Raw genomic sequence first — 72,089 nt, forward strand, 5'->3', positions numbered from 1 at the left:
TCGCGTAAAAAAAAAAACTTCCGAGTTCGGCAGCCGTTAGTGGGTTTGTTCGTCGCCATGCCTTAGAGGCGTAAGACTATAACAAACTTTCGCGAGCAACCAGCCCCGGCTGTTCGCGCGATACCTAAACGTAAATTAATTCTACCCTTCTTAGTGTACAAAAAATAAAGTGGTCTCGAGCTGCACAACCAAGCGCGCCAGAGCTAAGCGATAAAAAATTTAACTCGCTGAAATGAAGCGATAGTGCAAATACAAAAAATAAAATCGACTTTTTTTTCCACGTGCAAGTCAGCCTCAGGAAGGCTGAACTTTTCCAGCGCAGCGATGCTAAAAATAGCATCGCACGATTCCCCCCCCCCCACCCCCCCGTCGCGGCGAGAATAAATATCATATAAAAATAAAAGAAATTCGATTATTGGCTGCCCATAGCCGCTGTACCCACCCCCTCATCAGACGCGTCAGCACTCATCACCGATGGAAGGACGTTAATTTATTTGAATTGGTAACTTACGAGGATGTGTGCCTGACGCTTTTTGGCATCATTAACCATCTACGCCAACGCGGTTTCTGCGGCTCGCGGGCGGTGCAAAGCCAGGGTTTAGAGATCACGCATCCGCGCAAAGACATCACGAATGACGTCTTTGGACGCTACATATACGTTACTCTGTGGCTTTGGGAAGGGATTCAAAAACCTTGACCGACGTTCACAAGAGGCTACTCCTCGCCTCTCCACTCTGCCAGCGGCTGCAAGCAGACCGCGTTAAATGTCTCGCTTTTATTTTAAGGTTTAGAAGCGCAGCTTAATAAGAACAGGGAGGTGGTGGGTGGGGGGGTGATATATATTCTTTCTTTTTATTTCTCGCACTCCGTTTCTCTCTCTCTCTCCCTCTCTCTCTCTATCCCTGCCTCTCCCACTCTCGGGTCGAGCGAATACGCCAAATAGCGCAGATAGCCAGGCGTGGCGATCAGCACCCGTGCAGTGTGGACAGCTCCTGGCTGGTGAAGAGCCGAGAAAAGGGAGCGACTGAGAAATCCGTTCCTCTCTTTTACCGGCAAGCCCAAAAGACAAAACCGCGAACCAGCAAAGCACGTAAGTCGATTTCATTTTTAGAGCCGTTGTGTGTGTTTTTTTAAGCAACACGCATTAAACTGAGCCGCTTATGTACCGAAACGCTGCCTCGATTACGGTCCGCGTTTCTCTCTTTGTAGAAATCATTTGCTCGGTCTGTTTGCGAGATCAATGCACGCAGCTGGAAGGATTGTTTTTTTTTGCAGGGCTTGTGTTAACTGGAAGATAAAGTGACGGATCTTTTACAGCTGCTGTTATTGCTTGTATAAACTGCTTATCCCTCTGAACGTTGTTTAATGTGTTTATAATTTCACTACCCTAATATTACGATTAACTTAATGGGTACGTAGTTTTTTTTTATAAACACAGATACACATTTAGAATTAAACGTTATTATTGACAAGTAGACGATCCGTTGAAATCAGGAGTTACGGTGTTTGTTTATCGGGAGATCTGGGTTGAAATGGATGATTCAATAGACAACAGCAACACGCCACATTCCAACGCGGGGAGTCCAAACATCGCGGAGAGAGCAGCAACACGCAGCAGCACTGTTCAGTATGTTTTATTAAATGCGACTGAAAGGTGTTTTTTTAGGGGGCTAAGCGCCTTATTTTGTATCACGAGACGCGGCGAGTCAAGCGGATTAAGTTCACGGCGAAGGAGCGCGCGGGGAGTTAATCTCTTGCGTACAAAAGTCTCGAGAGAATTTGCAGAGTTAACGGCGGCTCACGCTTAGTGGCGCGGCGTCTCAACGCAGCCTCGGACGCGTGCCATGGATAAAAAAAAAATCGAAAAAGTCCCCTCCGCGCCCGGCGCCAAATTCAAAACACGGCGCTCGGATGGGTAATCCTCGAGTCGCAAACGCCTCCTCCTCCTTCTACTACGACGGCCGGCTGCCGCCTGCCCCAGCCGACAGACAGGCTAGAGGTGGAGGAGGAGCGAGACGCAACGAGTTGAACATTAAAGATCAGCCACAGTAGCGGGTGCGACTATGGCCACGCAACCAAAACTGTTGACCGCGTAGCAACAAGCGCGTAGTCTGCGCAACTTCAATGGAGGAGGAGGAGGAATATGAACACGACACGAACGCGCTTTCTTTCTCTCCTGAAGACCTCGCGCCGTGGCCAGCAGACCTTGACATCGGCATTTAGCTCATGAAACATCTTGCCGTTGTGCGCTCGGATAGAACAGTGCAACATGTCTGCCCCCCCCCCCTTCCCTTGTCTCCCTCCTCGTGTGACTGCCGCAGCGCGGAATGATGACTTGCAAACTGCCTTACCAAGCCGTCATGCTGCTGTCCATCGCCACTCTGCGCTATCACGGTGCCTGCTGCCTGGCGGCTGTTCCTCCATACCCAACGGCGCGGTAAGCACGCGACTTTCACTCGGCTGAAAGACAAAGATCCCCCGCGTAGCCTTGACAGACTGTTGGGGCAAGTGCTGTTAGCGAGAGCCCCCTATGAAGGCCGGCACGGCACACGCGGGGATGGGTGGCCAACACCACGCCCGACCGCCTTTGTCTCCGCAGTGGCGATGTTTATACACCACACCAAGTACTCATTTGAGGCTGAGTCGACCTAGGGGAGGCCCAGGACCAATTAAATTAATCGTCACGTTGGTCGTGAGAGGGAATCGGACTTGGTTCACCGGGTTTGTAGCACAGTGCGCTAACCATTACATCACAGCTCCCCACTCATGTGGTTATCACACACGCACACAAACACACACGTATACACACGCAGACATACACAGACACGTATAGGTGCACAGCAAATACACACGTATAAATACAGATATACATACGTGTGTACACAAATATACAAGCTGTACACAGGCACGGGTACATAGACACACAGGTACAGAGGCTAACATACACGCAAAGGTAAAGCGACATAAGGGTTGAGTCGACCTAGGGGAAGCTCAGGACCGGTTCAGATAATTGCCACTGATGTTGGCCGTGAGCAGGAATCTAACTCAATTCACCCGAATCGTAGCGCAGTGCGCTAACCACGAGCGCTCCCCAGACACAGAAATACGTACAAAGACACACACACACACACAGGTTCAGAGGCAAACACACACAGACAGGCACACACATCGGTACACATATATAAATATGTACATAGTTACAGAGAGACACACGCATACGTACATAGACAACACACAGAGGTACACGGATACGTACACATTGACACACATACACACACACAGGTCTACCGACGTACAAGTAGCGGTGCATAGACACACACGCAGACACGTGGACGTCAGGGTAGACAACGCACAGATGTCGCCTTCTTTTCACCGTCGAGACCGCTGGGGCTGACGCAGCAAGCGAGCAGCAAGCGGTGTGCACAGCACCACGCCCGACCGTCTTTGTGTCTCTCCCGGTGCCATTTGTTGACACATCGCACACAGACAGTCGATCTAAGTAAGGGAAGTCCAGCAGGACAGCGTTCAGGGCACGTGGTTGCCAAAGGAATTACCCTCGGCCAGGGATTCGAACTTAGCTCGCCGCGGATTTGGCGTCGCATTTGGGTTGGCGCTATGCCGTTGTATCGCCTCTGTGGCACGGCGCAAAAAAAACACGGCACGGCCAGTAATGGCCATAGGGCGTGTTGCTTAACACTGATGTCCGACTATCAGTAGCAGCAGCAGCATTCCGCATACGCATATGTCCTGGGGGAATTAAATTCAATTAAAGAGCAACAGATTCGCTCAACAACGAAAAAAGCACGTAGCTCTCACGGCCTTTCCGTGCAACCCAACGTGCATCGGTGGTGGTGGTGGGGGGTTGAACGCATTCCCTTCCACTCCGCCTCGAATACAACTTTGCACGGGGCTCTGAATATTTCATCGCTTTTGCCTTTCTGGGGCCGTAATTGCATCTCTCGCCGCCGCAGCTGCGATCCCCTGTAGGGCTGATGGGAGGGTGGGAGGGTGGTGGATGGACCTAATCTCATTGGGAACAATATTCGCGGATCATTTTACACAGAGAAACGCTGTGGGTTGGTGGGTGGGTGGATAGGTGGGTTGTGGAGGGGTGGGTGGGTGAGTGGTTGGTTGGTTTTCTCTCGCGTCTATTAGCGCGCTACTGGCGGGGAACGATCATTCTCGTTAAATTGACCAAATACATCGGCCCAGCAATTCAGGCGCTATCGATTATGCATGCGAGCACGCAAACACGTTCCTGGGACGCTCGTTAATTTTGATGGCTCCGCTTTCCGCTCTCTCTCTCTCTCTTCTGTCTCTCCCTCTCTCTCGGACTTCTCGGCCACACGGACTTTCGATTGCTCGTCAGCTCGTAACCGGCTACGAGAGGATGGAACTTGCAACAGCAACAAAAATGCACGCCCGACAATAAGGGCGTCCTCATTATTTCTGTTTGTTTTGCTCGCTCGCAAAGGTCCGCCCTCGCAACACTGCCTTGTTTTATGTGAGCGTTGTAAAATTGTATTATTAGTCACCGATGTACGGAATATTGGTCGTATTATACAGCGGCGCGTGTGTGTTTATATTCGTGTGCGTGTGTTTTTTATGTGCGTGTGTGTTTATATGCGTGTGTGTTTGTATGTATGCGTGTACGCGCATGTATGTGCGTATGTATGTATGTGTGCGAGCGGTAGCGTGTTGGGGTTAGCTCACGGCCAACACCACTGGCAATTACCTAAAATTTGTCCTGGACCTCCCCTAGGTCGACTCAGCCTCAATTGGGTACCCAGTGCGGTGTGTAGACATCGCCGCTGGAGAGACAAAGGCGGTCGGGCGTAGTGCTGGGTATCCACCCCCTCGTGTGCCTTACCGGCCTTAAACGGCGCTCGCTAACAGCACTTGCCCCAACAGTCTGTTGAAAGGCTATACGGGGGATCTTTGTCTAATTGCACTTTGGGGCATTGGACCACCATCATTAGACGAATAGGGCCACTCGCCAACACTTGTATCTCGATGATTGACGGTGATTACAATTGCGGTAAATTGAAGATGATAATGATGACGATGGAGTGATGATAACGGTTGACAAAATTACGATGAAATGTGACGACGATGTTGCTGCAGATGCTGATGATGGTGCTCTTACTGTTGCAAACGCTGGCGATGGTAATCTAATTGATGCCCACGCTGGTGACGAAGATTGCGATGATGATGACTCTGACCGAGCAAGCATTACGCAAACACGACATATACCATCATCACCACCGCTACCTCCATCCATCATCAATAACCGAAATCACCACCGCCATCACCACCCCCATCACCACCACCAAAATCATCCCCCATCACCATCATGTTTCCCAGCAGCCTGGGCAACGACTTGGACTACGAGCCGCAGTTGGGTTCGTTCGTCGGGGAGGACGCCCCGCCCGACGGAGTCGACCCGCCCGAGAGCCCCGTTCAAGACGATCACGCCCTCTACGACCTCCTCTACAACGCCATGAAGAGGTAACGGACACACCGACACCGCCATCAAAAATCGACGTTTCGGGCAATGGCCTTTCTTCGGAGCACATTGAACAGGTTGTTGGATCGATGGGGGGGGGGGGAAGAGGGAATGGACACACTCGGAGCCCCCCAGACAGTCACGGCTCATTCACAGCTCATCCCGTACAGCTCCATCACCCACTGCGTTACAATCGATCCAATTGGACGGCTTAATGATGATCGGCTGCTGCTGCTGCAGTTTGTTTGTAACCGACGTTAATTGGTAAGCACGTGTCCGATCGAGTCGTGGCGTATCTTTGAAATGTCTGCCGCATTTCGCGACGAAGACCCTTCACCTCGGTGCAGTATCGGGTGTTTGTACATCAATGTCGTATTGATAGCTAACGAAATAAAACGTGTAACTTGTGACTTAGAATCCAAAGATACAAATCTAAGTAGTTGGTCCGCAGATAAAACTAAATTTGTGGCAGCAGCTCTACGGTTGCGTTTTGCCCAGGAACGTTTTGAGATTGAACTGCAACCAAACCTCGCATCCTCTCCTGCTCAACCTCTCCACCACGTGCCAATAACTTGCTAATAAAACTCGAGAGTGCTCGTAAGTATGTGCGCGTGACCTTTGATAATTCGGCAGCGATACAGTATTGCATACCTGCGCGTATGAATGCTCTGGGTTTTTTTTTGTGTATATGCAAATAGGCGAGGGGCGCTTGGGACTCAAGGTCCATCTCAATATATTTCGAGGAAGAGAGATCCGGCGAGAACCGTTGTGAAGGCATCCTTCAAATACTGGCTAAGCCCTCTTGGGAGCTCCCTCGTGGCTATACAGAGCGATAGGCGCAGTCCCGTGGAAGCACCGAACGCGTAGCATCGCCCCCTCATTTATAAGGCAATAAAATTCGAGAAAACGGCTTTTGCGTGTGTGAGATTTTGATCATCCATAGTCATAGACAGTCATCTTGACGTTCACGGGGACTGTTTGACCATACTTCACCACGCCGGTCAGTGCGGGTTGGTAGTAAAGAGGGCTGTGGTGGGTGAGTGGGGGGGGCAGGCGATTCAGAAATCACTCGCAGTGCTGAGGCAATGCGCTAGCCACTAGCGCCACCGCTCTGCAATACAAAAAAATCCAAAGTCCCGGTGGAATGGCCTAGCGTTAAACGCGTTCGCCGCCGCTTCGTGAAGATAATCGCGATTCCGATCTCACGGCCGCCCCGAGTAACAACTGCGGGAGGAGCATCCCTAAAAATACGCGCCGTCTGCTTCAGCAGTGGTCCTTAGAGACACACACGTATACTACCACGATTTTATTATTATTTTATCAGGTGAGGCCAACTGAGCTAGATTGGCTCTTTATTTCAGCATTCACCCTGGACATCGCAACATGATGGCCCAACAAAGTCGCGTATTGTCGAAATGGGACCTTTTTATTTTTATTTTGCCAGTGTCAAAGTATGAACCAATAAGAAACAAGTCTGACACTCGTGAGACAAAGCCAGGCCAATCTGTTTCCCAGACATTGACATATATTATCAGGGCATGTTTGTTTGCATGTTCACCACAAGGACTGTGTGTGGTTAGTGTAGACTTGATTCATTGCAAAATGTTTCTATTTGGTGTTTGAACATCGTAACACACCCGCTGTTTCATTTATAGAAATGGGCAAAAAAACACAACCCTATTCTTATGTTTTCATCTGGCGGGGATTTACAGCGGCAGGCAAATAACTCGAAACGCGGCAGTCTCATGCCCCCCCCCTGTTCTGGCGAAAAAAACCCACTTGGCAGGAAGCCTCCTCCTGAAAGGGAAAAGAAGACGAAGCCGCGTGCCACTCGGTGAGACTGTTGGTGGGTTGAAGCCAGCGGACTTCAAATAAATACTAGCAGAGTGGTGATTCACCCAAACCGCCGTCTTTGCGCGTGCAATGATGCTGGCAACAGGGTTAGGGGACAGGGATGAGGTGATCGCTGTGCCACACACAAAAAAAACAATTGTTCCCGGTTAATAAATATTATTTTCCAATTGCTTATTTCTTAAAAGTACAGAAAAGGCTATCATTCCCCAGAAACTTTGCTTTTGTGACCAGGACATTGATATTTTGAAATGTACATATATTCAATGAGAAAACGTGGTGTGCATTTGTGTCATTCCTTCACGTTAAGTCCTGGGCACAAAAGCAAAGTTTGTGGGGAATAATATAAATTTTCTGTATTTTCTAATTGCTCACGAGGCATGAGCAATTAGAAATTAACACTTACTACCCAGGAACAAAAATCGTGTTACATAGTGTAATAACACTGGTCAAGAAAAAAAAATCATTTTTTTCTGGCCTGGACTTTTGCAGCTGTTTTAGACTAATTTCAGAGTGCTGATTCCAAATCTGATCTCAGATTTGCTCTATCGCATCATTTTGATGCTATCGACATACCCCATTGTCATTTATTTTACCTGAAATTAACTCTGTCACTTATTATTGCAAGTTGTTGCGAGTCAGTGACTGCTTTAGTGTTAAAATATGGTGCTGTATTTTTAGGATAGTGTGTTTATAATATCATTTTATGTAGATATCCACATTTATTTAATATTTTTCTCCTGCAGTTTTGATTGAAAATGCAATATTTGATGTGATAGACAAAAACTGATGCCAGATTTGGAATCAGCACCAAAAATTTACATTAAAACCGTTAGAATACCTTATGCCAGAAACACTGTGTTGACCAGTGTAATCTACAAAACGTTACGCGCGCGTGCAGTCGCGCAGTTCGCGATGCATTTTTCCGCGAAGGAATTTGCCAACGCCGTCTCTGAGCGAGCGAGCAATAGCGCACACGCGGCTCTCTGCCACCGTGTCGGAGTGGAGCGGTGGCGCATCGGTTAGCGCCGCAGCTGGCGCCGAGTTCCATTCCCCCTTTTTTTCCCTGTGCCCCTGCCGGCTCGCTCAGGCTGCTGCGGCGGCGTGGTGAAGTATGGTCAAACAGCCCCGACACAGCGTGGGGACGGGGGCCTTCATTCGAGCAGTGGATGGTCAAAGAGCTTTCGTAAATAACAATAGGAATCGTGATGATACGCTGTGTTATGGCTTTCTGACAGTACATTTATTGCATTGGCGAGACTCGCTGTGTCATCGCCTAAGGGCGTTTATGTCATATCGGTACCGACTCATTGCACGTATCATGTTACATTACGTATCCTGTGCTATGCGTGCGTAAGTGGATGGTATCTCATTAATGTTATCCGATATCTCTCTCTCTCTCGTTTGACGCCTTGCTGCTGTTCACATATACAAAGATAAAGATCCCCTGGCGTATAGCCTCGCAGACTGCCGGGGCAAGGGCTGTTAGCGAGCACCTATTAAGGGTCGGAAGGCACAGCACTCAATGGGTCCGTTTGGCCACCTGCACGCCGGGCCGCCTTTGTCTTCCCAGCGCTCATGTTTATATATCATACTCATTCCAGGCTTAGTCGACCGTGAGAGGTGTTTGGACCGTTTTCAGACACTACTCGCCACTGATGTTAGCCGTGGCCCGGAATTCAACTCAGCTCTCTGTTTGCGCTACTGCTCTCAATGATATGAACACAAAGACAAAGATCCCGCGTACCGTATAGCCTTAACAGACTCTAGGGGCAAGTGCTATTGGCGAGCACCTATGAAGGCGGGCACGGCACACGAGAGCATGGGTGGCCAGGACCACGCCCGGCCGCCTTTGTATCCCCAGTGGCGACGTTCACACATCGCACCAGGCTCAGTACTCATCTGAGGCTGAGTCGACCTAGGGGCAATCGAACCCGGGACGCCAGGTTCGTAGCGCAGCGCGCTAACCGCTTCACTACCGCCCTCCACACACACAAACTCGTATGCAATGTTACAGAACACAAATGACCTTACCAGTGAATGTTACTCTTGTTTATACACAGTATATATCCCCACCTCCCCACCCTCTCTTCCCCCCGACAGAACGGAGAGACACGCGGATTCCATCTACACCCATTTCTACAGCAAGTACTACGGCAGAAAGGCGGCCAAGAACATATTGAGGAAATTAATTGCTGGAAAACGGTAAGAGGAAGAGGCCTCTTCTTGGTTCTTTCGGTAAAGTCACGTAGTAGGGAAGTAATAAAATAATAAAAATAAAACATAATAAAATAATTCTCACGACGTTTCGGCCACAACGCAAGCAGCCGTCCTCAGGTGAAGAACATGTCTGTCGATAAGACAGAGTCTAAATGACACGTCTTAGGCTATGGAGTGTCTATTTAAGCTGTGAGGGAGGAGGAAGAGAGCCTTGACAAAATAATTTGCATTTGAAAAGGAATTTAGGAAGAGGCCTGTCTACGCACGGGAGGGCACCAATGAGTGTGTGTGTCGGGGGGCATGGGGGTGCAGCAGACGTCGTTACGCTATACGGGCTTTCAGGTCCGTGCCGTCCCCTTGGGTACGGCGAATCGGAGCAATCGCCCCGGGCCCTGCACTTTGGGGGGCGGGGGGTGCCTCGCTTTGACGTCACGGCGTCTGATGTAATCATTTCGGTTTAGTTTGAAAGCGTCGCGGTGACCACACGGCGTGGTTTGCCCCGGGCCCCGGAACCCCCCCCCCCCCACCCACTATGCTCTCCACTATTGAAAGCCATAGCTTTTGGTACGGCATCATATCTCACCTCAACAATATCCTCATTACATCCCTGCACTTCACGCGTGCCTCCAAGCATCTCTCATCGATATTTATATATTTTTTCAAACGAACACAATTTGTTATATACAGCACTGTGTATACATTGGGTAGTGCTGTATGTGTGTTCCGTGTTAAATTCCATTGGCACAGATTTAGTCGGAGATATACATCGGAATAAATGCATGAATGGGAACTTACCGCGTTCGTTTAAGGTAATAACCCTCAGATATTAAATGGAGATCTCCCCATACTATGCCGGTCACGTGAGTAGTTTGGCCATACTTCACCACGCAGGTCAATGTGGGAACATGAGGGGGGTTTGCCTCGGATTTGTTCAGATACCACTCGCTGTGACTGGCAAAATTGAACTCAGCTCACCAGGTTCATCGCCACAGTGCCTTAATTAATAACTGTAACACGGCAAGCATCCACCGCTACGGGATACATAAAATGAATTCGGCTGACGTTTCGGGGCACTACTCTTCTTCAATTCATGTGTTGGTAAATAAAGCATAAAATACACGTCCACACAGGGAAACGATCAAAAGAGACTGATGGTTTGGGCAAAGCCTCAAGAAGGTGTTAGGAAAATCGCCGCTGCCCTATAGCATCATCCGCCCGGTGCTGGTAGTATATCTGTTTAAATGACGGCGGGAAATTACAAACGCAGTTGATGCCTCTTCTCTTCATCATCCCAACGAGGTTCGCTGTACTGCGGAGTCGCTGAATCAATAGCAAACAAACAAAACAAAAACCCACATCGCAAAAGCTGAAGCCCTCTGCTGAAGCATAACGCACAGACTCCCGTAAGAGGGGATCACAGGGTGCGACACGGCCACACATAACTGCCTCGGTGCGTACATTGGAAAGGGTAATTTGTGTTGTTGTTGCTGTAGATGTTCGGGTACGGACGTGTAGAAAAACTAAAATAGATCCCTTAATTCTAGACTGAACCCCCACCACCATCAACCTACCACCATCAACACCACGCGGAAATTGACAATCAGGCGCTACAAGCGTCTAAAAGTACTGGAGGAGCTGGTTGACCGATCGCTAAATGAACCTCAGGTTCCGTTACGTTTGTAAAGTCAGTCCCGCTCTCGTCATCGGACACGGTAATAGTGGACAAGCTGAGCACTGCCCCTCCTCTCACCCCCCCCCCCCCCACCTCAACTCCGATTGCAGAGCGCTGAGGACCAGCCCAGTGCGTTCTTATCGAGACCTTCAGCAAAGTCGACGAAGAGATTTGGCGGGATGGGGCAAAATGTGGGAAATTAGTGTGTTTTTCTGCAGGCGTTTGCATGGCGGTTTAAAAAAAAAGTCCGTGATATGTGAACTTTCTCTTATTTAGATTTTAAATATAACGTGATGAGCGATGAAAATTGTCCCAATGGGAATAGTTCAACATTGTGGTCGATAAGATTGTGATAAGGACTGGGTTAATGTGTTTGAAGGTCGGTCATCATCTGAAAAGAGTCGTGTTTTGATGCAATGTTGGCAACAGCTTCCTTAATCTAATATCAAAAAAGCATTTTCTTTTTGGGACAAACATTACATAAGAGAGGCATTTTGCCAAGATGACAACCGCTGCTCATAATATATGTATTATCGTCAATTGTTAATGGGAACAAATTGACCAAGATGTTACCCGATCATCGCTTTTGCATTTAGAGTGCCCCATCCAATTTTTAGTGACGTACCCACAATGCAACCCGCATTTCTCTTCCCTAGAACGTCACGAGGACAGAAACGACAGCGCATGTCCGGAGACACCTACCCTGATCGTGTCGGCCACTTGTGAGCAGCTCCTATTATAATTATTATGAGGTCTACGGGCAGTGAGACAGGGGTGCACGTCTCTAACTGGTTGGACATCAGGGCGAGGATAGCCGTGACGCAGAGAGGCAAAGGAAGACAATCAATGACTTACGAACGGTATACTTGCTGATGCTGCGTTGGCAAATCTCAACCCATTCGTCAATGACACCGTAACCTTAAAAAGTAAAGTAGACCATTGGCGATGGTCTGGGCCAATGGCCCTTCTGCATAGCGCATAGGGAGGTGAGAGAGACGGAGAGGGTTGGAGTTGGAGGAATGTGCACTGCACTATGGGGCCTGACGATAATTACATTTTTAAGAAAGTTTTTGCGGATAAACACTTTTAAAAATCGTCGTACGGAAATTTGCCGAACAGGTAGCCACAGAGTAGCAAACAAAAGCCCCTTCAATAGCTAAAACAAAGCGTGACTAAATGAACTAATTTGCGTGAACAATCTGACACGCATCACCTCGCAAATATCCTCTATATTTTTTATAAATCTCTCACAGCCCGAGCGACAGCCCGAACAGATTCCTCTGATCCTGCCCATCGCCACGCGCACTGCTGCGCGCGCGCGTGTTCGTGCGTGCGTGCGAAAGCTCTCTCGTGTGGCAAAAGACAGAGACCTCCGCTTGTCTCGCCCTCGCCTGTCAGCGCCACTCAATTCATATCCAGAAGCCGCATCCATCCCGGCCAAAGCGGGGCAATTCAACTTCGCCTGGGAACGCGTTGGCCGTTCGCTCCGTTTCATGGGGTTATCTGTCGCGAGCAAACAAAAGCCGTTATCGGTTCCCGTGAGCGCGAATTCGTCCATGGCGGTGAAAAGCAACCCTCGCCGCACGCCACCACAAACCCCCAACTCCCCCTAAAGCGGCACAGGGGTGGGACGTGCCAAGACGATGACAGTTGGGCACAGTCCATCCATCCATCACAGTCTTTGTTCAGGGAAAGTGAGGGCTCGATGAAAAGCACTTTTATTCTATTCAAAAGAGACCTGGGTGACAAAGCGATCGATTGCAAAGCAACGGTGCACGGCGTGGCGCAACGTAGGGCAGCTTACATAAATAAACAACAAAAACCGCCATTCGCCACTAAGTGGCGGCGACATCACCACGGCGCTTGTGCCAGGCTAAGTGCACTTTAAAGCTACGTGAAACGTCGAACGCCCGATGGAAGGAGGTCACGAGGCAGATCTACAGGACCGACGAATAAAGACATATATAGGTTATGAATAAAACAATCGACAAATTACTTTATTAAGGCAGATCCATACCTTGTATGAGCATCTGTAATAATATGACAGATGCATGGCAGAATAGACGAGAGACATGGGCGCCCTAAAAACGATTAACCAATCGAGCCATGATGTATATTAACGATTTACTGTTTTATTTATTTTACCGTTTAAGGCCCACTGAGCTTTGTAGCTCTTTTTCAGAAGCGTCCTGTCCATCACAAATGAGAGCTCAACGAAGTGGCTCATCACGTCGGACATTTATAGCAGCCAAATACTTTAACAACACGTGATGTTGATTCTAAATGTGGAGGGAAAAACCGGAGGAATCGGATAAAACTCCACACGACCACGGGGAGATCAGGAAAACTCCACAAATACAGCCAGCGTAAGGGTCGGGATCAAACTCACGACCTCCTGTATACCAGGCGAGGTAGTTAACATTTCGCCACCAAACGGACTCCTCGTTCACCCCAGATGTCTAGATTTGAAGCTTTCGTGACTGCAAGGATTCATATTCTTAGGTTTTTTCGGTAAAGTCACAGTAGGTAAAAAAATTAAAATCCACCTGAAGAGGGAAGCTTGTGTTGCCTCCGAAACGTCGTAATTTGTATTTTATTTTTTTACCGTTATTAATTTTAATAAAAAATATTTGACCTACTTGACTTTACTGAAAAAACCTAAGAATATCACCCCAGATTTGTCTTCGTTAACCATCGTCATCTTGAGCGGTTGAACTGGGCAGGTGCCGATGTGAGTGCCAGGGGGTTGCGGCGTTGACACGAACGCTGGGGTCACCCCGATGCTGCTCTAACGAGGCGGTTCACGCGATGCCTCCCATTGAGAATCGGCGAGCCGCAGAGGTGGCCCCGTCTTGCCTCGGGGGGGGGGGGGGGGAGGTCAGAGCAAACCGAGCCACAGGCTACAGAGAGGCTCATTTCGAAACCGGGTCTCAGCCAGGCGCCCGCGCAATAGAGGCCAGACGTTATGTCGGGCACTTTTGCCGCTGAAATAAATCGAATCTAAAATCGAATCTGTCAAAGAGCCGCCCTCAAGTGGAGCGAGTTGATGGTCTCGGCCGGGTCACTCCCAGCCACACGAAAACCAAAAAATTTTGGCCCGTGATTTATTTTATTTTATTTCTAACTACGTGACTTTACCTAAATAACCAAAGAGTATGGATTCCTGCAGTCACGAAAGTTTCAAATCAAGACCGTATTTATGTATTATTATTTTTTTCACTTGATGACAACCGGGAATCTTTACATCTTGGCTGGGGGACATTTCTCGACGGCAGGGCCCTTTCAGAAAATCCTGCCCGCTGGTGCGTGGATAGCAAATATATCGGGAGCGGCGGCTTTGATCTTTCCTTCCGCAGGACGCTTCTCTTACACGAGGGGTGACGCACCGCCCAGCGGCAGTTCGCCACGCAGCGCCTAATGACACAACACAATGAGGCCCTTCAACAAAAAAAAACATTTTTTTCTGGCCTGGACTTTTGCAGCTGTTTTAGACTAATTTCAGGGTGCTGATTCAAAATCTGATCTCAGATTTGCCCTATCACATTTCATTTTAATGCTATCGGCATACCCCATTTTCATTGATTTTACCCGAAATTAACTCTGTCACATATGATTGCAAGTCGTTGCGAGTCAGTGACTGCTTTAGTGTTAAATATGGTGCTGTATTTTTAGGATAGTGTGTTTATAATATAATGTTATGTAGATATCCACATTTATTTAATATTTTTCTTCTGCAGTTTTTATTGAAAATGCAATATTTGATATCTCAAAAGCCTGATGTGATAGACAAAAACTGATGCCAGATTTGGAATCAGCATCCCAAAATTACCTTACAATCGTTGGAATATTTCGATTTAAAGCTTTCGTGACTGCAGGGATTCATCTTCTTGGTTCTTTCGGTAAAGTTACGTGACTTTACCGAAAGAACCAAGAAGATGAACCGTTGAATTACCTTATGCCAGAAAAAGTGTGTTGACCACTGTTATCAGATGTTGAGGGCAGAGGTCACCGCAGGCTGGTGCGGCTGATGCCACCACTGCTCCCTTCCTCTCTCGCGCTGCCAGATCCTGCAGTTGATCTAAATCGTATCGAGGCGTGTAGTTGTTTTGCTAGCTGCTGTTGTTGTTAAATATGCATACGTAAATAAGACCGAGGATGAAAGCTATTCATAATCAACGTTTTTGGGTTTAGATCGCGTTATTTATAAATGTGTCGTAACCCTTCACCACCCGACACGTTGACAAAAGACACCATTCTGGCGAATTGCCCGATGATGCTGGATGCAATTACCAGCGAAACGTCGTACTCAAATTGTAAATGTTGTGGTTTCACGCTTCAACACACCGGTGGGTTAAAGCAGTGAACTATTTGTCTTTTGTCAACGTGACACTTTTTTACTGATTAGCCGTGTCGGGTGGTGGAGGGTTACGACACATTTATAAATAACGCGATCTAAACCCAAAAACGTTGATTATGAATAACATTGGTCGCGAAAGCCTGCTACGTGTTAAACTGATGAAAGCTACGCGAGAGCGAGAGTCTAACCGGCGTTGTGCTCTCCCCCTTACGTCCACCCCCACCCCCCCACCCGCCTCTTTGTTGCAGCTCGGTGCAAGACGGTGACGATGGCAGCATCGCCGAACCTTCCAAGCGCCACTCGGACGGACTATTCACCGACCTGTACAGCCGGTACCGTAAACAAATGGCCGTTAAGAAGTACCTGTCCACCGTGCTAGGCAAGAGAAAGTACCCCAAGTATAGGCAGAGGGTCAGGCCAAAGTCCAGCCGAATGCGGTGGTATTTCTTCTAGGATTGAAAGGAAAAAAAGAAAGACACCCAGACACCGGTCACCTTACTCGTAGTCAAGTGGACATCACCGTCCCCCACCTCACCCAGCCCACACCTCCGCCACCACCTCCCCCCCCCCCCTCGTGGAAGGAATTTTGCGCGGCTTTTGACATTTTTTTTCAGTTTCGTATTTTAAAAGTTATTTATTAATTACGTTACCGATATGTAGACGTATTTATTTGCGTTCGTAGCTGACACACACACGCACGCACATCCATACATTGTTTTGGGAGTTTTTTTGTTCCTTTGGCTTATTTCGCTCACATCTGCCTGCACTATATTTTTGTACATACATGTATGTAATGATGATAAAAAAAGAGAAAAAAATACTTTAAAAAGAAAAAAATGCACAGGTGGCTACGAAAAAAAGAACAACACCTAACAAAAAAAATAAAAACCAAAAAATGGCAACCGTTTAAAAGAAACTGATCCCCGTTGTCCGTGAAACACTGTAAAATGGACCAAAACCTGCTTTATTAATTGTAAGGCTAAGAACGATACAAACCCACACGAAACCACCTCTCCCGAGCGATTTGTCGTCGTGTGTACGGATTGTTACTTTGTGTCACTCCTATAATTAAAAAACAGCAGCAGCAGCAGCAGCAGCTACACTCTAACTTGATTTGTCGCCCGCTGGGTGTCCGTACACTCTAGAACACAGCCGTCTTGACCGTCGCGAGATGCAATTCTCTCCTTCACCTAATCCTGGCGGGGGGGGGGGGTCGTTACGATGGGCAGAGCGCGCGATAGACACGGCAACCCAACAACGAACGCGACAATCTCACACCAGCGTCAACAAACTTTAAAATTGGACGTGGGGGAAAAAAAAAACACAGCGATTTTGGTAATACTTCAGTTTATGCCGCCAAGATTCAATAATACTACTTAGCTGCAAGTCACGTCTTGTTTGCGTGTAGATTAAAGTTAGAAGGTAGTAGTTAGACTAACATCAGCTTAGATTAGTTAATATGCGAGTTACACGTTTAGTCCTAGTTGTAGCGCGTGTGTGTGTGTAGCCCCAATTTTGTCCGCATAAATGTGAGCATTACCAAAAAAAGGTGGGCGAGCGATCCCTGCAGGCAAGCGAGGTTGTTGTTGTTGTTTCTATCCGTACCCAGTGATTTCCGCGGTGTGCATTTCACGACGTGCCGTCGCTCGCTTGCAGGCTTTTCGGCGCGCCGCGCGCGTGCACGTGCGTGTGTGTGTGTGACAGCAGTGACGTTATTCCCCGCGTAAAGCATTGTGTGCAACTCTGACATTCGGAGAGGCTCTCACAGCGGAGGCGTCGCGGTGACCTTAGCCGCCACCACTGCGCTCAAATCGCTGGCACCCGCATTCGCTCGGGGACGAGGCCGGGATTTCAGCACGTGTTCCTAGATTGGCTGCATCAACCCACCGCTCGGTTTCCAGCGACAGCCACCTGTTACGGCCACACGTACCGTCCGCGCTCAACGCACCCATTGCCCGCGCGCGAGGCTGATTTTTGTTGTTGTTCGCGCAGAGTGAACAGGCGCGCTGCACGGCAACCGCTGCGAGCTGTTAGCCCAGGCAAGTGCGGGCCAGACGGACCCTCGACGAGGAATCAGGCAAAGGCCCGTGAAATCACTCGAGGGTCATCTTGCCAACGTCTCGTGCCAGCGGGCCGCGGCCACGGCGCCATAGAATGAGAGCCAAATTTTCTCCTCTCTCTCTCTCTCTGCAGCTGCATGCCAATAGAACATTTGGATGAACGAGCGGTGGCGGATTGTAAAAAACGTAAAAAAAAGACGTAAACTCAAGACACTTGGTAATGAATGAATGAATGAATGCATGAATACATTACGCGGACGAATAAATAAAGGGACTTGCTGCCGGGTCAGCGTGAATCCAAGCACAGTGTCGTTGTGATTCGCGACAGCTCCCGCGGAGGCTTTGAGCGAGAAGCGCGTGTATCCTCGCTGGCCTCCATGCTGACCGGGCTTAAGCCCATGGACAGAGCGCTGCGCGGACACTTAGTTTCTGCCCTGGCCCCGCCGGTAAGTGTCCTGACCAGACACACCTCGCCTGAGCCCCCGCCAGATTTAATTTGCACTGCCCTAGGGCTTCCCTTCCACGCACAGAGTGACAAACAAAAAGAGAAAAAAACGCCTTTCAGCTGCCCATCAGCGTCAGCTTGCTAGCACGGCCGAGGGCTCGTCCAATTGGGGGGGGTGGGGTGGGAGGGGGGGAACAGACCAAAAAACAAAAATCGATCTTCGGTTTTCGACGAGTCGGTCCGTAGCGTAGCCGCGGCGGGGGGGAGGGGGTCGTGGTGGGGCCACGCGTGTCCGACCACACGCGTGTCCATCCACACGCATGTCCAACCACACGCGTGGCCTACCGCCAGGCGCCCGTCACGCGTGTGGTTAGACCGGAGCCAAAGTGTGCAACCCCCCCACCCCCCAAAATTTGTGGCACGCGTTGTGTCGCCGTCGCACTTCTAGCGGTGGTACAAATTTGCGAGCCCGTTCCTGACCGAAACTAAAATTTGTCTTAACGCGCGGCCTTCCGCGGGCAGGCTTAGTGACGCGCTGGGGTTTTGTCGCTACACATCCGGGCCGTTGTTTCGAAGGCGTAAACAAAAACAACTAAAATTTACGATGGGGGGGAGTGGCAGGGATTGCAATCGATAATTGTATAAGTCACACATAAGCCCTGTTTTGTATTTGTGATGGTAACAGCGAATGTTTGGCTGAACTGTCCTATTTACAACACACGTTTAAACCTGAACATGCCTGTGCAGTGACTACATTGCCGTTTAAAAAAAAAAAAACCTGATGGTGTTTCATTGTGTGTGCGTAGTTTGACGTGCTATATATGCATCGGTTGGATCAGTCATCGTCTATACGCGTTGGCAGTCAATTAAGAAACGAGAGAGAAACAAAAGCGAATAAAATCTGAATTGTGATGCGCAACTTTGTTTATCGCGTTTAACATTCAAGCGCTGTTTTTACGGATGATATAGCGACGCCACTTGAGCTGCTGACAAGTTCGAGTTTGCGTTACGATAAACTGTTACGAGCCTAAACGCTAATGCCGTGGAGACAATTACATATTGACCAGCGCCGCAGCCGCGAATATTTACGAGTTACGATCGGCACGCAAGCCTCGCGAAGGAAGCCTCTCACGCAACGAACATGAATCCGATAACCATCACGGCGCTCGCATGCAGACACGACTGCAAGCGGAAGCGTCTCGGGGCAATTCTCCCGGACCAAATCTTGAATCACTTGAAAAGTGTTTTGTTGTTGTTGTCATTGCTGCCCATGATCCTATTTACAAAGGAAGCTCCCCGCTCCATATTCCGTTGTCGTGATGCTTACTGGGCATGCTCCTGCCGTGCATTGGTTATTCGTGATTGTTGGCCGCGCGGCAGGAGGCGCTTGGACGACGGCAACTTAAGATGCAGTGGCCAGGTCGTCCCCGCTCGCGATCCCACAATCTCGAGCCCACCTCGCGGACAATTCTCTCGCCCTCAATTTTGGGGAGGGTTGCTCTCGAGAGGCAATTTATTAGATGGCATCGAATCTTAGTGGGTATGGGGGTGGAGGGTGGAATAGAAAAAAAAAAGTAAACTTCCGAGTCAATTCAGGCATGCTTACGTCAGCTTTCGTGTGTCTGAAGGCTCTACAGATGTAGAATGAAGACAGCTGTGGCGGCAGTGGCAACGAAACCGGTGTCTTGACAGCCTGACAGACACACACACACACACACGCGCGCACACGCGCGCACGGACACACGGACACACAGGCTATACCCACATGCCTGACCTTAAACATTCCATATATGCTGGTTTACAAGGTTTACAGTAGTCGTAACTGCCTGCTTGTGTTACTGATGTGCACTGTTTACGTAATGGACCTTTTGTTTTGCGTTCACACAAGTGGTGTTTTTTGGACTTGTTTATTGCTAAGGTTTAAAGCAAAATGATAAAGTGAAAACAAAAACATACGTACGTCTATATATAAAAAAAGTTGCACGATTTAGACATTGTCCAGGTTTGTACTGGATCTCCTATGCTTCGATAGTGTGCTTATAGCCAATACTGCGGAATGCACAGTCCATTCCCTCTTAGACACCACAAGTTTACACGGAAACTTCAGATGCACCAGCCGTCAGAATATACAGATCAACTTTATTGCAAAATGTATAGTTTGCGGTCATTAATAAACGTTATCATTTTTAACATGCACTCTGTGTTTCCTGTCGACATTCTGAAACTTCTTCAAAGCGTGGACTTGGGGGCCGAGTTTTTTGTGCGGGGGAGGGGGGGCGGGGGGGGGTCCCTCTTCTCAGGATGCGTCACCGCTCGGCACAACGCATTTGAAAGGGGGCACCCCCCCCCCACCGCCCAGTGGCAGCTGACCTCACCTGCGGCCCAGGTGCTGGGGTCTGCCCTGTGTGTTCAAGTTCAAGTTCATTTATTTATATAGTCCTGTGAGCCATTTGGCTCTTGAATCGGGTGCAACCGCAACAAACAAAAAACTAAAACATGAACAAAAACATCTTAAAGTGACTATGTGACTGAGTGCAAATAGAAAATCCAAGAAAAGACAGCAAAATATTGCAGAAAAAACACCGTACACCAACGCTGTGTGCAAAAATCCCAGTGGGATGCAAGTCAAACAACCAACAACAACCACAAGACAACTTGGACTAAGGCCATCAGTTTAACTCTGTACTACAACAAACAAACATGGCTAAACAAATACACTTTTCGAAATCACCAAAATAAAGCCATGAAAGCAATGAAACAGTGATCATAGGAACTGTGACGGAATTTTCACAATAAATGGCATAAACAACATGTACTACCAAAACCCTGCATGAGTAATCTGTGTGGACCCAGATCGAGTAATTCACGGCCTAGTCTAGGCGCACAATCGCCCGCTCTCTTTTTACTGTGAAAGACACCAACAACCGGGAAGCAGATGACTCGTATTTCGATGTAAAGCTTTCGTAACTTGCAGGGATTAATATTCTTGGTTCTTTCGGTAAAGTCACGTAGAAGGGAAATAAATAAATAAATAAAACCGTATATTATAAAATTATCACGACGTTGCGGCCACAACGCAAGCAGCCGTCCTCAGGTGAAGAAACAGAGCTGTCGAAAAGACAGCGTCTTAATTCACACTGCAGTGTTCATTATTTTATTATTCTATTATTTCCCTTCTACGTGACTTTACCGAAATAACCAAGAATATGACTCATAATTATTTGCGGTTATTACACTCTCAGCAACGACCATTGTTTTTTGGCGAGGGACAAGAAATTAAGTGGGGGTGGTTGGGGGGGTGGGGATGGTGTTGGTGCCCTGGTCAAATTTCCGTCCCCCTCTCTCTTTGTATCCGGGCAACTTGGCTCCCGGGAGCTATGGGTCCCGGTCCAGTTGCTCCGCTCGCACGCTCGATAGGCAGAGGTCGCAAACGGGTTTTGATTCCTTACCCGTACCCGTACCCGGCCGCACCAGGGTCGCAAACGGGTACGGGTATCGGGTACCTGATTGCGACCTCTGGGATGAAGCCATGTTGCAGGCGCGGGTGGGTTGATTCTAGGAACTTGAATTGTGAGAAGAGACAAGACGTTGGGAAATGAGTGACAAACAGTTACTCACCAGTGACTCACGGCCTACCCGTACCCGTACCCGGCCGCACCAGGGTCGCAAACGTGGTACCCGTACCCGTACCCGGCCGCGTACGGGTAGCCGGGTATCGGGTAGGGTACGGGTATCAGGTACCCGGTTGCGACCTCTGCGATAGGGTGGCTACGCGCCACTCAACGCTCACGAGGTACACAGTGGCCATGTCAGAGGCGCTCAGCTGAAGAGGCCCCTGATGAATACAGGCAGCCACCAATGATTACAATTGTGTCGTCTCAGGTCAACCGAGTTTATGGCCTCTGCTCGGAGTTGGTCACCAATTACTGCACGGAAAAAAAAATTCCGGAATTTAACGTTGTTTTTCTTTTTTTCTTTTGTTCACTTAAATCAGTGGAAGTTAATCATTGGTTTTTTACCCTTCTATCTGGCAACAAAACTGACACCTTTTTTACAAGGAGTCATGTTTGCATAGACCACAATACCTGCAGCCATAATGCAAACAAAAAACATAACTCTGATAATATATGCACTGTCCTTGAAGTTGATTGGTCCACACCCGAGACAGCTTTCCTTAGAGCCTAGTCTCACATGGGTTGGACCAGATGACGCCAAAAGGCGCACAACTCAAAGACAATGCATCATCAGAGTATGAGAGCTCGGGGTAAGCATTTACACCATTGGAACCTCATTTGCCAGTAAAAAAACATGATAATTGGTGTTTTTCCCTTTTATCTGGCAACAAAACTGACACCTTTTTTGTTGTTGTTGTGAGCGTGAAGCGTTTGAGCTCGATCGGCGTGCGACGAAGCCGCCTGTTCGCGGACACCAACGAGGAGAGTTGCTCTCGATCTGACTTCGTAAGTAGTGGCGGTGTCATCCTCCCACGACCGGCATGCCGGACAGAGCGGTGAACCGTGAGCTGCATTGGTAGAGAATGGAAGCTGCCTTCATCCCGAGGCACGATGCAGACGGCACCATTTGAATTAAACTTTCGTGTAAATTCGTGCTGTGATGTATAGCGATGCCCCCTTTGGTGGGAGTGCGAGTTTTTACTCGAAAAAATAATTTCATGGAAGGAATTAATCACTTGGGAGGGGAAAGAAGTAAAAAATTGCAAACGCCACTTTGCGTGGTTTTGGCGTTGCAGTCAATAGATAGTTCTAATTAATGTCGAGTAGTTTCACACACGCACAAAAGTGCCAGGACCATTCACACGATGATTTGTATTACCAGCCAACCGCCTCAATTTGTAAACATTCTCATCACCGCTGTGACTCACTTCAGATGAAGTCAACATAATGAGCAATGGGTGGCAAATGCTGCCGAACTGTGCAGCGTCGCATGCCCGGCTCTCTACGAGAGAGAGAGAGGGGAGTGACGACTCAGAGGCGCGGGGAGGAACCACGGACACGCGGGGACGCAGCAGGAGTCACGCGGCGAGGAGCCGCCGGCAACGACTGCCCGAGCTCTGGAATCCTCTTACATATAATAACAAAAACAAAAAACAACTCAACACACTCGCCAATAATGCTGCCAGAAAAAAAAAATATGCAATCGGTGACATTTTCGGGCAATGGCTCTTCTACATAGCACACACACACACAGATGTTAAGGTGTTTTCAGCCAATTCATGAGTGAATATGTGTGGTAGAAAACCGGAAAGCCCATAGAAAACCAAAGCCGGCAAGGGAGCAACGCTCTATCCCCTACAGATGGAACAGGTGGAGTCCAAGTTTGACTCTCCTGCCGTCTCCTTTACGAGCCAAGGTATATATATATATAGTACATCGATGCCCACCGTAAGGGAGTTTCATAACATTTGTGCGGTGATCAACCAACCCTCGCTGTCACCACAGTGTTGAGTTACAAGCCACGCGAATAGCCACCACCAGCTGGTGGAATTGCCACGAATTGGTGTGTCTCATTTATACTGTCAAGTTTGTATGGTTTGTTTCGTTTGTTTCAGTCTTGGTTGTTGCATCCCATTTACACAAAAAAAAATCTAAATTAATGTGATGCTCAAATCAGCATCGAAGCGGTGCTCATCTTCTGTTTGCCGCCCTGACCGAGTGGTGGAAATTCCACATTGCTATGTCACGGACAAGTCTATCCATAGGACAACCGCCGTCGACTCTCGCACGAAGAGGAACTCATTATATTGACCCCAGAGGGGATGATAGGCCAGGGGTCAAGCGCCTCATTCAGGAGTCGAACGCGCAACGTACCGATCACGAGCCTCTCGCTCTCGCACCGAGCCATCGGGCTGAATCCGATTTATTTTGACATCATAGCACAGAGATATATTTGCATGCAATTTGCACGCAATTTTCGGAATTCGCAATAGATTGCTACGCGCGCCACGTGACGCGCACATTGCGAGTGCGGTACTTTATATTTTAATTGGTGACACTTGCATGAAGCGATTGCAAGGAAGGCTTGCGGAACTTTGGAAATGTTTGAAAGATTTTATGGAAAAAAAAAGAGCGGCGAAAATTGTTATTTTGAGGTGCCACGCAGCCTCAAACACACAACCAAATTACGCATGCTCAATTTGCTAATACGTCCTATTAACACAGCTGACAGTCTGCTGGCAGTTACATTAATTGCACTTTGTGCAAAAACTTGCAACGATACACTCAAAGAACGATGCCAGGAATTCCTTCGTCACAAACATCCAATTAAAAAAGATTTTTTCCAAGATAATTTTGGTTCATCTTTTTGGATCTTTCGGTAAAGTCACGTAAAAGGGAAATAATAAAAAAAAAAAAAATAAAACATAATAAAATAATTCTCACGACGTTTCGGCCACAACGCAAGCAGCCGTCCTCAGGTGAAGACCAGGTCTGTCGGGGAGACAGCGTCTGAATGAATCCCTGCAGTCACGACAGCTTTAAATCGAATAATTTTGGTTATTAACAAGATCGTCAGAGATGACATCAACGTGATAAGGCTCTCAATCCAGCAGTGGAGAGATCAGGACCGGTGATGATGAAGATAAGACCGGAGTATTAGCCAGACCACTTTCAGCCAAACAAATCAGCTCGAGTGTCATCCAGAACCACCCACAAATCCTCGGTGGCTTTTCTCCCACCTCGCAAAGCGCTGCTTCCTTTTAAAGAGGAGCTGGCAAAACGTGCAACTTGCCAGGAGCCTAGTAATAGGTTTTTAACCTGTCATCTGGTACAAAAACTGACACCTTTATACAGGCGGTCATGCTTGCAATAACCACAACACAAGCAGTCAAAATGCAAACAAAAAGAAACAACTCTGATAATGATAATGATATGCACTGTCCTTGAAGTTGATTGGTCCACACCCGAGACAGCTTTTCTTAGAGCCTAGTCTCCATTGGTGTTGGACCAGATGACACCAAAAGACGTACAACTCAAAAACAGTGCACTATCAGAGTATTGAGAGCTCGGGGTAAGCATTTACACTATGAGACCTCCTTTACCAGTAGCAAAATATAGTAATAGCTTTTTACCCTTTCATCTGACACCTTTATACATAATGCAAACAAAAAGAAACATAAAGGTGTCAGTTTTTGTACCAGATGAAAGGGTAAAAACCTATTGCTATATTTGGCTACTGGTAAAGGAGGTCTCATATTGCCAGGTGCCTGAGACTCAGCCAGGAACCTTCGCTGGGGATCGGTTAGGTTGCCACCCCCCCCCCCCCCCCGGTGTGTTTTAGGTTCGTGCCACGCGGTGCTGGGCAAGATGCTCGAGGTTTCGCTGCGGGAGCTAAAGATGCTCCCAGCACGTGCAGCCAAAACGTCAAAGACGTCACGCCCAAATACAGCCAGAAAAAAAAACCCCGACGTTGTCTGTATGTACGCTGAACTTCTTTCGCACCGTACGTAGCCAATCGTGCTAATCAGGGGTGCGGGGGAAGGACAACAAACTAAATACAGAGAGCCCTTCTGAAGAAACTAGTTTGCAATCTAGATGATGATTTAAAAGTGCATAGCTCCGGCGGCTTCCTAATATCGGAAAGAAAGAGCGTTCCAGACGGCCGCAGAAGCGCATCTGAAAGCGCGCGATGCAGTTGATCACCGTCTTGTAGAGCTACGCAGTAGCGCAGCCGTAAACAAAAAAAACCCCACGGCCAGAGCGATGGTTCTGGTTGCTTCAGCAGTCTCCGCTCATCATTTACCTCCCACCGTCGGCAGCGGGCGACTAAAATCCCACACTGTGGAGCCACAGAGACAAAGATCCCGCCGTGTGGACTTCACAGCCGGGGGGGGCAAGTGCTGCTTGCGTGCCCTGAAGAAGGCCGGCACGGCCGCCTTTGGCTCCCGAGTAGCGATGTTTACACACAGCACAATGCAGTTATTTTTATATCACCTTTTACAAAACGGACCCATGCTCGAATACTACATAATATCCAAAAATGTGCATGTGTTTTTTTTAAGACAAAAATCCCCCTATAGCCTGAACAGACTGTTGGGGCAAGTGATGTTAGCGAGCACCGTTGAAGGCCGGTACGGCACATGAGGGGGTGGATGCCCAGCACTACGCCCGACCGCCTTTGTCTCTCCAGTGGCGATATCTACACACTGCACCAGGTACTCATTTGAGGCTGAGTCGACCTAGGGGAGGTCCAGGACCAGATTTAGATACATCGTCACTGGCGTCGACCGTGAGCGCGAGTCCAACGCGGGTCGCCGTGTTTCGGAGCGCTGCGCTGTAACCGATAACAAGCTGCGCACACAGCGCGTGTCAAACGCACAACGCGGGTGATCAACGAATGAATTCGGAGCTCAACCACCTCCTGGGTGCGTTCGCCGTGAATTGCATCGGGACAGTTTTTAACTGAATGGTCACCGCCCTCGGCGCAAGAACCCGTCATCAGCTTTCCGGAGTCAAATGTTAGCCCATCCACGTCGACGGCTGCGACATCCCAGTGTCGGATAAGGCGACCGCGTGCCTCTGCGTCCGCGCCCATCGCGAACGGAACATTCGAAAAACGCGCGGTCAGGGCGCCTGACCTGCATGGCGCTTGTACCGGCTTCGACAGCTGCGCGCAGTCCGCTGACCGCAGAGACTGCGAGGACGCTCGCCAAAGCATTCGTAATCTAATCAGACGCGTGGAAAACTGCAGCAACAGCAGCGGCGGCGGCGGCATCTCCTTCCACTCAACTTGGGCCGCTCCAGCCGGCGCTGAATGCTGCCGCTCGTCCGATAGCAAACAGAAATACGACGTTGCGATCGAGAGTTTGACACGTGACGAGCCGCACTGGCTCCCTATTAAAGTCGGCATTGCGTATAAATTCTGCTCTACTCGTCTTCAAGAGTCTCCACCGATCAGCTGCCTCCTATCTCGCCGATCGGTGCCTACCGCCTTCAACAGACCAAGATCGACTCCGACTACGATCCGCGGGCTCGCGACGACCTGCTGCTGTACACGCGCGTAACCCTCGTGCGATATGTAAACCTCGTGTATACTTCGTGCGAAACGACCGGCGAAGTTTCGGGGTCTCCGGCCCAAGTAGCTGGTGGACCGCGCTACCGGCTCGTGTTCGGGATCCACCCCAGAGTCTGAGCCAGTTCCGCGACAGACTCAAAACGTTGTTGCTGTTGTTTCAGAGAGCCTACTTCAATACGTGTGATCAATGCCATTTCGTGATGGACTGGACTCATAAGAGCGCGCAATATCAAATGTGCCGACTTACCGTTGAGTTGCGGGATATTTCCAATTTTTTATAAGACAACACCGCCACGATATGTTTCAGTCTGCCGGCGTATCGTCAACTTTCAAGAGGAGACTTTACGTGAGAGAAGAGCGCGCGGAAGCGGGTCTCACAGAGCTACCTCTGAGATTAATTCCAATGACCTCTGCCTACCCGCCATCCTATGAGAAATGCCGCTCGTCACGTGACATTCACAACCCATTATTTTAATTGTCGCGGTTGACATTTCGCCAAAGTTGGACGGCGGAGACAAATTAAGCGTGACGGATTTGTTGTGGCGATAGTCGACGCTCGAGGCCATCCCCATGAATTCACTCGACCGGAAAACGCAGCAGCGTTAGTCATCGCCACAAGCAGCTTGCCTGGATTTGAACCCAGGGTCTCGGCAGAGCCAACTCAGAGTCCCTGACGTCTGGGCCACCCTGGGGAGACTGTTTATTTACCAGAGAAACCACAGGGCACATCCGGCAGCAGCAGCAGCAACAACAAAAAAGAGGCTTCTCATCTTTGCCACTTTTGATCTCAATTACAGAGAAAAGTGATGAATAATGAATTGGTTGCACGTGAAAATTCTTACATATTTGCACTAAATTATAATCAAGGATTTCCTTATTTCATGTTTAAATCATTAGAGGAGCTCTCATTATAATAGTAGGTTAACATCCGTTTGGGATGATTAAAATAATTGGAATTGAAGTGGGCCTTGAAAGACGTCTTGAATATTTCTCGAGAGGTTTTCGTGCAGTCAATGGAAGCATTTTTGACATTAAAACGACCACTGGCCTCTGGAGGGCTGATGGGCTGAGTTCGCGCTCGCTGTACCGCTGAGCCTCTTTAAGTCATTTGTAAGAAGCTCAATCCAATGCTGCTCACGTTAAAGGGTCTGTGCTAGGATTAGCGTTGCGACCATTGCCAGAGTTTGAAGCTTCGGGTTCGGGTTAGAGCCCCCGCTAAGGTTGGGCACCGTGTTCGCCTCTGGCTCGCTGCTCAACCAGAGGCTTGGGCCACTCCTTTGCTCTCAAAGACCTCGGTGAGTGAGCGGCTTGGTCAGTGGCGTGGCTCACACTCGGCTCACGCGGCTGGCTCGATTGAGCCAGAGCCTCGAAGCGTGAGCTGGAGCCGTGCCTCGGAATTCCACGGGCGGGCATGAGACTGAAGACTCGAGCAGTGAGTGAAACCCGCAGCAGATGTTGGAGGGGCGGGAGAGTCGTGGGGATTGGGGAGGGGGTGGGGGTGAGGGTTCGCGCGCTGTAGGGAGCGGTGGCGCAGCGGTTAGCGCGCCGCGTTACGAACCCAGTGACGATAATCTGAACCGGTCTTGGGCCTCCCCTAGGTCGTATAGGGTGGCCCACAAGTCAGGACACATAGGGTTATTATATCTTAACACTGGCATTTAAACATTGTACGTGTTTAAGTTAATATTTGGTATATTAATATGAAAATGTATATCTACGTCTTCTTTTTCCTATTCCACCTCCTCCTCTTCTTCGTATTCTTCTTCTTCCTTTTCAGATGACATTTCCAAACCGATTTACCGCAGCCCACTCACCACACAAGTGGGCGCGCACACACACGCACACGCGTACACACACAAACAATATAAACAAAGGCAAAGATCCCCCGTATAATCTGAACAGACTGGAGGGGCAAGTGCTGTTAGCGAGCACCTATGAAAGCCGGAACGGTACACTAGGGGGTGGGTGGTCAGCACCACGCCCGACAGCCTTTGTCTCCCCAGTGGCGATGTTTACACACCGCACCAAGTACTCATTTGAGGCTGAGTCGACCTAGGGGAGGCCCCATGACCGGTTCAGATAATCGTCACTGGTGTTGTCCCTGAGCGGGAATCGAACCCGGGTCGCCAGGTTCATAGCGCAGCGCACTAACCGCTACACTACCGCACAGACACGCGCACCAAAAAATCCAAAAGATTATTTTTAGTGACTCTTACACGTAAATCACACACACACATCCACGCGCGAACAGCCCACCCACAAACTCTCCCTTCAAGCGTTTGGGCACGAACGCAGCTTTTAAAAGATCGCTTCGCGCGCGAGGCGAAGGCACGACATCGACACGAGAGGTATCAGTGGAGGAGGCAGCAATCCGTACCACCCCTCTCCCCCCCCCCCCCCCCCCCCCCGATTTTTAAGTTTCGTGACACTTTTGCTGAACACGAGATAAAAGATCTACAACTGCCGGTGACGACAAGCACTCAGCTTGAATCGGAGGACACACCAGAGCCGACACCGAGCTGGCTAAAGTTGAATGACAGGAAACGTTCGAGTCTGACGTGATGAGTCCTTAACGCGGACGGGCGGAGGTGCCGATGGATGACGTTCGGATGGATGACGTTCCTGGTGACGATGGCCGTGGCAGTAGCCGTGGGGAAAAAAAGCGTGGCGAGGAAAGTGACCGCAGGATGGGGAGAGCGACTGGAGTGAACGTGCTCGTGAACGTCCTTTCACACGTTCAATTGCTACTCATTAACAAGTCGTGTTGATAATTGTATTTTGTATAAATGAATGAATGAAAGCAGAGTCAATTCGTTTAACGCATAGACTTTCGCGACTGATGTGATTCATGATAACGTTGTTTTTATAGGTTAGATAGAGTGAATATAAATGCGTCGTTCACCCACCACCACCCGACACATCCAATTAACAAGGGGCTGTCACGTAATTCAACACGTGCCGATTAGTGTGTTGAAGGGTAAACCAACACCATTTACAATTCGAGTACGACGTTTCAATCAACAATCCTGATCTACGGTCGAGTTTAACAAGGGAGCGTCAGCTAGGAAAATCTGCACATGCACCGTAACGTAGTGAGCACGAACCGCATCACTGGCAGATCTGGGGAGGAGCTCTGAGCTAAGAACCGCGGAGACCTTGGATTGCGTCTGGGGTTGCAGCCATCGTGTTGTCGAGTAAGTGCGTTGAACTTCTTTCAAGCGCCGTACGTAGCCGACAGTGCTAATCAGAGGTGCGGGTAAAAGACAACAGACGAAAAATGGTATCAGGTATTGTGAGTTGATGATCTCCACCCAGTGGCCAATGACGACACAAGTCCCCATGACAGTCAATTTAGGGTTTTCGACCGACTAATTTTAGCTCTGACAATGAAACAAAAAACCCACATTGTGCCTGTTATTATTGCTCCAGCTTTCTCCGTCGTGCGAACGCAAGATGTTTGGGAAAACTGCTCCGGGGTCTGCATTATACTGCGCATTCAACTTAAATGGCACGTGGTGGTGGCACTGATGACTTAGCTGGCACCGCTGAGATTTTGGGTTCAAATCCATTCGGTTGTCAGTGGTTAAACGGCGTTCTCGAGTGTCCTTGAGTTGATGATCTAAACCAGTGGTTCTTAGCCAGGGGTGCACGCATCCCTGGGGGTGCTGGGGTGCTCTTTCTGAGAGTGCGAGACATGGCAATATTTATTTTCGTAGGTATTATAATGATTATAATCATTTATTAACATTATACATTTTTTGTTTACGATTTGGTGCAAGGCTGCAGCAAAGGTTCAAGAACCACTGCTCGAAACCTAAGCGACCAATGCATGCACACACAAACAACCGCGTCGTATCGATGTGGCTTTTCACCAACACTTATTGGAATGCAACAATCTTCCATGGGCATTCCGAGAAGTGCATCCAGTGTTGGTGAAGATGTCCGTGTCGGGCGGTGGTAGTTTTGATGCACGTGGCCCACGAGCCAGCAATGTTTCTGAGGTAGCGAGGATTGTTGGCTCACACGAATATTCTGAAACCTCCTTCCCACGGGCGTTGCAGCAAATGTGGATCTCCAACTGATCCATCTTTGTGGGGTAGAGCGTTGCTCCCTTGCCCGCGTGAGTTTTTTCCATGTGCTATGACCCCCCCCCCCCACACACAAAAACTCATTAATTGGCCGAAACTTCCTTCATATGTAGAGGATTGCAGAGCTTGCGGAGGGTGAATTTGGCACTGGCTCACTGCATGGCTGCTGCCCGTCCACTCGTCTGTGTCTCCTCTGAGTTGCCCTCTCTCTCTTGAGAGAGAGAGCGAGCGAGTGAATGCTGTACGCCGAAGCGGCGCGTTACGAGTTGAAATAATTATAACTGAAGCGACTTCTGTAGATATGTCATCAGGGCCCATCCATAGACGCCTTGGAACCCAAACGAAAGTACTACATTTGACACCGTGACGGTCAAGCGCGTGGTGGCCCCCCAGAGCGTGCCCCCCCCCCCCCCCCAGAGCGTGCCCCCCCCCCAGAGCTCGGGACCCAGGGTGATAGCTCTGGATGTCATCGAGGGATGGGGGGGAGGGGTCAGTTATCTAACGCAGGACAATGCATTGCTGCGCCACGGTGTTTCATCAGATCAGTTCTTTTCATCTCGTGATACCACACCGTTTGTAATGTTGAAATTCAAACGTCGAGGGAGCAGGGGGTGGAAATAAATGATTAAAACAATCTATACGCACGTAAATATACATTCGGGAAATGTGTCTTTTTTAAAAAAAATTGCAACACATGCGAGTAAACGTCGTGGAGCATTAACATCGCGGCGGTGGTAATTCCCCGCGTCCACAGCGACACGAAAACCTGCGGGAGAATCGTCGCCATCGGCAGTCGCGGCTAAAAACGTCCCCTAGCTTCCCACATAGGCCAAATACAGGAAACCCATTCGCTCGTTCTCTCACTCTCTCTCTCAGCTCATCCCCTCCGCTTCCCACTCTTGAGAATCCCGCAGCTGACGACAACGAGCCCGAGTAAACGAGTGAATGTGCGCGCGCGTCGTCAGCACGGCGATGCAGGAAGAGTCCTCTTCGCACGCAACTCCAAACACGAAGAACAATGGAACGGCACAGCGGGGGAGATTGGGGGGGTCCATTTTGCTCGCAAATCCACAGAGCTAGCTACGAACAGTTCGATTCCCGTTCACTGCCAGCACGAAGCGACGGTTATCTGACTCGATCCTGGGCCTCCCCTAGGTCGACTCAGCCTCAAATGAGTAGCTGGTGCGATGTGTGTAAACATCGCCACTGGGGAGACAAAGGCAGCCGGGCGTGGTGCTGCTGGCCACCCACCCCCTCGTGTGCCGTGGCGGTCATCATAAGTGCTATTCGCTAACAGCACTTGCCCCAACAGTCTATTAATGCTGTAGGGGGAGTGAATTTCTGTTTCTTTTGCCAGGTGCTTTTCCTTTATATGTCTCCTGCACTATCCCTAGCCACCTTTCTTCCCATAACCCCCTTTGTTGTACTATACTTTTAAGTGTCAATATTTGAACCGTGTCTGCTCGGGAGAGCGATACCCACAAAATATGCTTTGGGAAAATTTTCGCAGCAATATTACAACTTTGTGAAAATTGAACATTTTACCCCTTCACCACCCAACCTCTCCCACTCTCTCTCGCTCCCGTGAGTCATCTTCACGCCTGCATCTGACGAGTCGCTCGCTCGCGATGATCGAATCTCCGCTGATATTGAATGCAAACGATGTAATTGATCAACCACGCACTTCGGGGTGTCATTGGTTAGCAGCAACCAAAGCGAGGGGAGGGGTGGAGCGGCGGTGCGATCTGGGGAGCGGTGGAGAGGATCCCATATTTATATATTTAAAAAAATATTTCAAAAATATGCGCGTGGGAATGTTTAAACAAGAGAGTTGAGCGCGCAAGAGTTGACGACTTTGCACAGCGGAAGGCGGGCTGGCAGGCGCGACAGGCCAGGCAAGGCGGGCAAGCCGGTGGGGCGGAGGTGTAAGAATTGATGGCTACTGCAGGAGCTCCTTGATGGAGGCAGGAAGGAGGAGATGGAGGGGAGCGGGGGGCTCAATGGGTAGGGGGTGGGGGTGTGTGTGGTGGTGGTGGGGGGAGGGGGGGGAGGAACAAAAATAGAGCCGGCAGTTCGCACGCGGCTATCATCCGGACTCCCACGTGGCAGTGACTGCCTGGCCCCATTAGTCGAGGAGAGAGTTATTGTTTCCAAATCTGTAAATGGGATGAAATACACCACCCCCACCCCACCCCACCCCCACCGACTTGCAGCCCCACTTTGCCCGCGACCCGATCACCGACTACGCGCGCGTTCCTTTGCTCAGATCCCAACCTCCCGCACCCCACCCCACCCACCCCGCGAACACCATTTCACACGGTATGTTGTGGATGCTAAAGTGGGCTACATTTTCTTTAGGGTTTTCCATTTATAGTGGGGTGACAGAAATCCAACCCCCCCCCCCCTAGGTGTGATGTATCTGAAGGAGCTTCCGCCAGCAGTGGGGGGGGGGAGTAGTGGAGGAAGTGGGGGAGGGTAGGGGGGAAGTGGGGGGGGGGAGGTGGGAGGAGGGAGGTGGGGAAGGAGGTGGGGGGAAGTGGGAGAGGTGGGGGGGAGTTGGGGGGGGATACGAATCGGGATGTTGCTCACAATCGTTGCAGGATAATTTCCGAAACAGTTGAGCAATTGTCAGCCCTACCCGGTACAATTTCTGCAAGCACACACACACGCGCACACACGGGCACACACATGCACACACGCACACACCTGTTTGGTGTGCATCGCCCCTCATTGGCATCTGCTGTACATACATCGACCGTGATGCAGTGCCAAAAGCCAAGTCACTGAGGATGCCACTAGTGTTGTGGCCTTCTGTCTTGCGTGTTACACACCCTCTGGAATTATTTGCAGGCGTAGGTCATTCTTAGCCAGTGTCAATAGAGTCCATAACCAAAATGAAAGCTGAACTGTAATATAATATTAGAAAAACAAAACTCTTTTAAACAATAATGGGTGACCAGTTCCCCCTTGAAAGATAATGCATATTTAACCAAGCTTTCCACTTTTTAAAATATAAAACAATTAAGTTATTTAATTTACCCTGGAAGGCCTCACTCAGTCGAAAAGAGTATTTTTTTAATTAGGGTCCAGCAGTTGGATGTTTGGCCGATTCCATTCTTGAGCGTTTGCATGTCGAAGAAAACGGGAGACCCCATTAGAAACCCCATGCGTACAGGAGGGTTACACCCAGAGCTCCACACAGCTCGATTTAAGAATCTTTTGCTCAAACCTATTTGCCATCGACTGGCCACAATACAATTCACGTGGCATTCTCAAGTCGTCTCCTATCCAAAGACAAGCCAGGCTCAGGATCTGTATAATCGTGTAAAGTGCAGAATCTGACGATATTAGCACATTCAGAGTGATTTTGGTGGAAGGCAAAAAAAACTATTGAAGAAAAATAAATCCCAGTGTAGCCACATTTCAGCATGCCCCTAAAGCTTGGCAGTGCAGCAAGCAGGATGCTTTTAATTATCCACTTTCCGTGCTCTGTGAGACAGTTCCTCTAGACGCGGGAGGCGCGTGTTGTGTTTTTTATGGGCTGCAAAGGCCAGTTGTAAACTATCCCACAGCTCAACACCCGACAGCGTGCAGACATTTCCAGATGGCCAATTTCTAAACACCAGGGCTGCTAAATAATGCAAGCACTAAAATTAGAACATCTATGTCGGTAAAAAAGGGGTAATAAAATAAAACCTCGGTGACCATGCCGTGCCCATGCCTGCGTGTGCCTCATTATTACAAACTTTCCATATTAGCACTAACTTAATTATAAAAAAGTGCATTTTCAAAAAGAACGGAAGATTATTATCAAGTTGAAGAACGACTCATCTTCATTATTAGCGCCACTACTGCCACCATTGCCTTCATCATCTTCACGACGATCGCCAAAAGCATCATTAGTTCATGATCATCAAGAAATCTTTAACATCACTCTCATTCATTTTTATTCACCATTACCATTATTTTCATTGTCTCTTCATGACCACTACCTTCAATCAATCGTTACCTTTAGCACTGTCAATGCAGTCACATCATCATCGCAATCATGAAGTCACCATCATGAGCAAAATTAATCCATAATAATACATTCTTATCGATTTTAATATTAATTATGACCACCATCATTGTCATCATCATCACTCAATCATTACTCCCACTTTCATGAATAATTCATTGTCACAAGCATTGTTGATTCATCTTCACATAACTCTCCTTAAGGCAATGTCATCATCATTAGCATCATTAATTCATCATCATCATCATACATTTTTCATCATCACCAACAACAACAAACTCCACTAGCACCACCACCAATGCAATTATTGTCAGCACCCCGGTGTTTTAGCCTTTGTAAGCCAATTAAGCTAAACCGATATGTGGGTGAAATATTAATTAATGTAAGACTAAAGCATCGTTTATTTCATTTCAGTTTAATTGGACCTCAATTAGATTATAATAATTAGCAATGAACAAGCACATCTTTACAAACCATGCAACGCGTCAAACCGTTGATTTTCCAGCTCACAAATGTCGCGCCGAACTCAGCTTCCTCACGAAGACGGCAGCGCCATGCAAAACGACGAAACGAAATGGACTTCCTTTCGCAACTGTCATGCATCCATTACCAGACTTCGCTCGTCACTGATGGTGGCCGTGGCCGTGACCGTGAGTCGAACCTAGGTCGCCGAGCTCAGAGTTCAAAGGTCAAGCTGCACCGCTGCAACCACCCCAAGTGTAATCAGAATCAGAATCGTTGATCTACGCTGGAGCAATCCGATGAACCATAAAGCTCTTTTTCACAGGTGTCCAGTAGGATAAACGAGAAAATTCCTCCGTGCGTTTTTCCAACACCGTGCCCCCAAGTGTACCGCAACACGATGTCACGCCGTGTGTGTGTGCAGTATGCTGAACTTCTTTCGCACCGTACGTAGCCACGCACGCCGTGGTGGGTGGGGGGAGGGGTTGAACACCACCTCACCCTGCTCGTGCCTCAGCTGCGTTACTGGCGGGACGGGTGCCGAAAGGCTCGGTTTAGGAAACAATAAAAAAAAACCCCTGACAGCTCTGCGCGGGGTTTACTGGAGGGTGTTTCTGCACGTTTTTATTTTATTTTGGACACTCTGTTCTCCTATAACGCGGTAGTAGTTGCGTTCCTGGAGAACACCGCGTTGTTGAAAAATCGCGTTATAATAAATAAGATTTCATGTGGGGTAAAGCACAGTTTGCGATAACACGTGAGATGCGAATGCAGGCCGAACGAAGACTGAGGCGCGTGGGTAGCATCTAGAGCAGTGGTTCTTCTTCTTAACCTGGGGTGCACGCACCCTCTGGGGGTGCGAGATGCCCTTTCTGGGGGTGCGAGACATGCCCAGATTTTTTTAGAAGAGACGTCATCGAAACACAAATTCGGCACGGGCACGTAAGCACAACTACTTTGCTTCACCAAACCTATGTGTGAATTAACATTATACATCTTCTTGGTTCTTTCGGTAAAGTCACGTAGAAGGGAAATCATAAAATAATAAAAATAAAACATAATAAAATAATTTAATTCTTCACATGAGGACGGCTGCTTACGTTGTGGCCGAAACGTCGTGAGAATTATTTTATTATGTTTTATTTTTATTATTTTATTATTTCCCTTCCACATGACTTTACCGAAAGAACCAAGAAGATGAATCCCTGCAGTCACGAAAGCTTTAAATCGAAATTTAACATCATACTTGTTTTAAATATTGAGAACCAAAGAGGCGCAAGGCTGCAGCAAAGGTTAAGAACCACTGATCTAGAAACATCCAGCAGTATCCCAACACCGCGGCAAACCGCACAGCCGCGTGGTGCTGAGTGGACAGCACCAGGCCGTGCAGACCATCCACCCCAGCAACTTGAGATGAGTTCAACTTCTTGGTTCTTTCGGTAAAGTCACGTAGAATGGAAATAATAAAATAATAAAAATAAAACATGATAAAATAATTCTCACGACGTTTCGGCCACAACGCAAGCAGCCGTCCTCAGGTGAAGAACAGGTCTGTCAGAAAGACAGCGTCTGAATGAACACCACCAGGCTTGGCAGCGTATATTTAAGCTGGGTTGGAGGAGGAAGAGCGCCTTGACAAAGAAATTTGCATAGCAATAGGAATTTAGCATATTTATGGGAAAAATTGAGATGAGTTTTCACGTACATGGGCCTTGTTACCCCACAGCACCAGTGCATCGTGGGGGCAGCACAGGCCTCTGAGTTTTTTTTTTTTACAAGAGGCATTGCGAAGGAGTATGGGTTCAGTTACAAATGTTTTGTGGGTCATGTATGCGTTTCTTTTTCTCCCTTCCAAGAAAGTCCAATTGATTCTGAAGACTGTTTTTCAGGTAGGGTCCCCGACAACTGAGGCGTTTGGCCAAATTATTATTCTTTTTTTAAAATAAACTTGTGCCAACGTTCTGGGGTAGGAAAGCGGAGGTGCCGTGAGCAAAACCCCACACCGAGCAAGCGAGGAAATGGCACCGAAAGTTTCACCACGGACCTGTTCGCGATTCCAACCACCAGGCCCGCACCGCGAGCTCTCGGGAAATTGCCCGGGTGGGAAGGGGGGGGTCTTTGCATCAGGGACGTACGGTCAGGGGAGGCACGGGAGGCAGAGCCTCATCTGTCATACTCCAATGAAAATAGCTGTGACGAAATTAAAAAAAAATATTTTTTCCCACTGATCTGTGTTATAAAGGTCACTTCTGTATGATTCCAATCATTACAGAGAGATAATAACAGGCACGCGCTTTTTGCCCGCGCTCCATCCAGTTACTGAGGGGTTGCGCAATCAGAGGGGAGGCTGAGCTCGTCGCTGCCTCTCGTCTCTCCCTGCGTTTGCAGCGGAGCTCCGCAAATTTGGCGATTTTGACTCTAAACATTATTAGAATCATACAGAAATGACATAACACAGATCAGTTGAAAAATCTAAAAAAAAAATTTTCGTAACAGCTATTTTCATTGGAGGATGGCAGGTGAGGCGCTGTCTCCCCCTGCCTCCCCTGACCGCAAGTCCCTGGTTTGCAGGAGGTCGTGGGTTCGATCCCGAGCCTGACGCCTGCTGCTGTATATTTGGAGTTTGCGATGTCTCTCTCTCCCTGTGGTCGTGTGGAATTTTTTTTCTCCGGTTCCTTCGAGATCTCCCCTCCACATTTATAAACATGCGTTTGGACTATTTAAATACCTTTGCTGCTAAATATGTCCATATGATAAGCCATGTTATACTAATAGGGGTTTTCCCCTTTTGTTTTAGTGCGCCTTTTGGCGTCATCTGGTCGAACACCATATGAGACTAGGCTCTATAGAAAGCTGTCTCTGGTGTGGACCAATCAGTTGCAAGGACAATGCATACATTTTCAGAGTATTATTTTTTGTTTGCATTTGACTGCAAGTATTGTGGTTAATGTAAACATGATTCCTTGCAAAAGGAATCAGTTTTGTTGCCAGAAAAAAGGGGAAAAACCCTATTAGTATATTTTGGAACTGGAAAAGGAGGTCCCATGATGATAAGCCACGTTGTTGAGCTATCATTTCTGGCAAGGTCGCTTTTGAAAGGTAAGTTAATGCCTAAGTGGGCTTTGCCTGGTAGGATGGGGATGGTCTAGTTGTATCTGCATGTGTCTGCGTGATTTGTTTACCTTTTACTTTGCCCTCCTATCGTGCTTTTGTATTGTTTGTTGCTGTGACGTTCTTACCCGCCCCAACTGAACATCCGTGAAAAAAGCTTCACAGCTCTTCGGATTCCTCCAGGATAAATACATATCCTGATTCTGATGTTTAGCGATCCGCGAACGATCCACCGATTCCCCCTTTTTTGCCTCCGCAAAGTGATCGGTGGAAGAGGTGGTGCGCCACCGCGCCCCGATGCGATCTTCAAACCGCTCCGAGTCCCCTGGGCAGCCCTCCGCGATTTCCTGGCGGAGCCAATGACGACGACGACGACGACGCTGAGGACGCTTAGACTGGCGGGCGGGCGGGCGTGCGTGCAGGCGAGAGGAGAGGAGAGCCCGCGTGAATTTGAGATAAGGGGAGTTTCTCCCTCAAGCCTTTCAGATTGCGTTTTTTTTTCTTTCTCTCCGCGTGGAGACCCCTCGCTATTTTCCACTGTTGTAGTCCGGCCCCAGGGACGGAGCCGTACGCGCCAGCTGACATTTAACCAGCTTGGGAGGATTAAGCTCCATTATCCAATGCCCCGTGTTTGCCAGCGACCCACACGCCTGCTATTTAAATGGACCAAACAATGCCTCATCCACATTAAATAATTCTGCCCTTCCCAGATTTGTCTCTGCACATCAAAAAAAAATAAAAGTTTGTATCAGCATTATTTTATATATATACATACAACCCATTAGCCGCACGGCCTTCTGTGAGTCTACACCTTATCAGCACCTACCCAGATGCGAAGTTTTTTTCCTAAATGCGCCTCTGTGGGCAGGCTTGTCGTGAATAAATACTGGTAAACTGCCAGATGTTTCATAAGCAAAGGGCCCCCTCTCTCTATTGGTTATGGGTTCCTAGTTTGACGCAAAACTAAATGGTGCACAACACAATAATCGTGATTAAGCGTCGTCGTTGGAGAATGGTAATGCTTGATGCAGGCCCCCGTTTGTGAACGGCATCGAAAGCAAAAAAAAACAAGCGATTCCTAAAACTCCCCAATGCACGACTTATTATTCGTTCCATAAGCTTGACCTTTGGCACTAACGGTCGTGTCAAATTCAAATGCAGTTCCATGACAGGAAAAACAAGGGGACATGCATTATGATGTTCACATTCCCTTGCACGCACATTACATACACAACAACGACCGCCATTCGCCACTAAGTGGCGGTGACGTCACTACGTCGCCTGTGCCAGGCTATGTGCACGTTAAGGTCACGTGACATGTCGAACACCCGCTGGCAGGAGGTCACGGGGCAGAGCCAGCAGGTGCCAGGGGTTGACTGACTGAGATGACTGGTAGACGCGTCACCTGTGCCCCCTACACACACGCCACACACACACACGGTTTGAATGTATGCCATATACATTATTTGACTTTGCATCTGTGCATGCGTCAAAGTGTTTCGGTGACTGTGCAAATATGGCTATGGGATCTCTTTGCATTCCTCCATCATCGCTGCCTTTTGCAGCGCCACCGTTCACTGCCCTAATAAATAAATAAATTATTGCATTGTTTTTCATTTCACACAGCGTCAATCACGCTAATTTCATCTCATAACGCTGCGCATTCATTCAATATTAAATAATAATTATTATTAATTGATTAATACTACCGGGGATATTAAACCTTAGTAAAGGTTGTTTCTTTGGGGTTAGATTGCGTAAATATAAACCAGCCACCACATGACACAGCCGATTAGTAAGGTTTGTCACGTATACAATACGTAACAATTAGATGCTCGTTCGGCACACCGGTGTGTTGGAGAGTAAAGTGCACATTTACAAATTCCAGTTCTTTTGTTATCGACTATCTTGCTTGCACGTCCTATGACGGAAGCTGTAATATTTACGAAAAAACTGAGCAGAGTATAATTGTATCTTGTGTAAATTTAATGGCAGTGAATCTGGCACGAAAGTATGTCATCAAACACTTCACTGCATTTCACTGTAGCACTGTATTGATGGCAGTGAATCTGCCACAAAACGAAGTCATAAAACACTTCACTGCAGTTCACTGTCGCACTGTATACAACTGACCTTCAATTTGTTCAAATTCACTGCTCTGATACTTGATTCTCTTCTGCTTTCGGTCGCTGGGGTTGAAATAAATTGGAATTCGATACAATATCTGGAAAATCACCGAGCAATGTCTATTTTACCATAATGTAGAAGCATACATTTGACTTACCTTTTGTCTCAAGTGCTGAAGACATGAATAAAGACACCACATCCACTTTGTTGCTGCGTATAATTTTTTATTAGATTAACTATAAAATTCTTTTCGCTCGACCTTATTCTACGTGAGTGTAAAAATCCACCCGCTCATGAATATTAATGACGGGGGGGGGGGGGGGTGCGGCATGTGCAGTGACGTCACACGCGTTACACACAAACAGATATTCTTGCCTCATTATAGTCGTAATGATATTGTTCGCTAAACCATCATAGTGGACGTTTGAAGATCCTGTGACTTCATTCACAAGGGTAGGCCATTGTGTGCTGGGCGTCACACGGTGATGCAATATTTTTTGCCAAATTAGTCAATTGGAAATTTAGCAATAATCGTCCTCTACCTGCGAAAAGCAGGCAGATGCACTCCTGATAAACGAGCGACGAGACTCAGCAAAACAAAAGTGTTGTAACAATACCAAAGAACAACAACATGAGTATTATAATGTAACTGGAGGGGGGGACAAGAAGGGGATGCACTGAACGAGGCAACATTTTTTGACGAAGCGTCCAATAAATTCACATTCTCACGGGGACGTGAATTTAGAAGAAGGGCAGGCAGGCAGGGGGATAACCAGCGCTTCCGCCTTAACACCTCGCCGCTTGCTTCCCAACGGTGGACACACCAATGAGATGATAAACGTGGAGACAAGAAGATAATCAATTCTGGAATCGAACGGTGACCAACCCCCTCCACCACCCCAACCCACCCACCCTCCCACCCCCAGATCACCAAATCACGACAATTCATCAGATCGCTGGTGTGGGGAGGCGAAATTATCACACGCGCATCATATATGCATGAAGATTTTTTTTCTTCAATGCTCTACCCCATCAACCGACTTCGACAAATGTTCCCGAAACTATCGATCCCGTAATCTCGAGCGTGGCATTTTGCCTATTCACAGCAGCCGGATCCCATGGGGGAGTCACAACCTCTTTCCCGGCGGAACAAACGCGCATCACGCCGACCATGACGCAAGTTCCCCTGCTCTTCTGCCCACGCCAGCGTGCCCTGTGGAATTTTTAGCGGCTTTCTACACTCCGAGAATCCTCGCTTCCTTCTCTCTCGCTCGCTCGCTCGCTCTCTCTCTCTCTCGCGCTCTGTCTTCAATACCTTCCATACCCTCTACTGACCCAATCAGACTTGTGCCAAAAATAGAGCATTCCTACCGTGAGGGCGGTTTGAGCCATCTGCCCTGGGCCCGACACATAGCAACAACGTGATGCTAAATGACTGTTACACCACGGCCTGGGGACACTAGTTTTTCAATGTCATTTTTCAAGATAATTATTATTTTTGTGTGGGTTAGTTACGTTTTTGTTCGTACCTGTAACTCTTTGCGTAAAAAAAAATGAAACACGGCTCGTGTGCGAGCGCCAACTGTTTAAATTTTTTTGGGAAATGTAATTATTCTCTTTTCGGCGTTTAACGGGAAACAACTGGTCCAGTGCAGGTGTAGGCAACACATCGAGCAACAACGGAGAAGCCGGACGATAAAGATGCGTGCGTCGCTTTCAGTCGTTGCCGACTGAAAGCGACGCACGCGCGCGACCGTCTTATCGGATGAGCAAACGTCGGAGATCTGTAGACAAATAGGAATAGTCAAGACACAGAGCGTCAGAAGCATAATCTTAACAACTGTTATGTCATATTTGTTACTTCCGATTAGAATATTAATAATAATGATATATATATTATTTTTTTACCTGTCCCATTCGAATCCCTGGGAAACGCACGGGACATACAACACCAATAATAAATAATGAACCAATGTAACGCGCATTCCATCCGAAGGATCCCAATCCAAAAACACTCTCCAAAGCACAACAAAGTAAGAGAAATCAAAGGGATAAATGAAAGTGGATATCTCAGTCAGCAATAACCTGTTCCGTCGCACGTGGGAATTACGCATTCAATGAGGGGGGTCTACCCACAACCTCCTGTGCATGGCACAGTCATCGTTCGAAAACGAGGAGAAATAAGAAAAATCGTGTCGATTCTGATAATTGTCAGGAAGAGCCATTGGCTTCTAGCAATGGTCGTTGTCCCATTTTTGCTCTTGTCCTTTTGAATAGAGGCATACGCAAACTGAAAAAATAAACTATTTTATTTTACCAGGTACAACAACGCCAAGGAGCTATTTTAGTTATTTTTCAATGGCCACCTGTCAACACGTGACGAAAGATCATCGAAGTGGCTGACATCATCACCATCACACGTGGGAATTTATAGCAGCAGGCAAATAATCTGAACGTGCGTTTCGAAATGTGGAAGGCAAACAGGAGAGGACACGGAGAATAAAGAACTTGAAGGAGGGCATCCGTGTTATTCACTATTTGTTGTTCAGCCACGGCTGTCAATCTCCTGCAAGGTTATCTACCAAACGGTAGATAGCATTGTGGGAGATTGAGGCACTTCAACATGGTACAGATGAGCAATGAATGGCTCTGTGTGCATTGCAAATCGTATTGCATACATATTACATACGAAACGCATGTATACATGTTATGTGTTAATGTCCATAATTAATGTGCGCAGAAAAATACCAGACTGAGATGTTATAGGTCATGGGACCTCCTTTGCCAGTACCAAAATATGAGAATAGGTTTTCCCTTTTTTTCTGGCAACAAAACAGGTGTTTAGTTGTTAAAACACCAAACTGAAACATTTTATAAGGAATCATGTCTGCATTAATCACAATACTTGTGGTCAGATTGCAAAAAAAATACTCTGATAATATATGCATTGTCTTTGAAACTGATTGGTCCACACCAGAGACAGCTTTCTTTTGAGCCTAGTCTCAAACGGTGTTAGACCAGAGGATGCCAAAAGGCATACAGCCCAAAGACAATGCACTATCAGAGTAATGAGAGCTCGGGGTGAGCAGCTACATCATGGGACCTCCTTTGCCAGTACCAAAATATGATAATACGTTTTTCTCATTTTTTCTGACCACAAAACAGGTGTTTAAATGTTAAAACACCAAACTGATTCCTTTTTACAAGGAATCATGTCTGCATTAACCAAAATGCTTGTGGTCAGAATGCAAACAAATAACATACTCTGCATATATTATCTGCATATATTGTCAGAGTATGTTTTTTTGTTTGCATTCTGACCACAAGCATTGTGATTAATGCAGACATGATTCCTTGTAAAAGGTTTCAGTTTGGTGTTTTAACATCTTTCCACCTGTTTTATTGCCAGAAAAAAGGGGAAAACCTATTCTCTTGTTATGGGTCGTTCTTTGTTAATGAACGGTGTGCGTATGCATTGAGCAGTTGACTGCAAGTGTCATTTGGCTGTAACTTTGCAGTGATGGAAAAAACAGTGAAAGTATGTTAGAAAAGTGAACGTGTGTTGCCTGGATGGCTCAGATGATAATAACATTGAGCTGGCACTTGTGAGATGCGGGGTTAAAATCCTGCATTTCAGCTGCCTATCATTGCAGTTGCCCATGACAGCACAACAACAAAAAAACATTATCATGTTAATCAAATGCAACACAAATTTGCATTTATATAGCATTTACATGCAACCACATCGCAAGATGAGGAAGTTTGGTTTGTCATTTAATTTGGCTTATTCAAGCTCTGAGGATAAGGGACGTGAAACATTTTCATGTGATGCAAAAAAAAAACCTGTAATGCATATTGGGCTACCGCGTATGGATTGAAGGACCTTACTGAAGTGCCTTCAGACGTAGTTCTATGATGTCTTTTTTTTCTTTTGGGTAATTCTCCAAAACCACGCGATGTTCCCGCTGCTCACCGAGAATCTCCGATAACACAAAACGGGCCGCATCTTGGTATACAATTACTTTGAAGAGCGCGAAACGGTAAACAAATTGAACGGTAACACATGCAGCTGCACCCGTGAACTATAAATCCACTCCGCTCACTTTGGCTTGTAGCATTGTCAATGTAATCATATATATTTTACCTTTAAAACATCACAGTGGCCACAAGCTTCGCATCCATCATCCCTCCCCCCCGCAAACCCCATCCTCCGCTAACACTACCGAGCTCGAGAAAGGCAACGTGACTCGCCGTTTATAATTTTCCACGCAAAATTCCGCCCGTTTCGATTTGCGGCCACTTGCGACATTTCAATTCGGGCGAAAGGCATAATCATTGCGGCGGTCTTCATGCATTGATCCGAGCACGAACGCGACGCTTCGCCGGGCCACTGCCGCTGAGTGCCGTTGTCACGGCCCCACCACGTGGCCTTGCCGTTGGCTACATGGAATGTTCTTGCAGGCATTCGCACAGAGACTCGGTGAGTGCAGTCTGCAATGGGAGGAAGTGGTGGGGGGGGGGGGGGGGGTGCTAAGTGCAGTGTTACGACCACGGGCCAGCAAAACCCTCTCAAAAACCCATCAACACAGAAATGCAACGTGTACTCTTGATATGCCACCTAGTTCAAAACATGAAAAAAGCCTATATTTTAGTGCAACTTTTATACTTCTCTTCACTGCTATTATTATTATTTACACATGAATGGGTTTTGAGAAATAGGAGTCATAAATAATGCATGGCTCCTTTTGTCAACACGCTGCTGGGATGATTCCCATCCCACGCCGTCTCGGTTATCGGGTTTGTTTTTTTACCATACTTCACCACGCTGGTCAATTTGTGTTGGTCAAGGGGTGTGCAGAACTGGTTCGGATATCACTCGGCAAGGTTTTTAGCCAGGACGGGTGGGAATTGAACTGGGAAGGCTGGGTTATGAGTCATGTGCGCTAACCGCTGCACCACCGCTCGACCTCCTTCACAATGCAGTATATTTTAATGGTAAAATGAATGTTGTATTGTTGCACTGATTAAACTAGAAATGTGGTTGGAACCGTGGGATCAATGTTGACGCAACGTTGCACGTTAACTCTAAAGCTTGTCATCTTGACGAGGGTTCTGCGTTGCCAGTCATTGTTACCGGGGCACGAGAAATAACGGTCTTCGTGCCTCTCTTTCTCTTCGCTATCATTCGCCTGCCGCCTCGACACCATTAGTGTAAATCTCTGATTAAAATTAAAACCGTCAATCGATTCAGCGCCACGCTCGCAGATGGTTGCATCATTTGAAGGGCCGACGCATGGCACGCGCGGCCTCGCTCCGGCATTCCCCGGCAGACGAAACCGATCCCCCTTCCTGCCCCCCTCTCGTCTCACCGCACAACCTAGGCCACCGCGAAAAGACCCCGCGACGGTCATGTCACCGGACACATTCGCTGCTCGCTCGCCACCCCTAAACCCTCGCCACCACCCACCCCCTCGACTCCCCACCCGTTCCTCTTCTCGTGTCCCTTTCACCAAATCCTTCCGGCTCTCCCCCCCATCCCCCCCGCAGCGAAAAGCAACTGGCGGTGGCGGTGGCGGGGAGACATCACTCCTCGCTGTGTTATAACCAGAGTCTGCGCGGCGATCAATGTCATCATTTTAGGAATTCATGGGCGCGCGCGCGCGTGAGCCTCCACCGCCCACACTCTCTCACCGCGCCCCCCCCCCCCGAACTCACCCCCCCACCCCCACCCTACACTCTCCTCACCGATCCCTCTCCACCACCCACCACTTCCCCACCAACACCTACTCAGTCTTCCCCGCCCACCCACACACACGCGAGCGCGTCACCAGCGCGCATGCCTCCACTCCTAACAAGGGAATTACAGCTCCATCAGCGGCCGACGAAATGGCATTGTGGCAGGGCCCCCACGACGCAATTAGTCATTCCACTTCTGCGATGGCCAGGGGAGACGGGAATCCTTCCTTTCCGCGAGAGTTACACCCGCACATTTTTTTTATTTTGTGTGTGTATGCGTGTTTTGTGTCCAATTTCTCACGCGCACTTTGGTTGCTATCGGCGCGGCTGCTGATAATTTCGTGGCGTGTGAGAAAGCGATCCTGTTGTTGTTGTCGTTGTTGTTCTGCCAATCTTGTGACGAACGCCGAGATGATATCCGCTCGCAGTTTAGCCCGCGCGCTTAAGACGCATCGGAGCAGCCGCTGAAGTGTGATGTGCGTCGACGACTGGGCACACGACGCGGTTGGCCGCAGAGGGAGGGAGCAAGCACAGAGCGGAGCGCATCCACGGCGTAGACGGAGTGGGGAAATCTTGCTCGTGTTGTAGGAGCTAGGATCACTGGAGCACCGCGGGAGATGGCGACGGGGGGAGGCGGGGAGAGGGTTGGGGATTGACTTCATCCAGTAGTGGATAGATCACGGCTGATGATGATGGTGATGCTATTCTCCACGCTGTCGAATACATAATCAAGCGGTGGATATTTCATGGCTGATGATGATGAATGATGCTATTATCCACGCTGTCTACTAAATACAGCAGTGGATATTTCATGGCTGATGTTGATGATGATGCTATTATCTACGCTGTCTACTAAATACAGCAGTGGATAGATCACGGCTGATGTTGATGATGATGTTATTATCCACGCTGTCTACTAAATACGGCTGATGATGATAGTCATTCTCCACGCTGTAGACTAAATAATCCAGCGGTGGATAGGTCATGGCTGATGATGATAATAATGGTATCATCCACGCCGTCTACAATTTAGTAGACGATTCCAACAACGCCGCCTTATATAATTCGACATCTCCGTTTGTTACCTTACGTTTACACAGACGACACAATTGTTTGAACGCATGTTCCTTGTCTTTGGTTTCGGTCTCTCTCTCTCCGTTGCGCGCCCTTTGGCGTGTGCTGCTGTACGTTTGAATGTTTTAGTTCAATATCGCTCCGAGTTACGACACTCGGTTTTCGAGACGCGCGCAATGATTCATGCTGGATTTTCAACAATTCAGGATCACAGTTCCATCGAGAAATTTTTTTTTGGGTCCTTGTTTGCATTGTCCGTTCCACGTGCTCCGTTTCTAGATATGCTCTTTCGAGCGTTATATCCCATTGGTCCAAAGATAACAATTGAATACAATTTGCATAAATCACACAGGCGAGTTTTACACATGCAATACGAGATGAATATGTTGTGAACGTGATAATATCTACATGCATGTGTTGTGAACGTGATCATATCTACATGCATGTTGTGTTGCGAATGTGATGTCTACACGCACGTGTTGTGAATGTGATAACGTTTACGGGCATGTGTTGTGAATGTGATAACATCCACATGCATGTGTTGTGAACGTAATGGCATTGACATGCATGCGTTGTGAATATAAACATATTTACGATTCATTCACGAAAAACGACACGGCTAATATCCAGCCTCTACTCACAACAACGGATTGAAGCAGTGGTGCAATGCAGGGTAACTTGAGCTCTACAAGCCGACGATGTCAGGCCGTGGCTAACAACGATCATTGGCAAGTGAAATCTGAACCTGTCCTAGACCCTCCATACATTCACAAACCTGCACTGGCGAGCGTGACGCATCATCAAACAACCCCATTACCTACGTGGTGTGGGGAGGCCTTCATCCAGCGTTCGCCTAACACATTCACATATTCTATAACAAGCGACGCGGCTGCGCTGTAATGGTTACAACAATGAACTTGCAATCCAAAAGTCGCAGATTTTATCTCCCGGAGTGGCAGGTGACACCCCCCCCCGTCCCATGTCCACCCAATAGTGAACAGATTCCACAGTGACTCGATTAAGCTAGTGCGCGGCCTGTAGCAGATATGTTAATAAGGGTGCCCTAAATTAAAAAAAAAACTAATATAATTTTTTTTTTACCTTGCAGTAATTGTATTTTTTCATTTGCTATACAGCCAGATAATACGACAAATCGCTAACCTTAAACACCCAGTCGTTCATAAAAGTTGAAGGCAGTATAGTACTATAGTAATAGAGCAAGTGCAGAATCACTGAACAGTAATTTATAGCTTGAAAGCATTTAGCGCGGGTCCTTGAAAGTGCATGGCCCGTGATGGCATCTACATGCATGTAGGAGTAGTTACTACACATATGTGGTAGCTACTACACATGTAGCTACTACACATTAGTAGTAGCTACTACACATGTACTACACATATGTAGTAGTGCTACTACATATGCAATTGCAGGGTTGCGCCCCACTCGGCACCTTCCAAGAGAGACCAAGCGTGAACCGGGCCGATTATTTACCCACGGAGACTTCACCGAGTCTTAAGAACTCGATTTTTTCGGAAGGCATTATGATATTCGGCCGATGCAATAAGCAACAAAAAAAGATTCAAACACAATGGTATTACGTTAAAACTCGTGAGCTCTATTCTCAGGATTGGTTCGTTGAGTAGATGTCTACACACAAAATCATCGAAGAATGAATCGATCAAATGCATCTTGTTGCATTCTTACCGACCTGACCAGACAGCCGAATTTCGTCGGAACACTGCACAGATTTAATTTAACAACGGTACAATGACTACATTTTATCTTAGACCGGGCCAGGGTCGGGGGGGGGGAGGGGGGGCATGAGAGGGGGGGGGGGGGGGGCTGGCGAGGGGTGAGGGTGTCCGGCTGGGAGTGGGGGGAGGTGGTGAGTTGGGGGTTGTGTGTGAGTGAGTGAGAGAGATGGTTTCTGGAAATTGGTGCAGCGGCTTTAATCAAGCACCAGTGGCGACAGCTCCCCCTCCACCGCTCTCTGAGCTGCGTATACCCCCACCCCCCCCCCCCCAACTTCAGAGCGAACTGCATTGAAATTCAGACGCGAGTCACGGTGGATAGGGCCCTTGCGTGGGAGCCTCGCTTCACCTGTCGGGAACACCTCGAGACCTCGAAAACTGCCAAAGATTGTCGCGACACGACGTGCGATTGCTGCGCGCACACAATACGTGCGCGTGCGTGTGCGCGTGTCTGTGGTGTTGGGGAGCGGTGGTGCAGCGGTTAGCGCGCCGCGCTATGAACCCGGCGAGCCGGGTTCGATTTACCGCTCATCGACCAACAGCAGCGACGATTATCTGAACCGGTCCTGGGCCTCTCCTAGGTCGACTCAGCCTCAAATGAGTACCTGGTACGGTGTTGTAAATATCGCCACTAGGGAGACAAAGGCGGTCGGGCGTGGTGCTGGTCACCCACGCCCTCGTGTTCCATTCCGGCCTTCAAAGGTGCTCGCTAACAGCACTTGCCCCGACAGTCCGTTAAGGCTACAAGGGGGAACTTTGTCTATGTGTGTACATTTGGGGAGTGGTAGCGACGTGGTGCGTGCACTTTGCCATCCACCTTGAGACTCAACTTAATTTCCCGTCCATGCCCAATATCAGTGGGGAACATCGGAACGGGTTCTGCCCCTCCCCCCCCCCGATGTAGATACAGCCGTGACATTAATACTTGGCGTGGTATGCACACAGCAGCACTGGGGAAAAAGTGCTGTTGTTTCGATCAGCTCATTGTTTATATCAGCTCGAACACAAATGATCAACTAAGTGTGTATATAATTTCTTACACAGATTATTCACTCAGCCCAGAACAGCTCTTAGATCCACTGATTGTATCAGCTCTAACACAGATTCTGCACTTGTTGAACGCATGCACGCGCTATGAGTTGCTGCACATTCGTGTGACAATCTTAATTTTGGAGCTTTCGTGACTGCAGGAATTATTATTTGGTTTTTTCAGTAAAGTCACGTATAAAAATAAAATAATAAATTAAATAATAGCATACGACGTTTCGATTGCAACACAAGCAATCATCATCAGGTATAATGAAATAGCGACATAGAATATAACCAGAAAACTATAGACAGACATATAAGCAGACAGATATCACCAAGATACATAGAGAGAGCAACCCAGGTACAGAGAGAGGTGATCGTCTCTGTGGGGTGGCCTTAAATAGACAGAGGGGGGCGGAGGCAGAGAGAGGGAGGGGGTAGGGAAAACATTTACATGTCAATGAATACGAAGGGAGGGGAGTAAGGTAAGCAGGCTTAGAGGGAGACAGAACACACTAAATTAAATAACCTAGCAAAGTATCGAAATGTTATGTAAAACGACACAGAGAGTCGGTCAACACACAAAGGGGAAACAAGCCTGCTTACTCCCCTCCCTTCGTATTCATTGACATGTAAATGTTTTCCCTACCCCCTCCCTCTCTCTGCCTCCGCCCCCCTCTGTCTATTTAAGGCCACCCCACAGAGACGATCACCTCTCTCTGTACCTGGGTTGCTCTCTCTATGTATCTTGGTGATATCTGTCTGCTTATATGTCTGTCTATAGTTTTCTGGTTATATTCTATGTCGCTATTTCATTATACCTGATGATGATTGCTTGTGTTGCAATCGAAACGTCGTATGCTATTATTTAATTTATTATTTTATTTTTATACGTGACTTTACCGAAAAAAACAAATAATAATTCCTGCAGTCACGAAAGCTCCAAAATTAAGATTGAACCACTTCTACGGGGAAGTTCCAAGTTTACCTTTTTCTCTCTCTCTGGGTTTCTTGTTCTCTCTCTCTGCCTGTATATTTAGTGTAATTTTCTCTGTCTACACTCGTTTTGTATCGTTCTTAGGTTCTGCTCTGTCTGTGTGTCTCCGTTCCTCTTTTTTATGTTTTGTCTTTCTTTGGAATTTTCACACTTAAATTCTAGCTTAGCAATCTTTGAAATACGTAATTGACCAGGCAATGCGTTAATTGTGTGTTGACCGACTCTCTGTGTCGTTTTACATAACATTTCGATACTTTGCTAGGTTATTTAATTTAGTGTGTTCTGTCTCCCTCTAAGCCTGCTTACCTTACTCCCCTCCCTTCGTATTCATTGACATGTAAATGTTTTCCCTACCCCCTCCCTCTCTCTGCCTCCGCCCCCCTCTGTCTATTTAAGGCCACCCCACAGAGACGATCACCTCTCTCTGTACCTGGGTTGCTCTCTCTATGTATCTTGGTGATATCTGTCTGCTTATATGTCTGTCTATAGTTTTCTGGTTATATTCTATGTCGCTATTTCATTATACCTGATGATGATTGCTTGTGTTGCAATCGAAACGTCGTATGCTATTATTTAATTTATTATTTTATTTTTATACGTGACTTTACCGAAAAAAACAAATAATAATTCATGTGACACTCAACACGAACCAGCACTCCAACAAAACACAAACTCCACCCATTCCATTAGCAGCAGCAGCAGCAGCCACAGGAGCCATCATCAATGACGTGCAACGGAGCAAGCGGAAAATGTGTTCACCACTGGGATCACACCGCACCAATCAACAAACACTGTCGCATTAAAACAAATTAAGGACGGAAATAAACGAACGCTTGATCCGTTTCTATAAAAAAAAAACTTTCAGCGAACGAGCACGTGCACGGTGTTCGGGGCAGCGGGCCGGCCTGCAATTAGCGGGCGCGTGACGAGGGAGTCGTGGGGGGGGGGTGGATGGGGCCCGCGTCCTGCAAAACAACGGAGAGACGTTCAGCAGGAGAGAGAGTTCCCAGTTACGCAATGAAGGGCGCGCGTGGATGCTTGCGCGCTGTGTTGGCTCGTGGGGAGCGGTGGTTTAGCGCGGTTAGCGCTGCGAATCACGGCGATCAGAGTTCGATTCCCGCTCACGGCCAACAGTATTCAGCGATTATCTAAACCGGTCCTGGGGTCTCGATTCGGTCGAAATCAGCCTCAAATGGCTACCTAGTGCGATGTGTAAACTTCGTTACTCGGGAGACAAAGGCGGCCGGGCGTGGTGCTGGCCACCCACCCCCTTCATAGGTGCTCGCTAACAGCACTTGCCCCAACAGTCTGTTAAAGGCTATACGGGGGATCTTTGCATATCTTTGTTTGGCTCGTGTGTGTGTGGAACGGTGGTGTGGTGGTTAGCGCACTGCGCTACAAACCCGGCGATCCGAGTTTGATTCCCGCTCACGGCCAACAGCAGCAGCGATTATCTGAACGGATACTGCGCCTCCCCTAGGTCGACTCAGCCTCAAATTAGTACCTAGCGCGATGCGTAAACTTCGCCACTCGCGAGACAAAGGCGACTGGTCGTTGTGCCGGCCTTAATAGGTGCTCGCCAACATCTCTTGCCCCAACAGTTGGCTAAGGCTATACGGGGGATCTTTGCCTCTGTGTGCCTCTAACGAGGTGGGGTGACCGGGAGAGGGATCTCATCAGCGCCGTCAAGACTGCCATCATTAGCGTAATCGCGGTTTGGGGAGCCGTGAGATTACACGCCTGGGCAAGACAAGGGGGGGTGTGCGATTGGGATATCCAGCTCCGGTTAAGCTCAAGTTAATGAGCCACAACTGACACGCGTGCCCGTGTGCGTTTAATTAATAGCCACCGAGAGAAAGGCGGACAACGTGTGTGTGCGCGCGCGCGTGATGGGACAGGGCGGCGTGATTGAGTGTTCTGCTACTATTCACGTGCACGCGAGCCCACAATGACACAAATCACACGAAGCTCAGGACCACCACTATCACCACAGATGCCCTGTAAAGCCTTAACAGACTGTTGGGACAAATGCTTTTAGCGAGTACCTATGAAGGTCGATGGGCGCACCCAGCACCACGCCCGGCCGCCTTTATCTCCCCATATGTTTACCCACCGCACCAGGTTACTCATTTGAGGCTGAGTCGACCCAGCGGGAGGAACCGGGATCGGTTCAGATATTCCTCACTGGCGTTGGCCACGAGCGGGAATCGAACTTGGCACGCCGGGTTCGGAGCGCAGCTTAGCGCTAAGCGCTACACCACCGACATCGGCACGCGCAGTTACAGGCACAGACACACGCAGCACTTTGGGCGAGCGCAAATTTACGTCCAACGACGAAAACGCGAGATTTTTAGTCGTCGGAAACACCGATTGACGTTGCCCAGTAGAGGCTAGAACTCGGTGAATGCACGCGACGTTGAGCCGATGTTGGCGCGCGCGATTTCAAACGTGAGTCCAACGTTCGGCGCAACGTCGCGTGTTTACCGGGAAAAGCCTCCGCGTCATTTTCGCATGGAAACGACCGCCGCCAATTAAATACGCTCGGAACAATACATCACTGCAATCGCCTTGTTTACTGCCACGGTCCCCAAAGTGCCACTGTGTGCGGCTATGCATTGGCGTTTTTACAGCCAAGGTAATGCCGCTTACACAGCAGTACTCTTGCACGTGCGTCATTGCGCCTGCGTTGTGGCTGCTTTCATTAAAAGTCCTTACTACACAGGTCACACTTTACAGGTTGTAGGTGATATTAATTACAGAACCGCAATTGAAAGATCATTGCGCGCGTGCGATCTTATTTCATTTGACGCAACATCCTGATCTCGTGTTGTGAGTGTCAGAGAGTATTGGGTCTCATCGTGAGCTCAGCCGTGTTGAGCTTGGCTCGTACCTTGGATGGGTGGACCACCAGGGATGGTCAGGTGCTGTAGGTACGCAGCAGCGACGCTGGTCCCACTGGTCCCCCACTGGTCCCCCACTGACCCCACTGGCCCCGCTAAGCTAAATTAGTCTTGAAATGGGTCTCAATTCAAGACTTGAACGCAGGACGTCGGCAGTGCTACCTCCCACATGGCTATTACGAACCTCCAGAGTGACAGAGACACACCCGGTCCCCGGGGGCTTGAACCCAAGCTCACGGCCGTGCTGGCTCGGTGCTCTGACGTGAACACAAACACGAGAGTGCTTGTTACACGTTGGAAATGTTTTGACACAAAGACATGGCCCCATTTTGCACGGCGTGATGCAGACCACGCACGGGGTGTGCTGCCTGGGTAATAATCCTGAGCTTAGCAGCAAGCTGAGCCGTGCTCTCTAGTAAGTGAGCCTCTCTGGCTGCTGGGTCAATACAATGTTTCTGGACTTAAAAACTTTCGTGACAGCAGGAATCCATATTATTTGGTTCTTTCGGTAAAGTCACGTAGATAGAAAAATAAAAATAAAAATTAAGTGAATAAAAATAAAACTATAATGTAGACTGTAGCCTGGTTCTTAAACGGAGTGAGTGTACTGGCAGTCTTTAATGTAGACTGTAGCCTGGTTATTAAGTTTGGTGAGCGTATTGGCAGTCTATAATGTAGACTGTAGCCTGTTTTTTTAAGCTTGGTGAGCGTATTTGCGGTCTATAATGTAGACTGTAGCAATGGTTCTTAATCTGAGTGAGCGTATTGGCAGTCTATAATGCAGAGATATTCTTTGGTTCTTTCGGTAAAGTCACGTAGATTGAAAATTAACAATATAATAATAATAAATATTTATTAACTTAATTTTTTTTTATCTACGTGACTTTACCGAAATAACCAAAGAATATGGATTCCAGCAGTCACGAAAGTTTTAAGTTAAAATTTAACCGCCTCTACGGGGAGGATTTCCACGTAACCATAAGATATTTTAACAAACTCCGAGACGAGAAAGCTCATTTGATCGAGTCACTCACATTTCAGAAGAGATGCCGCGACTCTAAGGTAATAACGATCTCCTTTACACTGACCTCTGCTGCTGTCACATCTTCCAATGCCAAACGAATTTTGTTCAGGGCTGGCTTGGCCAAGATCTCAGAGAGAATTAGACTGCTCCGTACTGAACTAGATCATGTGGACAAGACACTCTTGAAATCACACTTAACATTGACGGGAAAAATGTCTACATCTGATTGGGAACATTTAGATAACATGGCTGCTTCATCAGCCGCTACAATGTCAGCTAAATGTAAAAAAAAACTTGATTTCCCAGTTCAACCTCCTTTCCAAGAAGAAACCAGATCCACACGGGGTCAGTGGGACCAGCAAGGCCAGTGGGACCAGCGTGGCCAGTGGAGACCAGTGGGGTCAGTGGGGGTCATCAGGGCATGCCCAGGCAGGGCTCCCCGTGTCGCGCCGTGGAGACCTTTGTCAAATTAGCGCCTTGCCTCTCGCGCCAGGAACTTGTTGTCATTCTCCGCTGTGTTTTGCCGCCGACGCGGCCCTGCTAACAATTTCATTGCCGCGCTTTCAGATGCCCTCCTGCGGCCGTCGGAAACGCTCTTCCTTCCCATATTAGGAAGCCACTGGAGCTATGCACTCTTAAATCATCTAGATTGAAAAATCATTTCATGTTTACACACTGCACCAGGTACTCATTTGAGGGTGAGTCGATCTAGGAGGGACCCAGGACCAGTTCAGACAATCGCCACTGATATTGGTTGTGAGCGGGAATCGAACTTGGGAAGCCGCGTTCGGAGTGCAGTGTGCTAACCAATTGCAGCACCACACACGCACCCAAAGTATTACGAGGAGCACTCCCAACCTCTGCTTTGAAATACAGAGACAAAATATCGTATCTTATGATCTGGGGAATATGGTATACGTTCAATAAATGAATTCTTGCAAAGAGGCACTAAAATCATCTTTGCAAACATTATAAATAGATTAATATAACATTTGGCATGTAAGTGAATAAGTATCACTGTATTTATAACTACATATTATGTTTTCATTTAATATACACCGGCAGTGTGTTATTAGTCAGCGGTGTAATTATCATATAGATGGTGCATACACATTAAGTATGTAAGATGTAAATAATGTACATTGATATACAAATAAAAAATAATTAAAACACAGAAAAGCACACGCGACAGGAGGTGTTTCTTTTTTGTGGGGTAGAAATCCACATCCTAATTTGTTTCGAGATTTCAAAATATATATATTATTCAGTGTACAAGTTGATGAAAGAACATCGGCATTTTTAATGTACAGTGAAGTTTCACGCGTCGTTATAAATATTCATTTATTGTTTACATCGTTCCGCCCAGTCGGAAATCTCGCCAAAGCAGAGCCACCTCGATTCAAAGCTTTCGTGACTACAGGGATTCATATTCTTGGTTCTTTCGGTAAAGTCACGTTGGAGGGAAATAATACAAATAATAAATGAAAACCACAGACAATTTTCTTGCTGTGGTTTTCACACCTGATGATGAAACGTCGTGAGAATTTTATTTTTTATTTTTATTAATTTTTATTATTTCCCTTCTACGTGACTTTACCGAAAGAACCAAGAATACAGAGCTACCTCGTTGTGTTTGTCAGAGAATAACTGCGGAAGAGGTTGTCAATGTTCGACTTAGTTGTTGAGTTGAAGTTTAGATTATTTCATAAGAATGTGTTTTTTTCTCCCAACTTAACTTTGTATTAATTTACTATGTACACATATATATCACAATTACATCGTGTTTAGTTCACTTTTTAAGTGCAGGTAATGTGATCTGAACTGGATTATATATATATTAGTTAATCTATAGTAATATATTACCATTATCATTAGCCATTGTCTATCCACTGCTGGATAAAGACCTCACAATGTCATTGACATCCCTCACAGTCCTGCAACGTACATTCACGAATTATCCGAGCACAGACACCTGCCCATAGTATAAGATGACAGGTAAGGGTAGACCTCGATAATGGCATTTAGTTACTTAACACAAAGCTGTGCAGCATTGCATCTGTCGTGAATCACTTCTGAGACGCTAATAGTAGGAGGCAACACGCGTTTATTCTACACGTTTAACACTTGCTCACACACGGGCCAGAGCAGCCGGCACGCTGTCTGACCCACGATGCTGGAGACGAAGACGTAGCACCTTGGGTTCCATTCCACCGACAGACAGCCCCTATCCAGCCTGGGGACTTCCCTTTAACGCCCCCCCCGGCGTGGCCTGGCTCCGCCCTCGGCCACGCCTCCTTCTGGAACCTACCAGAAGGTTCTGGGCTATACCTCACGTGTCCTCTCGGTCATCTTTGCGCCACATCCTTTACCCCGGCCTATCACGTGATCCTGCCGGGGTGCCACGTCTTCGTATGCCCCCTTCTGCCAGCAGCCAGCGCCACGCACCCTAGTGACCCACTCTGTGGCATTGCAATGCTCTCCTGGCAGAACGGCTGCCACACCCGTAGTGACCCATTCTAAGTCACTACACATGTACAAGAGCTCTCAGTCTTGCCCAGACCACCAGCTCAAAAGAACTGAATGTGTGGCCAATTTGTTTGTTTAGAGCCACCAACTCAAAGAGTCGAGAACATGCGGCCTTCCTAAAAGGCAGCAGTGAAGCTGGCGGTATGGACGAGCCTGACATATTTGGAACATGAAAGGCACATCTTCCTGCTTTGTTAAAATCTGTCGGTTTTCCGGGCCTCCAATAATATTGCGCTTGTGATGAGTCTTCTCGACATTCGCTGATGTATACCTCTGGACCGCAAGTCCGTTGCGCTAAAACCATTACACCGTGGCAGCTTCAGTGGTAGCAAAACTTTATTCCACCAGATGAGAAACCCACGGAGATTTCAATTTGCTGGCGTGACCTGGGTCAACAAAGCGCTGGCAGCAGCACACAACCAACAATCCCAGCACAATGACTAAGAGAGACCAATAGAACGAGCATCGATTCGACGATACGTGTGAACGAGATTCAAGACGAGCAAAATATTTCAACACAGATGAATATCTCTCTGAATGAATTGCAAACAAACATATCCAACAATTACAAATAAACATTCACTGTGGTGGAAGCAGCAGCCTCTAGTGGCTGGAGAAGGGGGTCACGTGAACCCATTGCATACAATTTATAAGAATAAAAAATAAACGATTCTTATTCATGCAATTCAATGCAAGCGTTGTGTGGTTTAATAATCAATGAATGGTTAACACGTCTAACGGACACAGTACACCCACGCTCCCGTATGTGCGTTCAATATCTCCCAGTCCTCGTTTGTCCAAGTCAAATGGGGAGCTGGTTTAATCTCTGTCTGGTTGACACAATTTAATTTGCTGCCTCTCGGTTTCATACATTAACTTTTTAGTGTGTGTGTCTCTTTCTCCATTGCTCTCGGTTCAAAGCAGCGAGGCACAGGCAGTGCCCGCAAAAACTCGCCTCGGTTCAATTTGCCCAACAACGGCGCCTTTTGGAGTTGATGAGGTTCTCTCCCCTGTTCTGTGCGGGTTCACCTCAGGGTTCTCCAATTTCCTCCCATAGGTAAGTAAATAATAATAATACAACTGGTAATTTGCCGGACATCCCGATGCTGAAACATCACCTGCAAAGTCATTAATTGGGATTACACAGCAACAAACATTGCCCACCAACTGTCAAAATGAATTCTAGATTTGAAGCTTTCGTGACTGCAAGGATTCATACTCTTAGGTGTTTTCGGTAAAGTCACGTAGGTAAAAAATATGATTAAAATTAATAAAAGTAAAATAAAATAAAAAATCACGACGTTTCGGAGGCAACACAAGCTTCCGTCTTCAGGTGGAACCGTCACAGCATGATTGCTGTATCAAGTATAGAGGACTTTTATTAATTTTAATTATATTTTTGATCTGTCAAAATGAAGTCACGTGACTCAGCGAGGCTTTCCAGGGTAATCAGGCCTCGGCGTAAATACGTTTGCATCGTAGCCCTTGATGATTTCCCAATGCACTGCGTCCGAAATGCTCAAATAAAATTGATACGGACAACAACTGACCAGAGGGGACTGGGTATTAAAGGCCCCATCATTCCTTGCGGAAATGAAGAGAGTTCGGTGCCTGGTAAGACACATTATATTAAATCTTATTAATAATTCCTCATTCATCATCTTTGAAAATGAACGGGATCTCATCATCGTGGCTGGTGATGGAAAGTGTCATTCTATTGTTATTATCTTGTCGGTGTGATGATTGGGAGGAATGTGGATTACAATTTTAAATTATTCTATTTCATTAAATTCCAACCCACTTTTTTTTTCCCGAGCCAGTGCTAACGTATTGACTCTGTTGCCTTTGGTGCTACACGTACATCACGATTATAACAATAGTATCATTATCATCGTTATCGTGCCCTTTGTTTATCCAGGAAAGAATCAAGACCATTTTTGTTTCATCAGGAGGGTCCTGCATTGGGATGTTTGGCCAATTCCATGAACGATTGGAATGTTGGAGGAAACCGGTGTGCCCAGAGAAAACGCATGCACGCATGCAGAGTGAACATCCACGCATTCAAAGCTCCGCACAGATAGATTCAATAACCTACTGCTGCACTGGCACCTTGCGAACTCGAAGCCACAGTGCGTAACACCTCGTATCGCCTAGCGATCTCACCACGAAGTTCTAAAAAGGCTTAGGTCATATTCTTTGGGTCTTTCGTTAAAGTCACGCAGATAGGTTCGAAACGTCGTAATTTTTTGTTATTTTTGTTCTTTTCTTTGAACCTATCTGCGTGACTTTACCGAAAGACCCAAAGAATATGAATTATTGCAGTCACGAAAGCTTTAAGTCAAGGTTTCGGCTCAGGTCAACTTAGCTTCCAAACTCCGGTGAGATCGGGCGCTTGCATATCAACCCCTTATAGTTTTGTTTAATATATACTGCATTTTCAACAACAACAACAATAATAACAACATAGTTCTAGAAAACAAATAACCGGAATACGACACGACTCCGAGCAAGCGTAACAACGGTAGCCCCCAGTTCCTGTCAAGGAGGGGTGGGGACGGGAGACACACAACAGCGGAGCAAAACGAAATAACGGAACGTCTGGCTTCTACTTCCGTAGCGGTGCAGCCAACCCTGTGAAGCGGTGCGGTGTGTAGCAGCAGCAACGCGGTGAAAGGGAGAAAACATTTTCATTTAAGGATCCCGATGTCCAAACTCCGGAGAGCCCTGGCATATCCCGCGGTCAGATGCGCGGTAATTAGTGCACAGTGGCCACGGGCAGAGATGTTGCGCCGTGGGTTGTGCCCGTTCGGCTGCTCGTTTAATGAGCCACGATTAAGCGACCGTGCACGCAAGGGGTCTCGGCACCCCGTGTCTGCCAAGCTTCACTAATTCGGGCAAACTAATTAGCCGAGAGGGCGGTCGTGGCTGTGGCCCACGCGAAGTGGTTTTCGACCGAACTGGCTCTTGCAGGTCTCCTGCTGCCGTCCGTCGGACAATGAGGCAACGGGTAACGCGTGGACCGGGCAGCCCGAGTGTGTGGACTCTGCAGCCCCAACGTCCCGCGGTTAGGCGACAAGGGAGGGCGTGCAATGCTTTTTGAAAACAAAAATATACAGGAATTTCTAAACACGTGACGTGCTGTCACGTGTACTGGCGGTGAAGCGGCGAATCGGTGACATGCTGTCACGTTGAGTTTGATTCCAAGCCACGGCTAACGTTGGTGGAAAGTGATATCTGAATCATTGCCTGCCCCCTCCCTTCACCAACCACCATTGACCAGCATGGTGAAGTATGGTAGAAAAAAAAACGATAATCGCATATTAAAGGAGGCGATATTAATGCGCCGTTTACATTATCGTTGTTTGAAAGCCTTCATTGCCGCATTTGTGATGTAGGTTCAAGCCCCTCTTCCTGACAATACGAAGCTAAAGTGGTAGGACGTTTTTTTTTGCGGAGCCTTGGCAAATGCAGTTAAATAATAAATAAGCACCACCCCCCCGCCATTTCCATCCCATCAGCCCCCCATCCCCCCTCCTTGCCTTATCCCTCCACCCCAACCCCTGACCCAGGAAAGCACCACCATGAATTTCCCCTGATGTGCGCGCGCACGTTAATTACAGCAGCCGCCACGTGTCTCCCTCGTAGCTCGGAGCTGTGTGGAGCTATCGGATTTAACCCGCGCACCTGCTTCCCAGTGAATTAGGAGTCGAGTGATGATATTGTGATATACGCAGTGCGGTTTGTTATTAATACCGGGGAGAAAGAAAATAAAAAAACCCCCACTAATATTTCTTGATAACGTGTGTAGCGGTGATGACCGTGACCCAACAGTATGAACTTGTCGTTCGGGGTAGCGGGCGGGCGGGGACTTTCCCTTCGATTTAAAGCTTTCGTGACTGCAGGGATTCATCTTCTTGGTTCTTTCGGTAAAGTCACGTAGAAGGGAAGTAATAAAATAATAAAAAATAATAAAAATAAAACATAATAAAACAATTCTCACGACGTTTCGGCCACAACGCAAGCAGCCGTCCTCAGGTGAAAACCAGGTCCGTCGAGGCGACAGAGTCTGAATGAAACAGCACACGGGCTTGGAGCATATATATAAGCTGGGCGCATTGACAAAGGAATTTGCATATCAAAAGGAATTTAGCATATTTATGGGAAATGCAGGAATGTGATTAGTACTGCATATGCATGTGCATTATGCAGGATAACAGCATCAAAGGGAGCTGCAGTTAACTGCAGCTCCCTGCATAATGCACATGCATATGCAGTACTAATCACATTCCTGCATTTCCCATAAATATGCTAAATTCCTTTTGATATGCAAATTCCTTTGTCAATGCGCCCAGCTTATATATATGCTCCAAGCTCGTGTGCTGTTTCATTCAGACTCTGTCGCCTCGACGGACCTGGTTTTCACCTGAGGACGGCTGCTTGCGTTGTGGCCGAAACGTCGTGAGAATTGTTTTATTATGTTTTATTATTTTTTATTATTTTATTACTTCCCTTCTACGTGACTTTACCGAAAGAACCAAGAAGACTTTCCCTTCGTTAGCAAGAGATGAACGGGGGTGGTTCGTGGGCCACACGGCAGCGTGAAACGATACGAATGTAGCCTTGAGAATAAAAGACAAATATTCTATTATCGTTCCTTGTGCGTCCGTGCTGGATTTGAGCTTTCCACCTTCTCATTACGAGCCCCACATGCTCACCAATGTGCCATATGCCACCCAGTCAGACGCAAACGCACGAGCCACAGACTCAATAATGAAACACTCGGGATATATATTGTACGTCAGACGTGGAGGTATCCTGCTTTGATTAAACAATCTCCGCGGCTAAAATTAAACTTAAATTCACACTTTAACGGTAACGCAAGCGTAAAGCCGCAAATTGCACTCCTAATACGCTACTTAACGTGACGAGTCAGTTCCCCTGAACGACTTTGAGCGTTGGTAATAGCGTATTACTGCGGTTGTGAAAATCGACGATTGCATGACCGGTAACTGCGTCGACAACGTTCGGAAACCAGTTACCGGTTTTGCTGTCAGTACAGAGGACACGCAATGGATCTCCCCAAGCAATCACCTCGCCGTCCGTGCCGTTAGTGGTTGAGAAACGGAAGGCAAGCGGTCACATGACGGTGTAACCACGGGGTGACCAGCCCCTCCCCACCCAGCCCCTCCCCACCCAGCCCCTCCCCACCCTCCCCACCCAGCCCCTCCCTCCCCACCCAGCCTCTCCATGCACGACGGACACAATAATCCCCTGTGGGCTGGTGTAACCAGGAGGTTCCTACCAGTATAAAGTACGTTTGTTGGGGCCACCACACGCCCGAAACTCAAAGTTAGCTTGCTTGCTTTAATTTTGTTTTAAGTTTTTTTTTTTATTGATGCGCGAATTAATTGAACATCTGCAAGCTCAAACTTGTTCCGAAAACTTTCCTCAGTGATTGGCAGCTACGGATGGCCTTCTCTGCCAGTTCTCGAGATCACCAAGGATGCAACTTTAATTTCCCCTTCCACAGAAATCGAACGCAGGGGCAATATTTGTTTATCCAAGCTCATCACTGCACGCTGTAGGAGAGCCACTGGTCCATGCACATCCACTCTTGACATCCACTGCTAGATGAGGGTTTTTCTCACCATGTGCCATGGCCTTTCTCAAAGACGTCGGCGATCACTGCAACCTTCCATTGTTTTCATACCCGGTCCATGATATACCCACGGGTCAGTAAGGACAGCGAGCATAGACACGGGAGTAGAGTACAGGGACTACACTACTTACGAACATTCTACTTACAACTTTCAGAGATACGAACAAACCTGTCTGTTTGTCCAGTTGCTTGTTTGGACCGAGAGTCGTAAGTTCAACTGCCGCGAATAGATGGCGGTGGTGGCATCTACATCTGCAGAACACGAAGAATCAGTGACATCTACATCTGCAGAACATGTAGAACCAGTGGCATCTATATCTGCAGAACATGTAGAACCAGTGGCATCTATATCTGCAGAACATGAAGAATCAGTGGCATCTACATCTGCAAAACGTGAAGAACCAGTGGCAACTACATCTGCAGAACATGAAGAACCAGTGGCAACTACATCTGCAAAACATGAAGAATCAGTGGCATCTACATCTGCAGAAAATTAAAAACCAGTAGCATCTACATCTGCAGAACATGAAGAATCAGTAGCATCTACATTTGCAGGACATGACTAGCCAGTGCCATCTACATCTACAGGAGATTATAGAACTTGTGAAGCTATTCCCCGTGTTTAGTGTACACACCGTGCAACACGTTTGGATTCGACAGGAGTAAAGTTGGGACTTACGAACAAATCGACTTATGAACAGACCTCTGGAACCTAACTTGTTCGTAAATAGAGGAGCCCATGTATAGTGGTACGGTACAGCAATGGATGGTCACCATCCAGGCTCACGATCTCAGCTCCGGCACGATTAGCTTCTGAGATCTGGATATATTTGGTGAGATCGGGTGGATTTCATATGATTTGGTCGTAGGTGGATGGCTAGAGAATTATATGTAATGCAATATAAATATAAAACGTACTTCACCTCTCAGGTAAATCTCTGGAACGTGTCATAAAAAAAGAGCGAGGCAATCATCTGATTTGAGTTGCAAGAGTGTACCGCGCATTAGCAGACATGAGAGACCAGCGCCCGTTTTGTTGGAAATTGATGATCATTTTAAGCACTTTGGAATGTGCGACCAAGAGCCGTAAAAAAATAACACGCTTTGTTGACGGAAAGCACGCAGATTAATGGTCGTGCCACGAGGGTTTAGAGACCCGGTGTTTATCACCAGGCCATCTCCCTGCGAGGATTATTTTGCCGCTGGAAAGTTTAAGGGATGCTGCGTGCGTCCGTGATATTTGTGAGATGTGCCTCCGCAATCGGCAGTTATTCGTGTCACTGGTGACACTTCGCCGAGCTGCGATCACACGACTAGTATGAGTGAGTGTTTGGAACGATGTTGCTGAAATTATCCACTCCCAGTGGGGTCGTGTGGGCTGATGCGATGTGTAAAGAAAAAAACAGTCTTTTTTTTGTACGTGGAGGGAGGCAAATACTCTGCTGATACATTTTGTTACTTATATTCTCCGCGACGGCGCTAACTATTATATTAATTTTGAATAGAATCGATTCCAATCAACTGCATTAAAACTGGGCAATGGTGGCCTGTGATCCAGACCTGTGAAGCAAGCCAGGGTCGGTGGATCACCGCACACATGATGTGAAACTCTTTTCTTCCCTTGCAGCGCCGAGGAGATGCCATAATCTTGACTTGCCAGGAGGCGATACAGCAAAACGTGGATTCTGCTTGTTCCCTCTGTGTTGCCCCTTCGCACGCGTGGGCTTTTTTTTTCTTCCAGGTGCTCCGGTTCCCAACCACGTGTCAACGCTCATTGAATGCCTGAAAACAACTTAATATATATGGGACCGCAGAGCTTTGGCACTTGTTGGAAGCACCGGCTCACCGCCTGGCTGTCTTCCCGCTCGCCTGTGGTTCTCCCTCGCACGTCTGAGTCATTACTGCTCTATGAGAGCGAGCGGATGCTGTGCGTTACAAGTTAACCTCATTTTCTACTGCTCTGGGTCCAGCTCTCCAATTTGATTTCGTGTTGTTTGCCATGGTGTCCGACGTTTCGCTCCACATGCTGCGAACATTTTCGTGCAGCGAAGTGAGAAGCTGGTCGCGGCTGACCTCGCTTGTACGGCATTTCTGGCTGCGGTCGATGCACTTCAAGGTTTAGAATCAACGTTGCGTTTAGAGTATTGGGCTGCTATCAATTTCCGCGCAACGAAAAGCCACTTTGTTGAGCTATCATTTGTGATAGCCACGCCGCTACATTACATTTCGATATTTTGCTAGGTTATTGAATTTTAGTTTGTCCTTCTGATTTTCAGACTTGCTTGCCGTGTCATCGCACTTGCAGAACCTTGTTTTTGGACCACTCATTGATATGCAAATGTTTTCTCTAACCCCCTCCCTCTCTCTGCCTCCTCCCCCCTCTGTCTATTTAAGGCCACCCCACAGAGATGATCACTCCTCTTTGTTACCTGTGTTGCTCTCTCTATGTATCTTGGTGATATCTGTCTGCTAATATGTCTGTCTATAGTTTTCTGGTTAGATTTTATGTCGCTATTTCATTATACCTGATGATGATTGATGGTGTTGCAATCGAAACGTCGTATGCTATTATTTAATTTAATTTATTATTTTATCTTTAGACGTGACTTAACCGAAAGAACCAAATAATAATCCATTAAAAAATAGTTTCATTTAGGTTCTCAATACAGATTGGTGTACAACAACTGCTCCATCCGTCCAGCCCACGCTGTGTAACATTGCAATAATTTGTGTTACTAAAATTATGGATCCTTAGCGCTTCGCACTTCATGCGCCATGCCTCGCCCGTCGCCCCCACTCATGTCCTCTTATTCTCTCCCCCCCCCCGCCCTCAATGTGTACAGATACTACTGACTCTATTGTCTGTAGGGTGTGTAGGCATATATGTTTTTGGGGGGGGGGGCGGAGTGAAAACTTTTTTCTGGGGGGAGGTCGACAATTGTAAATCTGTCGGATCAACTTTTTACCCCCACGTCTGGTGGGGGGGGGGGGGTGTCCACTTTATACTTTCTATGACTTTTGATTCAAACCTTCTGAAAGGCTCTCATAATTTAGTTGATGGACAAACGGACGAACAGAACGCCTAGGCTTCTACACTAGATTCATTTAGTCCGCATTTTATATGTATATGCTCGCCCTGTACAGCAATTCGAGATGCTCATGGAATTTGCATCGTAGGCAATGAGCTCTAAATTATTATTGTGAATCGTGGTGCGCTTGGATCACTGGCCCAGCTTCTGAAAAACATCACCAAGCTCAATTCCCAAACAAAAGCTGTGCCTAAATATGAACAACAGAGGCCACACACACACACACACACGACGAAGCTGTGGATTTCGTCTTTTGAAAGGTGAACGTTCTAATGTGGACAAAAACGCTACGCAAACCCCAATAACCAAGCAGCTTTGACGGAAACAAGGAGCATCACACGCTGGGCGATCTGTGTAAAGTCGGTGCATCGTGTGCAGCAGCGGTAACGTTCTAACCCCATGCCCCTACTGGACATTTGTGAAAAAGGAGCTGCATATTTCATCAGATTCCTCCAGGATGAATGCATATTCTGATTCTGAATGCCACCAAATCCGCCAGTTTTAGAGGCAGTAATCTTCACTGCCGGTATAACGCGATTCGACAACGCTGCCTCAAACAAATAACCAAGAGAATTTAGACGCCGATTAATTTTTAATATATATTCGGTTTCGCGATGTGCAATGGATTTCTTGAATTGATTTTACCCTCTTTGTCTAGATATCGTCATCTTCTGTGCATTTCTGTCTGCTTTGTCTGTCTGCCTGAGTCTGTGTATATGTGTAGGGCAGTGGTAATTATCATTGCGCTGTGCTACGAATCTGGGGAACCCAGTTTGATTCCAGCTCACGACCAACAAGAGTGGCAAATATCTGAACCAATCCTGTGTCTCGACCTGACCCTTAAATCAGTACCTGTAGCGGTGTGTAAACATCAGCATTCGGGAGACAAAGGGGGAGCGGTGGTGCAGCGGTTAGCGCACTGCGCTACGAACCTAGCGACCCGAGTTCGATTCCCGCTCACGGCCTGACCCTTAAATCAGTACCGAGGACGGCTGCTTGCGTTGTGGCCGAAACGTCGTGAGAATTATTTTATTATGTTTTATTTTTATTATTTTATTACTTCCCTTCTACGTGACTTTACCGAAAGAACCAAAACGATTTTTGTTGTTGTTATTCTGTCTCTCACTGTTCAAATAAACCTACCATTAAAATTATAGACTGATCATTTCTTTGTCAGTGGGCAAACATACAAAATCATCAGGGGTTCAAATACTTTTCTCCCCTCACTGTAGTAATAGAGAGTAAGTGCGGCATCACTTAACCGGAATTGATAGCTTGAAAGCATTCAGCGCGGGGCCCTTGAAAGTGCGGGGTCCGTATCGTATGCTACTTTTGCTGCTAGGATAATTGGGCACTGCCTTGAGCCAGCGATGAATATTACGCGATCAGGACAGCATCCTGTTACATATGTGAATGCACGTTTTCAAAGTTATTTTCAATCAACAAGTGCGCTCCGTATGAATGAGCAACTGCGTGGGTTTCACACGCAGTGCGACGAACTCAGTGACCTGAGTTTGATTGCCTGGCTAAATAAATACACGACACGGCAAGTGCGCGCTATCGTGGCTATTTTCACGAGTTACATTCATCACCACGATCATCGGCCGTGGTTAATTCACGGCTGAATGAAGGGCGCCTCAAGCAGCCACCGTCTCTAATGATCCTGTCACGTGAGAAAGAAAAAATGTCATTAGTAAGAAAAATTAAGCACGTGTAATATTTGCATTCTAATCGTGGCATAGTGCATCATCATGTTTAATTACGTTGGCAACTAGATAAACAAGTATGAGCGCTCACAATTACATTACCTTGCTCTGATAATATTTCACCTTCCCGCTCTTGACAGTCATTCCAAAACACTAAGCCCCGATATTTTAAACGACAACTCAATAGAATATTTGAATCGAAAATGAATGCGTTTTCAGCCCCTGTGAAACCACTGCTGGATGCAGACCTCCCCCCAAGCCATTTTGGTGAAGTTGTTGTTAACCATACATCACCGCCAACGCAGGCAGGGTGGGTGAAAAAGTCTTGGGAAAGGGACCCGGTCCAGATGCCACTCGCGCTGATATTAGCCACAGACCGGCAATCAAACAACCTGCCAGCGAGTTGTGCCCATAGAGCGAGGACACCCACCACCGTGCTGCTACCGTTCCTCTCTTTTATACTCGTGATGCGGCATTCCAGAACGTGCATGGGTAGGACACAAACACAATTGCCTCTAACTAGCACGGGCCAGAATATCGCAAGGGCTGCGCATTTACAGACGTTGAGAGACGCTGAGATGCATCTCCGCGTCTTCGGAATTACAGACTCGAAATGTATTTTTATTTTTTTCACTCGTGGGTTCCCAAGCGCTGACTTTGTCTCGATCGTCCTGAATGCCACCAAGCGCTGGCTTCCGCTAAACGGCGACGTTGCCTGCCCCGAGGCCTTTGCGCCTGCATCTCCCGGCCGAGCATTCCGCATGCAAGGCAATGCAGGCAGGGCCCTACGGCGGCGTGGGACCGGGTGGAGTTTTAATTCAACCGGATGACGCACGCGGCCCTCAACATCACATTTGCATAATTGCCGAGCGTCGCATTAAGAGCGCCGACGCAGAAGAAACGGATGTAGGAACAAATCAAATAAAAAAAATATCATAATTGAATAGCAACTCCCTTGTTTATAATCATCAAGTCTCGACAAAACAATCTGCTTATCTGCTGCATTGCCAGAATAGTGGTTGCGTTCGCAGGGCCATTCATTAATCGTGGGGACGGCTGGCGGAGCGGGGGGAACATGCATTTTTGTAATTTCTTGCCGCAGCGTTAATTGACACGAGACGAGCTACGTGTGGCTTAACGCTCCGAGAGACACATTTGGCAGTTTCACAACACCCCGTACTAAAAAAAGAAAATTACGCTCGTGCATGCGAGCACGTTACGTTCGCAGCGCCCAGACAGGCCGATTAAACTACGCAGCCTGCATAAATTCAGACGCGGCTCGTTTCTGTGTGGGGGGTGGCGGGGGTGGGTGGGTGGGGGGTAGCTTGTGATGAAGGTGGCGTCGAAAATCTCTCAATTTCCGCGGGGGGCAGCCTCGGCGGCCTTTCGAGACTGAATCCGTTGACACGAGGAGCGGAAGGAGGCGTCGAACCAACGATTCACGTGGATCCCTCCGGGCCGTTTCAAGACAGCGTTTGAATGCCATTCAGACGCTGTCTTCCCGACAGACCTGTTCTTCACCTGAGGACGTCTGCTTGCGTTGTGGCCGAAACGTCGTGAGAATTATTTTATTATGTTTTATTTTTATTATTTCATTATTTCCCTTCTACGTGACTTTACCGAAAGAACCAAGAAGATGAATACCTGCAGTCACGAAAGCTGTAAATAGAAATTTAAAATATATAAACTGACGAGGTTTGATCTTGGATGGTACGTGGATGGGTGAGCGTCATCGTTCCCGAAAGGCCGTTCGTCATAGCTGCGTAGCTGAGTGGTTGGCCTTTCATCCAGCAGTGGATTGACAAAAGAGCCGTTCGTGTTCAAGTGCACAAGCGCTAGCGTTTATTTCCTGAGAGAGCCTTGTCGCAGGCGAGACTCTAAACAAGATCGGCTTTCATGCTCTCAGAATTTAGTTTTTGTAGTGTCTTTTAGGCGGTTCGTGTCTGTCTATAACCATGACGTGCATGCCAGCCAAAGAGAATATATGATGGGAGCATCTACATTCATACAGTTTAACCCGTCAGCTTTACCAAACAACCGGCACTGACAAATACACACGCCTGTAATTCTTCACGGTCAGCAAAAATCAGACGATATTTTACTTTCAAATGTATTGAGAATAATTTTGGTTCGCTCTCTCTATTTTTTAAAAGTTTATTTCGATACGCATAACAGCCGCAGCACTCGAATACACCGCTTGCCACAATGCGATCAATTTATCTTCGGTAGGCAACGTGAACCCACAGACACAATGACAAAGATCCCCCGCATAGCCTTCATAGATGTTTGAGGGATGTGTCGTGAGCGACCATCTATAAAGACTGGCGCTACACACGGGTGGATGGTGAGGCCAGCGCCACGCTCGGCCGCCTTTGTCTCCCTAGTGCTGATGTTTAATACACAGCGTCGGTTATTCACTTAAAGACTGAGTCGACCGAGGGGAGCCCCAGGACCGGTTCAGATAATTGCTATCGATGGTAGGCCGTGACCGTGAATCGAACTCGGGTCGCCGAGGTTCGCAGCACGGCGAGCATATCACTGCAAACGAAGACAAACATCCGCTCTGTGACCACTGTAGGGGCAAGTGCTGTTAGCGAGCAGCATCCGTGAAGGCCGAAACGGCACGCAAGGGGGTGGGTGGCCAGCACCACGCCTAGCCGCCTTTGTCTTCCCAGTGGACGATGTTTATTCCACACCGCACCAGAGAGTCACTTAAGGCCGAGTTGACCGAGAGGAGGCAGCAAGGGCAGATACTTTGGCCACAAGGACAAAGGCACGCCCATACAGGCCTTTACCCAAAAATCGTCGTCCCTCTTACTGGCTTGCCGGCATTTCGACGAACCTTTCGGTTGCGGTGGCGGCGGTGGTGGCAGCGGTGGGGAGGAATGTGAAAAACGCGATGGCCAAGAAGCCTTCGCTCAAATTCGCCAAAGCATCGAGAATAACAACGGAATCTCTCCACACGCTTCCCCAGAGAGCACAGGTCCGCAGCGAGTGCATGCAAAGCTTTGTGATCATTACAACCAGCAGGCGCGGGCCGTGGGGAGGGGGGAGCGTCAGAGAAGGGACGTTAGCACCAGCAAGAGTCTCAGATTAAAGGCCACAGCACAGGCGCACGCTACAGGGCGAGTGAGAAATGTTAACGCGGTTTGAAATTTGAAGCCGAACGGCACGAAACGTGCACGCGCGTCGCAGGCTGGCGCCTGCTCGTTTGCTTTGTTAAACGCGCGCGGCAATGCATCGCGCGGAGGGTTGTTGTATTTTTTTCATTTTTTTTTCTATTTGTACATTCATACTACTGTTTAACATTTAAACAAGTAAACCCGTAAAAACAAAGTTTTTCACTATAAATCCTTTATATGCGTGGCATCGGGGCGGATAGAGTCCTCTCGTCCTCTGGCTTGAGATGGCTGCCACCTATGGGTCAGATGATTGTCTGGCAGCATTAAACAATTGGTAATTAAATATTTAAAAAAATTCCCTAAACAGTGTAAAATTTTGGACATTTTTTTAACGAAAATGCATTGTCACGCACAACGAGTCTGTGTGCAAAATGTCAGCTCGATTGGATCACGGGAAGTGGGTTAAAACACGACCGAAATATTTGCACGGTCCTAAGCAAGCAAGCGAACTTAATATAAAGGATTAAAA

The 72,089-nt window shown here is 47.7% G+C and overlaps 1 protein-coding gene across 4 annotated transcripts; it reads left to right on the forward strand.

Moving 5' to 3' along the window:
• The first annotated feature begins 437 nt into the window (after nucleotides 1–437).
• LOC133353263 (VIP peptides-like) lies at nucleotides 438–20,307 on the forward strand. 4 transcript variants are annotated; one of them, XM_061569364.1, is made up of 8 exons: nucleotides 438–1,090; nucleotides 2,322–2,437; nucleotides 5,365–5,508; nucleotides 9,461–9,562; nucleotides 11,906–11,971; nucleotides 15,855–15,938; nucleotides 17,995–18,112; nucleotides 19,740–20,307. In XM_061569364.1, exons 2-8 carry the CDS (start codon nucleotides 2,328–2,330, stop codon nucleotides 19,752–19,754), a joined length of 639 nt encoding a protein of 212 aa, XP_061425348.1. In that variant the 5' UTR covers nucleotides 438–1,090; nucleotides 2,322–2,327; the 3' UTR covers nucleotides 19,755–20,307. The 4 variants fall into 4 exon arrangements, with proteins under 4 accessions (XP_061425348.1, XP_061425346.1, XP_061425345.1 ...); XM_061569362.1 differs by having other exon boundaries at nucleotides 438–1,091; nucleotides 2,320–2,437; nucleotides 5,368–5,508; nucleotides 17,995–20,307; XM_061569361.1 differs by having other exon boundaries at nucleotides 2,319–2,437; nucleotides 17,995–20,307.
• The last annotated feature ends 51,782 nt before the right edge of the window (nucleotides 20,308–72,089 follow it).

Source organism: Lethenteron reissneri, chromosome 43 (genome assembly GCF_015708825.2).
Source record: "Lethenteron reissneri isolate LAM-NWPU_2019-01 chromosome 43, ASM1570882v1, whole genome shotgun sequence".
Classification (NCBI taxonomy): domain Eukaryota; kingdom Metazoa; phylum Chordata; class Hyperoartia; order Petromyzontiformes; family Petromyzontidae; genus Lethenteron; species Lethenteron reissneri.

What these genes read in the sequence shown, in the direction of transcription:
- LOC133353263 (XM_061569361.1), top strand. Translation starts at nt 2,328, where the DNA reads ATGATGACTTGCAAACTGCCTTACCAAGCCGTCATGCTGCTGTCCATC. An exon ending in CCTCCATACCCAACGGCGCG is followed by an intron (nt 2,438 to 5,364) that starts GTAAGCACGCGA and finishes CATGTTTCCCAG; the next exon opens with CAGCCTGGGCAACGACTTGG. An exon ending in CTCTACAACGCCATGAAGAG is followed by an intron (nt 5,509 to 9,460) that starts GTAACGGACACA and finishes TCCCCCCGACAG; the next exon opens with AACGGAGAGACACGCGGATT.